This window comes from Coptis chinensis, chromosome 3 (assembly GCF_015680905.1).
Source record: "Coptis chinensis isolate HL-2020 chromosome 3, ASM1568090v1, whole genome shotgun sequence".
Taxonomy (NCBI): Eukaryota; Viridiplantae; Streptophyta; class Magnoliopsida; order Ranunculales; family Ranunculaceae; genus Coptis; species Coptis chinensis.
Genome location: NC_141458.1, coordinates 70,218,136 through 70,290,224, shown reverse-complemented (window position 1 = coordinate 70,290,224; position 72,089 = coordinate 70,218,136). Strand labels below are relative to the sequence as shown.

Genomic DNA, 72,089 nt, shown 5'->3' with positions numbered 1-72,089 from the left:
GGAGCTTGGTTATAAGCGTGTGTTGGCCTAACATATTGATTATTGTACCACGGAGGTGTGACTTGTTGGTTATTTCTCCAACCGAAGTTGGGATTTTGTCTCCAAGTGGCGTTAGGTTCACTATTAATAGAACAAGAATGTTCATAGGCTATAGGGCCGATGGGAGTCGGGATGCTTCGAGGACTCAAATGAAACTACATGGATTTGAATTTACATTCATGACGGGGATAGGCTTTTGTTGTACAGAAATGGCCTCAACCTTTTTAGTTAGAGATTCGATTAAATTTTTAAGTTCTAGATCGGGTTTAACCTCAAACATACTGGTAGCCTTAACTGTGGAAGAAGAACTAGCGGAGCGGGAGTAATCGTCACTACCCCCCCAGTTGTTATTTCGCTTAGTTTGATCCTCTAAAAATTTGTAAGCCTCATTGGCTCCTTTACTTAGGAAACTACCCCCATTCATTATGTCAAGGACTTCTTTATGGTGGTGTAGAAGTCCTTTGAAAAGGCACGAACTAACGTGTCTTTAGCTAAGTTATGGTGTGGACACTCTATAAGCGGATCGGGTGAAGCGATTCCAAGCCTCGAGAAAATGATTCATGAGGATTTTGTCGGAAAAATGAATCTTGGAAAGCATCTCATCCGTCTTTAGGGGTGGGTAAAAATGTTCCATAAACAGGTGAACAAGTTTGGCCCACGAGTCCGAAATTAATTAAGGCTTTGGGCAGTTAACCAAGACGCCGCCTTTATCAACTAAGGTGAAGGGAAATACCCTCGGTTTAATCTGTTCCGCACCAACGGTAGGATGATGGAATGTTGTAAGGACTTGTTCAATCCCGCATGTGTTGGTAAGGTTTTCATGGTCTAGACCATGGAAAAGCGGGTAACAATTAAATATGTTTGGGGAATTCGAAAATCCCCGTTAGATTCCGCTAGACGATGCAAGATTTAGGGCTATAATTTCAAAGCTTTATAAAAGTCGAGAGAGAGGTCTCTCTTTCTTCACCATAATATCGGGTGTAGTGTGTGAAATTCTAGATAGGCGTGTTGTATTTATTTCTCTGAAAAACAAGCCCCGATTATACTAGAATTAAAACTCCTCCCACGAGGAAGATGCGAGGAGTGGAAGAAGGAGTACTGAATGCCTCCTTGCTACAGCGTTTGAATAGCGTCTTGTTTACGTGCGTGTTCGGTGTAAATAAGAGATTAGAACACTGAAAAACTTGACAACTTCGAAGTTCGAATCAAACCACGGGAAATCCGAAATTTCAAATTTTGGCTGGCGGCTTTCTATCTTTAGCTTGGCTCGCCAAGGCAAAGTCGAGCTCGATGAAGATGCGCTGGTCGGCTCTCATTGCTGGGCGCTGGCCTTCGGTGTATAAGCGAGAAAGAAAGTAAGATAAGCTGGTCGCGCTCTCTTTAAGCGTTGGCCTTCAGTGTATATAAGCGAAGTCCAAGAAGATAGCTGGGGCTTCTCTCTTTGAAGCTGGCGCTTCGGTCGTTTTTTTTGGAATTTTTCCAAAACTGAAACGGCAACCACAGTATGAATCAAACAAGGGTGGGTGGGTGAAATGGGACTTAAAAATAACTAATTATATTATGAAAACAATGCTAAAGTGCAACTAAGACGGCAGCGGCGCCATTTGATAACCGTAAGATGAATAGTTTACCTACGAAATGAACTACGAATCCAAAACGTAAGTAAACTAAACTTATATACTTTTACGTGTCAATTATCAAAGCTTCTACTCTCAATGCGAATTGCACTTAATGGAGTACGAAGTTCGTTCCACTCCTAGTTCTCTAGCACGGATTGTTTTCTAAGTCTAACTAGTCGCTCTTAAGTCAATGAGAGCTTTACGAAGGGTGTTATACTACGATGAAACTAAAATGAGTCTACGTTGAATTTAACTACGAATACTATGGAAATATGCTTGTTTTTGAATCTAGATAAAGGATTAGAGGGGAATTGAATCCACCTCGAATCCAACTTAATAACCTAGTATAGATTCTTGTATCTCGATTCTCACGTTCTTACGGCAAGAAATTGAGTTCTAATCCCTAGTGTTCATGGCATTTCTACCGAAAGTACTAACTAGCATGTGAAGTCGTCCACCCATTCTCATAAAAAACACGACTTTCTAGAGTGGAATAGAATCTACAAACAATTCTACACTAACAACTAAGTTTTCATCAAGGCTTCATCAACCCTCTAATGGAGGATTTAGCCTTGATTCATCAAACTAACAATTCCCATTAAATCTAAACTAAACATAATGAAAAGATTCTAACTTTTTATGCGATTTCACTAAACAATAATCGAAATCTAATTAATAACTATGAAATGATAACAAACAATAATGGAATTTAGATCTATAAATCGAAATTGACAAAATAACTATTTTTATTATCTAATCAATCAAGAACAATAATTTGAGAGTTTAATCTAAAACAAGAATTGAAATGAAATTAAACTTAATTAATCTAATGAAAACTAGATCTAGAATTAAGGTTTAATGGAGGCTAACTAATCTAATTTATTTTCTAACCTAACTATCTACCATTAACAATGAACTAAGCTTTTGTTTTTATACATTCAGATCCAAAAATCGTGCATGGGCTTGGAGCCATGTTTTGGGCCAGAGAATCAGGCCCAAAACCCAATTCTTCGATTCAAAAGGCCTCTTCAGCTGCAGTTGGCTTCAACAGACTTTTCGTCCACTTCTGCTCCTCTGATTGGGTCAAGGCTTAGACCATTGCAAAGCTCTTTCCGAGCCGGTCGTTTTGACATAAAGTAGGCCCAATTCCGAGGTCTGAGTCCAAAGATATGGCATTTGGAAGTTCTGCTGACTTTTGCTCCTTTATCTCGCTAAAGTGGCACATTTCCGCACATAATGGACTTTGAAGCCTGAAATGCATAAAAACGCGTAATCAGTGTTAACTCTTACTTATTATTCACATAATTGGTCTAACAGTATGATTATTAAGGGGTTAAAACTACAGTTTTGGGCTCTTATCAGCAACATACGCAATTGATGAGTTGTGGGTTTGCATACATAAAATTTGGTGTCTCTAAAAAGCTCTTCACACAAACAAATAATACCTTGACTAGAAGATGCCATGATCTAAACACCATTTGGGCAGAAGTCCAAATTTGGAGTAGGAATTGGTGGAATGTGAGCAATGTTTGAAAGGAAGGAAGTATACAGTTCGGCAAAGTGCTGGGTCTGAATCACGTTGCCCAAAAATGCTTTGTTCTTCATAACAAAATCGTTTATGAATGAACTCTCATACCCAAGCGACTCCCAATCATTGCATACAAATTTGGATTTCTAAAGCAATTGGAGAGGACCATGTGCAAGTATCTTTCGGTATAATTCTGGGGGAATGTAGAGGCTCTGTTTGGCGTCTTCTTCTCTAGGAGATAGTGCCATTATGTGAGAAAAAAGTTTCAGTCTATCTTAGTAATGAAAAGGTTTTCAGTTAATTGCATTTGTCTAAGAAAAATGTTTCAGTCTATCTTAGATCTTAGTAATGCAATGCTTTGGTAACTGAAAAGGTTTTCAGTTAATTGACCATCCCGCTCAATTCCCATTGTGTAAGGAAAAAGTTTCATTCTATCTTAGTAATGCATTGGTAACTAAAAAGGTTTTCAGTTTTACTAGGCCTTCAGTTAATGTTAATGGAGATAGTGTCATTGGCAACTGAAAATGTTTTCAGTTATTATCTGAAATTTCAATGTGCAATTTCGACTGTATTTCGATATATAATCACATAAATATCGTGGATAGGTGGAAACATTGTGGACTGTTGTAATGTACAGTAGGCATACTGATAAGAGCCCAAAATTGTAGTTTTAACCCCTTAACAATAATACTTTTAGACTAATTATGCGAGTAATAAATAAGAGTTAATGCTAATTACGTGTTTTATGTATTTCAGACATTTAAGTCAATTATGTGCAGAAATGTGCCACTTTGGTGATATAAAGGAGCAAAGGGTTGGTTGCTAAGAAGTTATGGGATTAAAGGCCAAGACGGGCAGAAACAACACACAAAAGTTAGCAGAACTTCCGAAGATCGTATCTTTGGACTCAGGCCTCGGAATTGGGCGTACCTTATGTCAAAATGACCAGCTTGGAAATAGCTTTCCAATGGTCCAAAACTTGACCCAATCAGAGGAGCAAAAGTGGACGAAAAGTCTGTTGAGGTCAAAGCTAGCTGAAAAGGGGCCTGTGGACTGAAGAAATTGGGCTTTGGGCTTTGATTTTCGGGCCCAAAACATGGACCCTCAGCTCATGCACGAAAATGTGGATCTGGTCTCCTCCATTTCCACACACAAGACTTAGCTCTTAAGTATCAATTAGCTTAGGTTAGAAAGTAGCCATTAGAGTAGCCATTAAACTTTAATTCTAGATCTAGTTTTGAGAATTTTTAATTAGTTTATTAATTAGTTTTCATTCCTTGTTTTAATTTAGATTATTTAATGATTGTTATTATTCATTGGATTAAATAAAATAGTTAGTCTTGATAATTTTGGTTTTGACTTATTAAAGTACTTAGATCTAAATTCAGTTATTAGTTGTTATTCATTTCTTAGTTGTTTAATTTAGTTTTGAATTATTGATTAGAATCTTTATATTAATAAAGTTAGAATCTTTATGTTATGTCTTATTCAATTTCATTTGGAAATGATAGTTTGATGAATCGAGACTAAACCTCCATTAGAGGGGTTTGATGAAGCCTTGGTGAAAACTTTATTTTGTTAGCTTAGAATCGTTATAAAAGTCTATTCCACTCTAGAAGGTCGTTGATTCGCCATGAGAATAGGTGGACGTCCTCACATGCTAGTTATGAATTGGTAGAGATGTCATATATAATTAGGGATTAGAATGACCAATTCTTATCGTAAGAACGTAAGAATTGGATTACAACAATCTCTGCTAGTTTCTTAAGTTGGATTCAAGGTGGATTCAATTCCCCCCTAATTCTTATTCTAGATTCAAACCTTAGTATTCCGTAGCATTTCGTAGTATAATTCATAATTCTCTCACTGACTTTGGTAGGATTGATAGTCGTAGGAAACTTGAATGCTAAGAACTAGGAGTGGAACGAATCTTCTATTCTAATTCTACTTCAATAGTATCGAGAGTAGAAATCTTTGATAAATCTAGTACAAGTTCAGTTTTTAGTTTTACTTTCGTTTAGAGTTTCATCGCTTTATTCATTAGTAAAACTAGATAATTTTACTTTTATTACATACAAGTTTGTGTGACAGCTTATATCGTGTCTGGGACAGCTTATATCATGTCGGTCATAACTTTCTAATTTACACTTATTAACTTGTTAGTAAGCACCTGATATAAAACACTTGATAAGCTATGAACAACACTATATAAGCTATGAAAAGCACAATATAAGCAATGAACGGGACTATATAAGCTATGAACAGTACTATATAAGCTATGAACGACACTATAAGTGTGCTTCAAAGTATATTGCAACAGTACATATGGGCTCAAAATACCACCAAATGGATTACATATTCATAGTCCCCACTTTACACATCAGCAGGATCTACACATTCACATCACTTACAATTACCTACTGGGGCATCAAAGAATGCATCCACGATACAACAAAATCTACACACTAACATGCAGGTTGAGCTACCACCGTACCAAAACTTCAATCCACCACTAGTAGTAGTTTTCCAATTCCACTCTTCCATAGGGGGAGCATATAAATTATGAAGCGCTTCTTTGGTATTGGAGGATACCAAATGCCTTTAACGATTTCTAGTCTTCGTCTTGTTGTAAGCAAAAAACCATCAAATTATATCTCCTCCGAAATGCTCATCTCTGAATCCATGTTAGAGTTTTTTCGTTTCATCAACTGTAACAAGTAACAACAAACAATACTGCTAATTAATATATACCAACAGTAATAAAATTACAACCTGACATTATACAAAACCTCTCTGAAACTGTAAAGTAACAAGGAAATAGAAATTACCATCAATTTAGCACCAGGTAGTGGAGGATATGGTTGGGGTGTAACCTCTGGAAAGGGTGCAGACAAACCAAATTCTTTTGGAGTATCGAACCACCCTAGAAAGCTAAACGCTGAAATGAAAGCAGGAGAGTGAAGAAACATCACTATCATAGCCATTTTTATACTTCTAGCCACACAACATAACTCAACTCTAACAGGATCAGTTTATTTTCCAAGTCCACCAACTTGACATTTACCTAACATACCATCTGTTAGAATTTGTACCCATCGCAGCTTCTGTATTGTCATATACTTGTGCTTACTTTCTATCTTCGTAAAACCAACTAAAAACTTTACAAAAAGTACATTTAGGCTCCTAATGCTCTTTTCAATACTATAAGTGTACATGCTCAAAACTTCTTCACAATCACATACCATTTCCAAAAGATATTTAGCCATGAAATTGACATCAAAACCCCAGGACCTCAACAAATCTATTTCCACAACCAGATTGTAGAAGTCTTTATTGACTACTGACTTCGTCTCTAGCTTGAACTTGGATGGAAGTGTTTCAACAATGGGGACTAAGCTTAGGGCGACTGGGTGTGATATAACATAAGTTGCGCCCATGATCTAGTACTCCAATTTTTCATTCTTTTGGTTAAAAAAAAAAGGCGGTAGAAATTCCTACCTTCTCCAAAACCTCATGTTCTATTCCATTTTTGGTAAAATCCTCCGCTGACAACAGTGTAGAGTTCAAAAATGGAATTACTTCCTTTTCCTTATTCTTCTTGCTTTGCTCCACTCCGGTGAAATCCTCCACTGCGAACAGTGCTGAGTTCGGAGAGGATAATTAAATTTTATGTATTCTCTTTGTTCTGGAAAGGGATCTTACTTCTATCTTGTCGGGTTAAATCCTCCACTGCTTAATAGTGAGAGTTCTGAAAAGGATGGTGTAGTAGGTTTCTTCTCTAAAAATTCATGACCCAATTTCTTCCAGGTAAAATCCTTCATTGATACACAGTGAGAGTTCTGGAACGAAAGCGTCAAGCATGAACCTTTACGAGTTTGAGAACCCAACCCCAATGGCGGTGGTGGGAAACTCGAGTGTTGCTGCAAACACGGTAATTCCCCCCAAGTCTTATGCAGATGCAACGAAACTAAGTGTTCTGCCACAAGTGGTAATGAACAAGCTTCCACCTCCAGAACAGATAGGGGACTATCCCTCTATTACCATCTCGACTTCTGCATATGAAAGAGGAATGGAGTATTGTAAATTCTGTCTTATTGGGAGAATTGATCTGGTGAAGATGCTACTAGACAAGGTTAGAAACATAGCAAAAGAGAAATGGCACCCAACTGGGGAGTGGCTCATCACACCCATAGGCAAGGGATTTCTCTTTATTCGGTTTTCAAATGCAGAGGACATGAATCGAGTTTGGGCGCAGGGGTCTTGGAACTTTGAAGAGGTTCCTCTCCGTCTAAGTCAATGGAGCCCAAACTTTAACCTGGATTTACAGCGACAATCTCATGCCTTGGTTTGGATTCGTCTGCCGGGACTAGGACAGGAATTCTGGGTGCCAGAAACTCTGCTCTCTATTGCACGAGGAGTCGGTTACCCAATGCAAATTGAGGAGAAAACTTTGCGCAGAGAATATGGGTACTACGCCAGCGTTCTTGTGGATGTAGACCTCTCAAAACCAATACCAGATCAGATATATGTAAAAACTCCAAAATACAATTTTTGGCAAACAGTGGAAGTTGGGAAGCTACCAAAATTGTGCAACCACTGCAAAATTGTTGGGCATTTGGTAACATAATGCAAGAAACTAAAGAGGGCTATGACTGCAGAAGGGAAATCTGTGGTCACTGATTCTACTCCTCCCCCTCTCACAGAAACCACGCGTCCCAGGAGGAAAAAGGGCAACAGGCATAGGAGGGAATATGGGGAAACAAGTACAAAGGTCTGGAAAGTAAAGGAAGGCAGTACCTCAGGCACGGTCAAGGGACCAGATGTGAACAATAGATTTGAGGCGTTAAATATATCAATGAAGAGGCTGAAGGGGGTACCAAGGAGGTCTATTTTGATGCAACAGAGCCACAAGTGGCCCACGAACCAGTGGATGTGGATAAGGATGGACCCTCAGCTACACTTGAGATGGTGATCCATGACAGCAACAGTAACAATGCTAATCACTCCACCTTACCAGTTTCAGAGGAGCCGGAGAGAAAGGTTATAAATGTGGAGGCAGACATGGTCCTTCACATGGTAGTCCATCAGGGCACCAAATATGGGGAACATGATATCTTATACAATCTAATCCCTCAACAGGTAGATTCAGGCCTGAACTGCGCAGCAATTAGTACTCCTCCACAGCAAAGTATAGGGGGTATGCAACATGTGGAACAGATTACGTCCATTTGCTGGGCTGACATGGCTGAAGAAGTACTACCACCTGATAAGGAGGACAACACAGCACAGAAAAAAGGCTATAGGCCTCAATGGACACTGCAAAATGCTTCTCCACCCACGACAAGGCTTCAGTCTGGGGTGAAGGCAACAAAAATGAACTGAGGCTTGCCTCAATTGAAAATAAATTCATCTCTTTTTATAATGAGGTGCATCTTTTGGAATGTTCGAGGTATCTCAAATGATAAAACTCAAGCTAGGCTTGCAAAGCTCGTGAAAAAATGAGAGCCAGACATCATCGGAATAGTTGAACCTAAGATTGATCCCTCTAGCTTTTCTTTAGCTTATCTTCATTCGTTGGGTCTCTGCACTCAAATTGTCCACAATAATAATGACAACAGGGTGCCTAACCTCTGGTTTCTCTGGAAGAATGACATGATGGCCCCAACTATGCATAGTCAATCGAGTCAACATCTCACTGTAGAGTCCCAGAATCGTTTGATCACCATCATTCATTCAAGCTCAATGTATGTGAGAAGAAGGCAGCTCTGGGCAGATTTGAACATCACAAATGCTCAGCCTAAAGCATGGCTCATTCTTGGAGATTTCAATGCTTATCTTAGCCCAACTGAAAAAAAAGGGAGTTAGAACCCCCCCTGTCTGCTGCAATGGCAGACTTCAGAGACATGGTAAGCAAGAATCATTTGATGGAGGCGCCTCACTCCGGGTTTGAATTCACGTGGTGAAATAAACAGATAAGAGTTGACAAGGTGGTGGGGAAGCTGGACAGAGCATTTTACAATAATGAATGGAATCTCTTACACCCAGGATGGAGATATAGGGCTTTGAGCAAGTTGTGTTCTGATCACTCTCCCATTGTAGGCTGGTCGATCTCTATCCCAATGCCCAGGAATGTTCCTTTTGAATTTTTCAAGATGTGGACCACTCATCCAAGCCTAGAGGTCCTGGTGAAACAAAGCTAGTCGAAGCCCATGGAAAGGCACTCAATATTTGTGCTTGCACAAAAACTTAAACGTTTGAAGGGCGCGCTGAAATCCTGGAATCGCAGTGTCTTTGGGAACTTGGGTACACAAGTCAGAGAGGAGTCTGCGGCGCTGAAGAGTATGCAAAAAGACTTAGAGAGGAATTACAATGATGCTTTGGCCAATGAAATCATACACCAAGAGAATAAAGTAGAGGGCTTACTAGAACAAGAAGAGTCCTTCTGGAGGCAGAAGTCCAAGGTTCAATGGGATAATAAGCTGGACAAGAGCACGAAGTTTTTCCATGCCTTAGCTGATATGAACAGGAACAAATCTTACATTACTGAACTAGAAAACAAAGAAGGGGCGACTCTCACAGATCAAAAGGAAATTGGGGAACACATCGTGCAGCAGTTTACGAAGAAGCTGAAGAGAGTTGAGCTACAACTTGATGATGATCTTATTAATTTGATGCCAAGGTCGGTAACAGAGGAGGATAATGAGAACTTGATTAAGATGCCTCCTTTGATGGAAATCAAGAAGGCAGTCTTTGATTTGAATCCAGATAGCTCTCCAGGGCCGGATGGGTTCACAGGCCACTTCTTTCAAACTTATTAAGACATAGTAGGACTAGACATGGTCAGAGCTGTACAATATTTCTTCATCAGAAGCCGCATTCCCAGTAGCTTTAATGCTAACTTCTTGGTATTTATTCCAAAAGAAAAGGGCGCAAAAAAACTGAGTAGATATAGACCAATATGTCTGGCAAACTTCGGCTTCAAAGTTATTACGAAAATCTTGGCTTCAAGGCTAAATATCCTCGCTCAGAGGATTGTCACAAAGGAGCAATATGGGTTCATTGCCAACCGAAACTCCGCTCAAGCAGTGGGGTTGGCCTCTGAGCTCATTAATGATCTGAAAGTCAAGCAAAGATGATAGAATATTGCCATTAAACTGGATATATCACATGCCTTTGATACTCTAGATTGGAACTTCCTTTGGGCAGTTATGCATAAAATAGGCTTTGATGGGAAACTGATAGGATGGATACAGGGAGCAGTTGCAAACAACTCCATCTCCATTCTCTTTAATGGTGGCCCTATTGGATGCTTCACAGCGGAGAGGGGTCTCAGGCAAGGAGATCCTCTCTCTCTGATACTATTTGCCTTTGCAGAGGATTGTCTGAGCAAAGGATTGGAATGGCTGTGTGTGAACAAGAGAATACAAAGAATGGTGATCCAGAGTAACTATTCCAACCCTACACACCTTATGTTCGCAGATGATATCTTCATATTCTGCAATGCAAGTAGGCATCTCATTAACCTCATGGAACTTCTGGATTCCTATCAGTTGGCTACGGGTTAGCTAATAAGCAAATAAAAATGTAATATTTTTTTGAGCCCAATGACACACAGAAGAAAGCATGACATTGAGGAAATCATGGGCATAAAAGAGGGCTTTTTTCCCGAAAAACTATCTGGGGGTTCCCTTAACAGTGGGTAGGGTTACAAGAGCAACTCTTGCTCCTCTGGTTGACAAGATTAGAAAAAGGGCAGCTAGCTGGGCTGGAAAGATGCTATCCTTCAAGGGTCAAGTGGTTATGGCTAAGCATGTTTTAAACAATATACATGTGCATAATATGGCAATCTATAAATGGCCAGCGTCGGTGATCAAAGAATGCGAGGGTATAATCAGAAACTTCATTTGGAGTGGTAACCCAGTGGAGAGGAAATTCATCACAGTGAAATAGCAAAAGGTATGTCTGCCAAAGGAAGAGGGAGGTCTCGGACTATGGAAGCTTAAAGACATCAACCTATCCATGCTCATGAAACTAGCTTGGAATTTACTGAATGGGAACTCGGATTGGTCAGAGTTTATGAACGGAAAATACAAAAACAAAGCAAGGGGTCTAGCCAAAAGAGTTCCACAGTGTAGACTAGGATACAATGGGCTCTCAGAGAGATGGATACTCATCAAGGGTGGATCATTGGCAAAGGAGAGAATATCAGTTTATGGAAGGACAAATGGATAGGTGACGTGATCATTGGTAACTCTATCCAGGACAAAAGGCTCCTGCAGAAACTTAAAGCCCCACTCAGCGCTTGCATCTAGGGGAACCAGTGGATTTTCTCTGAAACTATGAAACATATTTTATGTAACTTAGGGGTGGATATCAGCAAGTTTGAGACCCTAGACCAGCAAAGAGATGACAGCAGAGTGTGGCGTCAATCCACTGATAGCTTGTTCACTGTGGGATCGGCATATGAAGCGATTAGAGAAAGGGCGAATGTGCTGCCGTGGGGAAAGTTTCTCTGGTCAGCAGAGGTGCTGCCAAGGACTCTTGGGACAGGATGGAAAATTCTCCATGGCGCTATGCATACAGACGAGAAACTAAGGGGGAAGAACTTCAAGATGATGTCTCGCTGTTGCATATGTACGGTGGCAGAGGAAACACAAGATCACATTTTATTTGAGTGTAGTTTTGCGCAGAGATGTTGGGAACTCATAGCTCACAATATGCATCATCATAAGAGGATTGCTAATCGGGAAAAGATGTTCATAAAGTGCAGAAATGAAAGCCCTCTCTTACAGGATTTGTGGAAAGCAGCTTCAATTTCTTGCTTGGTTGGGATTTGGAGGAATATAAATGGAGTCATATATGGCAGCAAGAAGTCGAGCATAAGTTCCGTCATGTACCAAGTCTGTGGAGCAGTTAAGCGAGCTTATGATCGATCGAAGAAGCACATGAACATCACTACCAGAGACTTGGCAGTCTTGAAGGCTTGGAAGCAACCGCCCAAGTTAAAGAAGGCTCCACGCACTTTTGAATGTTATTGGGTGGCTCCACCAAGTAACATGATAAAAGTGAATGTTGATGGTTGCTCTAGAGGTAATCCCGAAAACTTAGGTTGGGGCACGCTTCTTAGAGATAGCAATGGAAATGTTATTGGCACATATATCGGAGGTATGGGTACTGCAACAAACTTTATAGCAGAGAGTTTTGCAATAGTGGAGGGAAAAGCGGTGGAACTGGGATGGAAACTAATCTAGGTGGAATCCGACTCTACTGCGGCAGTCAAATCTTTTCAGAATGACCAGGTCCATTGGCGTATTCGGGCAGCTTGGGACAAAGTGAAAAGGCTAGCGGACTGGATCATTGTGACTAACACTTGGAGGGAGGTTAATTTTGGCGCGGACATTTGATCCAAAGAAGCAGCTAACCTGGCAAAGGGAGAGAAGAAGTGGTGGGATGGCAGGCCGACATTCTTGCACAGAATTGAGGATATGAACATCACGCACTATAGATTTGTAAACTGAGCTTAACAGCTGTGAGATAGTGTTTACTATCAATCATATCCATTTTTTGTACTTTGTAACCTTTATTTTATTAGTACAATTACCTTTAGCAAAAAAATATATAGCTTGTTCACTGCTACAATGAAAATCTCCCACAAATGAGCCAAAGTATCAATATATGGGCACTTGGGTGACTGGGGATGCCATTTCAAGAAACCCCTAAAAGCAGGATCATTGACAATAGCCACAAGTGCAACCGAACTCTTCCCCACTATCCAGTATTCATCAAAAGTCCATTCCTCTACATGTCATTTAATTTCCACCACTTATTCGCCTTCTCCCTTCTATGAAAATCCCTCACAGAACTCTCCTCTTCACGAGAATCATAAAATTCCATTAATATACTGATACTTGTGATTTGACAGAATATACGGCACTATAATGGAATTATAAGATACTAAATTGGGCGGGAAGTGTGGGGATAACAGTTTCTCCTGCTCCAAGAACAGTTGTTCGAAAGAAATAGAAAGAAATGTGGGGAACATTGGGCTGGAAAGGTAGGGAAATATAGGGAAATGTGTTTCATTGGAGTGCGTGGAAGAGGGAGAAGAAGATTAAGTCATCTTATGAAACTTACTGTAAAAGATGGGTAGAGAGAGAAGAAGTTGAGGTCCTAATTTGGAAGAGGGTAAAATAGTATTAACACTAGAGAGGAAGAAGGGTATGGTAGGAAGTTCACATTTGTTTGCTGACAACAGCAAGTGAGTCCGACGTCCTGTTTTGGTACAAAACATTGGTCAACAATTTCAACGCCCTATTGTGGTATATCTGCTAATTTGGGGTCCGATTCGTGTATTTGCCGTTAATCAACAGCACCTCATGCTTAAACCCTGACAAGCAACTACATTTTTAATCAGAAGAAGATGAAAAAAAGTTACTCATCAACCTGACTCAGTTCCATGGGCCAGGTCAGGGCCAAGTTTTGCCACACGATCTAGTCCAACATTCCACTCCCACTCCAACTCCAACACAGAACATGATTATTTGAACATATTTTTTCATGCATACAGCACCTTTTAGAACCATCTGCATAATTTAGTACCACTTCCTCTTTTACGCCATATTTGAAGAAAACTGATTACAACAAGTTTCAAAACCTGAGATCGCACTACAGGCCCCTTTAGCAGCATTATAACCATCAGACGATGGTCTTCTCAGGCTTTAGACTGATGTACTCCATAGTCCATGTCTCAACATTTCTAAGCCTGTCTGCCTAAGTTAGCATGTTGCTTTTTCATCCATGGAAATGTCCAGTTAGTGAACACAACACTGATATTTCCTTAATGGATAAAAACTATTTTTCAATACTTCTCAGAACATTACTTTTTAGAAGTTAAAAGTAAATCAAATAAATCTAAAAGGTATTAACTTACTTCAAATAGTTCTGATAAGTGATTATTGTGACGTTGAAGATGAATTTGGATAGTTTTACTAAAAATATAATGTTAATAATGGAGCGTATGCGCAGCTTGACTCGTTGAGGCCGGGATAGTGATCATTCAAAATCAATTCACTTCTCAGTTCACCATTTCCACGCAGAAGCTCTCTATCTATAGTTTTCGCGCGCTACCAATGAGTTATATTTTGGAATACTGAATCATGACTAGGTAAACAGAAGACTGAAAGCCACACAACCTCTGAAGTACAAAAAAAAAAAAAAAAAAAAAAAAAAAATCCAACACGATCCTAAAGCCCTGCTTACCAGGAACATTCCATCTTTTTACCGAACTGGGATGCATGAACACTCATTTGAACATAGTGATGACTGCGATTCAAAACAGTTCGTTTTGAGTGCTCAAAAAGAATAGTTTAAGAACATCAATCTGAATTACATACTGCCAAAACTGTAAAGAGAAATGCTAGAATTGCAAAAATGGAGTTAATCCTAGCCTATCTCAAGTCAGACCTGACATAATAAAGAAGAATCAATCGGGTATACACAGACGACCAAGTCCATTCAAAACTATATAACACTTACTATAGTGCAGAAGTATTAGCTAGTTAAAGGGGGCAGTACACAAAGTGTATTTCAATTTTTCCATGAGACACATGCTACCTATATTAATATCTGTTCTCCCACGACGCTCACAGTGAGCCACGTCAGCTCAATTTTTAAAAAAGTCCCTATTTAAAACATAATTAATACGTAGATTACCTTTTTAACCTTATTATTGGGGTATTTTGAAATTTTAAAAAAATCGTTTTGGTCTTTTTACATGCTTTTGAAATAAGAAAACCAAATACACGCCCTTATTTGAACTATACGCCGAGGGTAATTGAGTAATTAACTACATAAAACATAAATAAAACCCAAACTCCATTCATGAAACACTCCGAACTCTCGCAAAAATAACTCTTCCTCAAACTCGCCCTAAGTCTTTTCAAGGTTGAAGCTTCTCTCTTTAGTACCTAGCAGCTATCTTCTCTTTTAATCACAAATCATCTAATTACCAAAAAATTCAATTCATGCCAAAGGTTTTCCAGCAAATATGTTTTAAGTAGAACTCCTCATACCAATTCCAGATTCCTAAAAACCCAACACAGTACCGTCTCGAACAATCAGTTGTGAATAGAATCGCAACAGGTGAAGTGATTCAAAGACCAATTTCGACCATCAAAGAACTCATAGTAATCTTAAGGAGGTGATATATATAGATGCAAATGCTTCACCATACACCCAATTGGATTAAAAGGGTTTCATCAATTATTCCATCAGAAGTTCAGAATCAAAAGGCTTAGTTTGGTAAGTTTCATACCCCATATGGCATATACTTATATTTGTTATTTGGGTGATAGTTTGATTTTCGATCTACTTTTTCAACCATTGTTAGCTTGTGAGACCTGAGACCAGTGGTTGAAGTTGATTAGAACAATTCAAAAAAAAAATTTGTAGTCGATTTTTAGAGTATATGTAAAAGTCATTCCGTGATCGTCTTTTTTGGTGAGGTTTCCTTCTTTGTTGTTCGTTCGCTATCCTTGATAATATCATTTTCTGTTGAATTAATAAAAGTAAGGGTTCCATTAGGACCAGGAACGTTATCTTTCTGAAGTTCAGTCTATGAATGGTCTGGTATGATTATTTCAGTTATAGTGTCATGTACTACCCACATGCATATGGTTGTTGCTAATACTATATGTTCCAGGTCAAAAGACACATTGAAGAGCAGAGATATCAACATATAGATGCCCGAGGAAAGGCCAAGTATCATATCTTTTAAATTATTGTCGTGACATCACATACTCATTCAAAGTAGTTTGGTATGGTTGTTTATTGGTTCCCCTTTGTGCTTACAATAATTGGTTTATATTGTCCTTGCAATATATTTTTGTATGTTGGCTTAGTTAGTGATATTGATCTTCTTTGCAGGTTTGATGGGACTGCACCAAAGCCTCGGAAGGGAATAAGAAGTGGTCATGTACCAGGCAGCAAGTGCATTCCTTTTGGCCAGGTGACGTAACAATCAATTCTTATGTGATATCCCCAATTTTTGTCATTGTTTGTTATAATCCTGAATTTTTCTATTGAACTTCAAAAGTATCTTTCTGTTAAGTAAACCATGTTGAATTCCTTATTGATTCAAGTCTGATGGTGGTCCCTTACAGATGTTAGATGGTTCACAAACTCTCTTGCCTGCTGACAATTCAAGCTCAAGGAAAAATTTGAGCACGAGGGTGAGGCACTTTTATTGATTATTAACCGAAATGCATATTTGTTTTAGATAAGCTAAAGTTTATAATGCTAGGTTGAGCACAAGTATGTACTAGAAAATTTCTGAATACTGTGATTAGGGAATCACCTATGCTTAGGAGATCATCCTTGCTAAAATCAGCAAAGTGCAAACTTTGTGTCCAAAAATGAGGTATGAAAGCACGAGTTTCCACAAGTCCATGGATCTCCTTGATATTTGACTCTCTAACTTTGCAATTGTATGACACGGTCAAGAAATTTGGCTCAAGTTGGGAAGAACCCTCACCACATAGTTAAGCTCCTATGGTCATTCCAAATTTCTTAAACCCGTCAAATTTATCCCTCAAAGTATGAAGTATAATAGTCATGCTTTGATAATGAAAATTACTAAATCATGCATATCAGCCTATTAGTTTATTTTGCTACCCATGAGTGTTGAATCGTAGGTGCAGGCTAATCTCAGAGCTATCATTATTTTCTTCTTCAGCAGGCCAAAAATTGAACAAAGGTTTTTTAGTTGGTTTTCATCTTAACACCTTAATGTCTTTCCTCAAATCATGTAAGTGGATTTTTATTTCTATTTTGTTGGCTTGCTTTCTTCTTTCAATTGGTTTAATTATTATGATCCTTAATTTATTCTTGAGTGGTTAATGATCAATTTTTTTTCTTATTATGGATATACTAGAAACACATCCCACATACAAATTTTCCACCGTACCTTTCGGCATGAATTTCCTTTATATTACAAAGTTTTGTAGAATGCTCTGTTTGCAAGAATTGCTTAATTGCCTCTATTTTTCATTTTATACAATTGATTTTATATTGTCATTTTTAACCAGAAATATGTAGCAAGCCAATGTTCTTATTTTTCTATGGATATGTTTCTTCATTATGGGTTCAAATTTGTTGTTGAAAGCGTTCGATTGGTCGATCACTTCAGTCTAATTCATTGCAGGTTATTTCCATATGTTCATCGTTCAGATAACAAACATACCCAAAATATGTATTTGCTAATGTGGTCTAATCTCTATAGTAGTAAGCCTGGCCATAGGATAGGCAGATTAGCTAGTTGTTCAATATGTATTGCTGTCATAAATTAGTACTACTTTAGGCACGTGGTACCCACGTTTCTCTTTCTCTATTATTTTTTTTCTGGTGGGCCAACAGAAACAGAGTTTTGGTTAAAGCATCAGGCTGATATCGTCAATCTACTAAACACTTGGGGGTAAAATAGTGAAAACAAAAATATGTACGACAAAAAACTGACGAAGAATCGAAGAGATACATAAAAAAATACTATTTTACTGTTGCGGGACTGTAGCTATGGGTCGCAGAAATTAAAGTATTTTAGATGAACAAAATTGCAAAATCTAGAATGCGCATGTTGTACGTGTGCTCTAGAATCTATGTTAGGGCCCTCCTAAAAAATGACGAATTTAGCTTGAGATGTTGATAACCCGAAACTTCCTTTTCTTGTTTTTTTTAGGAGAGAGTGGGTGTATTGCCCCCACAAAGTCTTGAATCAAGAGCTAAGCATTCAGCGCACTGGTGCAGCAGGAGTACTCTAGAATCTCTAGAACAAAATATATATAGACAGCGATTAGGAAATAGTTACCTTCACGATGTTAGGAATGAAAGACAAAGACATTTTTGTTGTGTTTAGGGTTTTGGGGGTGTCAAAATGGCCCTCAAGCCCTCACTAGGAAGCGTTTTGATTGTATGACTTTTCCACCCCGCCCATGGCCAAAAAAGCTCTCAAAATGACACCCTCCCACATTCATGGGCCGGGCTTACCCGGCCCTCAAGCCTTTTAAGATAGGGTAAGGGCCTAGACTTTGAAACTTAAGCCCGGCCTTCATTAGGACCTCAACATTTATCACATATATTTTAATAAATCTTCATATAATATATTTCATTTTAGCATTAATACGCTAAAAATCACTTAAAAGAACGTTTATCTCTTAAGTTTGTCAACTTTATAATTTCATTATAATATTTTATTAAATGAATTTAGTTGATCTTAATTGACTAATACAACTTTAACAAGTTATTTTTAGTAGTTTGAAGGTTTAATTGTGAAGTGCATTCAATTTTATCATTTTTAACTAATATTTATAAATTTATTTTGTAAATCAAATGTATAACATAGTACCCAGCCCTCACGTTTGGCCCTCAAGCCCTCTCGAGAGAGTTGAAGGGTGGGTAAAGGCTTCGAGATTTAAGCATTGGCTCGAAGATAAAATAAAGGGATTGTTTGATGATAATGGTTATATGTGTTTAGGCAAATGAGGGTAGGGCTGGCTTTGTTTTAAGAACGTAAGCCCCTCAAAGCATGAGGGCTTTGCTGTTTGAGGCCCGGGCTCCCTGCCCAGCCCATTTGACACCACTAGATCAACCCATAACTCCATCAATACTTAAGAAGTAAGAACATATGAGATTGGAGTGCCGTTTAGCACCCGTGAGAACACTATACACTAGCATCATGCACGTGCGCTGCACGAATTTGTATTCCAGGCTTGAGGCTTATACTAACGGAAGGTATTTCTATAGCTCAAATGCAAACCTTGATTTGCCTGAATCTAGTGAGTTAAGGATTCTCGAACATCATAATTAAACATTTGAGTCTAGAAAATAGAGAGATTGGGGTAGTATACATATGATAACATAATCAAGTTATATGCAGCAATTTAAAAGCAGCAAAGGGAATTGAAAGCTAACAGCGATTTCACCCATAGTACACCAAATGAAGAGATTGGGGTAGTATAATTAAATGAAGAGTAATTTGTCTCTTCATTTACATATGTTTCAAAGCATATCAAATAGTTTACACGTGATATATCACTATTCATCAAGGATCAGCGAAATTACCATGGAAAATTCGCGAAAGCAAGTTACACATATGATAGCCAATTATTTTCTTAAGTTATGCAATCCGGCAGTATCATATGAATGCACGTCCCTTAGGCCAACATTGCACTGCAGATCGTTTAAAGTATACATTGTAACATAATTGGCTAGTGTTCTTGTAAGTGGGGAATTTGTGATTGGCGATATATGAAGTATATTAAGTGACAGAATTTCAAATGTCTCCATAGAATTAACCCAGTAATATAATTTAGAATAGTTACTGTATTAATTAATGCAATAGTCTAATAACACAATGTAAATTGAAAGTTATAAAATTAAATGTCCAAGATTATTTTCTCCGCCATTACAATGGCGTACATGAAAAAGGGAAAGAACTATTAAAACTAGATCAGTTGCATCTTTTTCATTGAGTGATCCAGTATCGAGATTCGAGTGTGTGGAACTCAAAATTAAGGTTGCTTCAGTTCATCTACTCTCAATCGACATGCGGGCCTGCAAAAGGAAAATATATGTAAATGTTAGACATCAAATTATAGTTAATAAGTAAATTCCTGAAGTGTGTATAATGCTGCTAAAACTTTACAGCTTCAACAGTTCAGCATAAGTTCAACGTAGTATCGAAAAATCAGCTCAACCTGATTACTAACCCATCAAATGCATGAGAGGTGAACAAAAGATTTACAATTCATGTCTAGTTAATTCTGAATTTTAATATTCAGTATGCTCAGCGCTCTGCAATAGCATTGAACTTGTAGTTGATTGGCTAGCCATTTTCTCTAGCATGGGCACGTCAGGTAACCCGTTTTTTATAAAGCCCAGAGCAAACATTGATTCCGAAAATGTTATGTCGCAACATCTGATGGCCTAAGACTTCCAAGAATCATTTTCCTATGGACGCTTGGATCATAAGTTTTGGCCTTGACATGAGCTCTTATCAAGATATTAAACAAAAAGGTATGAGTACTCAAAAGATATACCTGGGATATCTTGCTCCCTACACAACTCAATAACAATAAACATTCTTCACATTCTCCATATCACCCCTACTTGCAAACAGTTCAACTACTACGAAAGCAGTTACTAAACATTATGTAAATCTTTTAACAATGGTTGTTGTTGTCAGATCAATCCCAACTGCGGCCTCCAATGTCATCAAGAGCATAAAATTAAATTGAGAATAAATATTAAGAACATATTCATGAAGTAAGAACCCCAAGTAAGCAACTGCAAATATTTAACTATGGGAAAGGGTCCTCATTTCTCTTAAAACCTATTGATTAAAACAACGATGAGGTCTTGTACAACAATAAGAAAATGGAAAAGAAACTAATAAGAAAACAAAGTGTAAATTATACGGTTTGATTTTGTTAACCATCTAAGAACTGAACAATTAAAGAAACGTAAACAGTCAACCAACGTAATAAGGTTCAAGTTTGGGTTGAAACAACCCAACATCAACCAGTGTAAACAGTTAGTTTAGGTTCAACTACAAACCATGGTGCATATTAAAAAAACCCACAATCATGTCTCTGCGAGGGATGACTTTGTTCTAACAACTTGGACCATTTCTAATAGACCAAGACCTGCACCGACCATCAAGCAATAGCAATGTACCTCAATTCCACCTGAACCTAACATAAGTAAACTCAACACCGATGGTGCAACTTTCAGCAATCCAGGTCCAACAGGTATCAAATTTCCTTTCCCAAATACATATTTCATCCTCAAATGTCCACGAAAACTTATGTCCGCGTGCCATTAAATCTAGGTTGTGACAATCCATCCATTAGCCACATCAAACCATCAACTGCATGACGCAGAAGGCCACTCCATGGACCATGTTGATTTCACCTCTAATAGCTTACCTCTAAGTTAAAGAGAAAATACAAACTCATCCATATTACTGAACTCAAAGGAACGAACTGTTTATAGATCACAACTCTGAGGGTATTGGTAACATGGGAATCACATTGTTATTTCCACTATTGTGATTGAATACCCCTACTACTACAACTTTATCTAATTCACAGTTTATATAGATCTAACAAAGAATTTATTTTGTCGTTGCACACACAATTATTTGTGCCAATGATTTGTGATTGAATAGCCTGAGTCTTTTCGATCTAATGGATGCATCATGGATTTGTGACCCTAAATGCCAAAAGCTGAGACAAATTTCACATTGCACATTGATATGATCAATAACATAGCAAAGGCCAAGTGTTATATATCCTCTGATATTGGCAAGGCAAGAAATGGCTTTTAGGTAAATAGTTCTAGTGAGTTTATAACCTCCTTGAGCTCAAACCACCATCGTCAATCAAAATTTTCGATTACCAATATTCAAGTACACTGTTATAGCAAACATCATGCTCCAAATAAATTTTCCCAAGCAAATCCCCCATAAACTTTTCAAGGTGACTATGACAATGGTATCGTTATTTCAAAGTCACTACAATGTTACTTCAAGACACTGGTTTCTCAAGATTATATATCTGATTTTTTAAATGAGATTTATGTTCATATAACCGGTTCAATTCATAACAAACAGATAATTAATCACAAAGCTAGAAGATACATAAGAATAAATGGGCTATAGGAAGTACTTGCCTCAGTAACAACGATTTCTTGAGTTTAAGGTCTAACCATCCTATTGAAAGCAAGGTACCACCATGGCACATTGCTGAAATTCTACACAAGCAAACACAATTAACACCAAGAGGTTATCAATCAAAAGATTAAAAAAAATGACATGAAGCAAAATCAGTTCAGGACTAACTTGAAAAGGGTATTGAGTGATTTTGAGGGCCCTCCAGAGTTAACTTGCTCTTGGTCCTAATAGTCAAGAAGGGACTAATCATCCTATTTGATGCAAGATACCACCATGGAACATTGATGAAGGCTTACAAACAAACATCGTTAGATAGTTATTTCAGCTAAATTAAGTCCATGTTTGATAAAAGAAGAAGAAAAAGGTTGTTAGGCATCAACAATTAACACACCTGTTACACAGTTTTGGTTTTGAAGTTGAAGACAATCGAGAGCTCTTTTGATTGCTAAGGAATGCAATTTCCGATCAACAGAACCCTTCTCATGCTTAATTTTCCTAACCCGTGTTCACATGAAGTTGAACCAGCCAACCCAACTACACCTTCATTTTCTTGGATCCCAACCTAGCTTGATAATGATTTTCTCTTTCCATCAATAATAAGTAATAATCGATTTTCTTACTTCTGGACTAAAGCAAGCATGACAGTGATATTAATTGTCATTTGGGGCTTCTTAAATCCCCCAAATATGCGCTTAATATACTTGTTAATGACCGAAGATGCGCTTAATGAAACTGGTTGTGCAAAAGTTTTAGTAACCATTAGACATAACCTGAAAACTATCATTGCATATAAAATTTATTAGAGGGGAAAAAATTCATATCGCACACTAAATATTTTCCAATCATGGTGTTTGGGGGAGCACACAATTTTCCGATCGTATATTTAATATGATATTGAGTTATTCTACTTAGAGACTTCCTGTGCACAATTTCAGGCATGCAATTGCAAATTAAAACTAATCAAATAACAGGTGAGTAGAAAATATGACTTACTGCATATAATGCTTCCAATTTGGAGTTGTTGCGAAGAATATCGAGAATTATTATGTAGGATTCCAGTTTTAACTTCAGCTTACTCTGTGGGAAGGTGAATAACTTCCTCTAAAGAAGTAATGGTACTGAAAATACATTACCTTCTGAAAACCCACCCCTCTTTGAGACCGCAAGATCAACAACTAAATAAAATCCAAAACTACTAACAGAGCAATATCTGCACAATGGATGAACTTGTCATAGTTATAACAAAAAAGAAAGAATCTGGTCATGCCTGAGAGAATCAATCTGAGACCTATATAGAGCTCCTTCTATAGATCACCTTTGTTTGAGCAAAATAAAATAAAATAAGAGAAGATGATAAGTATGATGTAACTAAGAGCACACACCTGAGGAAGTAAATTGGAATTCCACCACGAATAGCCTTTGGGGACCTGAAATTAGCCTAGACATAGCAATATAGCATTCACTAAAATTTTCAAAAGTAAAGACAAATTAGAAAACAGCAAGAGCAATTAGACGTACTAACCAGTGACAACCAAGGTGAATAACAATATGAAACTTCCCAAAAGTTTGTTGACTACTAAACTGGCCTCTGGCCTTGACCTAGATACAACGTAATGTTCGTCCCATTTATCTAATTTCTGCAAGTAAAAAAAAAAACTAATGAAGATCATATTAGAACAAATCTACAATCTACATAATGCTACAATCATAAAAGGGTCTAAAGTAAAAAGCTAACTGTCAAACAACCATGATCAGATATTCGCGTCCTCCAATCAATGTCAACTGAACATGGAAATTGACTAAAAAAAATATGATAACTACAAAGCAAATCTTCCTCAATGAAAAAAAATAGAAGATACAATCTCTCGCATTAAAAGAATTCAAAATAGCTAAATAGTCACTTAAAAAAAATACCTGCTACAGACAGTGCTGGAATTGAGAGCGAGAAGAGTGTCCTAATTCAAATTGTCAACAACTTTAGAGCTTTGATAGAACTTTGAATAATGGTATTGCAAGCAACTTGAATGAACCAAAAGCCCTGTTAATAACTCTGAAGATAGATTCAAGTCCTCAAATTTCTTCGCAAATGAATACCACGTATTTCCCGAGGTAATTTGTACACTATTCATTAAGAAACTAAAAACTTGATCATTGCAATTAGCTAATTAAACTTAACACTGGAAACAATAAAAGGAAAAAAAGAAAAGAGGAAGGGAATTACTGCTTCAACATTCATAAATTCTGGGTTGTTTTTTCCATCTTGAATTGGATTGTTAAGGAATAAATATTTAGCATATTAGTTACTGATGAGACCGACTCTTTTGATTCATGTTTGTCTCCTCCATCACCATTAATGATTCTACATTCACTACTATCAGCATAGAATAAACGTTAAAACAAAATATCTTACCTTTTGAAATAGAGAGATTTTTGTTTCTTTACTTCTAATAACAATCGGTAGTAGAGAGAATTAGGGATCTCTTTTTCTTTTTTTTCTTTTTTTTTTGGCTTGTACTTTTGGGAGAGACAAATAAGGGTAGAGTTAAGAGAGAGAAAGGATATTGGGAGTCAGGTAACAGCCACATCCAAGAAATGATAATTTCTCCTCAAGCTCGGGAGATGAAGTGCTCCAACCCCATTGAGCTACACGTAGACAAAACCCCAAGAATCGTAGAGCATCCTTCCTTTGTATGTGGACACAGCCAAAACACACAATCAAAACTATATCGCCATCTAAAGAATACTATTGTCTGTGACCCCTATTTTTCGAATGTTTTTCTCTTCCTTTATTTTTTCTGGTTAAAAGCTTTCAATGATTTGTTACAGGTAATTCCGACAAATCCTGACACTTAGATGGCATAAAAAACGAAGAGTAAACTTGAAGAGAAAAAAATAGACAAACCTAAGCAATGTGCATCTGAACCTATCGTGGCAATAGGTTCAACTTCCTCAAGCAGTTTTCATGTCCTTCGTTAATACATTCTTCGCCAATACTCACCACATTTTGCTAGATATGAACCTTTGGCTTAACCTTCTTTAGTATTGGGACCTGTTTTTTAAGAAGACATTGAGGTTAAAATAAACATACATAACGGGCAGTGGTATATCCAATTAATCCCCTTATCCTAATTCAAATATCCTATCTTGCAGCAAGAACTATGAAGACACTATTGATGTACAAAGAGAAGGCCACATAGACAATCCAAAAAGTAAAAACAAAAAAATGTTTCAAGTAGTAATATACAGATGCAGTTCACAACCTGGAAGTAAGTGCCCAAAATGCTGTGTTGCATGGGTACAGGACGGAGTGTCTGGTTTGGACACGGGTACGACGATTTGGACACGGCGAGATCTGAGAATTAGGGTCTGTTTTGCTTGTGTCCGGGTGTCCGTACCAGTGTCCGCAGGACACGGGTACGCGATACAGAGGAAATTAGGGCGTACCCATGCAACAGAGCCAAAATGTATCCACCAATCCACCATACCAACACCTATCACCAAACTTTGCCAAGTTAGTGAAATTTGAAAGCTCCATATCAGCGACAACTTTGCAACTCACTCACCAAACAAATTGAAGACAAACAAATGTTATATTATATTAGAGTATACATATCTTACTCTAGTGGGTGTAAGTTGTCAATTTTTAGATTGTGTGTTCATCAGTTCAACTTCAACAGAATTGTTTATTAGCTAAAGAAATAACCAACTATCAGTTTGCACCACGATTTTCTGAATGAGTCTCAATGCATTATATTTTTTTAAACCAACACACTTGATCTATAAAAGTTATGTTTCATTCCCGACTCAATTGTATTCATAAACTTGAAAAAATAGTAATTTGGGCGCGTGTAATTTAGAGCTTAGCGCTTTATACCAATCACAAGGACATACTATTCACTGTGATCATTATATTAGAACAGCTTATTGACCCGGAAAAACAGACCAAAACAAAGGCATAAGCTAGAAGCACTGGGATTGCAGGGGACCATTTCTCTTGTTTAAGGAATGGATTGTATATCACATGCTGAATCAATGGTTTAAATCCCAAAGGCCGAAATCAGCAGGTAATATATAGAGACGCAATTTATTGAAACATTATAAGAAAATATGACAATGCAAAAACAGTGAAGTATTCAGAGCTTTGGGGAAGAAGAAACTCACTTCATGAACATGTCATATTAATCAAGATCCATAGAAGAGATCAACCCATTAACATCTTTGATCTCATTATCGCTAATTGCACCAGTATGACAATCTATTTCAGAACGAAACACAAACCTCAATTTCATTTACGACACCCCTCAATTTTATTTCAGGCATTAATCGTGTCCTTAAGCCAATTTTATACCTTAAAACACAAATCAACGTTGTAATAAGACATAGGTGTATTTTCTAGACTTAGATCATACAAATGCAATTTTATACCTGATTAATCAGTTGTTTATTCATACCTTTAAGCCAATTTTATTTCAAATAAATAGAGTACTGTGGTTTTTTTTTGTCTGATTTCCCGCATCCGATATCTCATTTCCAAGGGTTATCTCCTCAAAATAGTTATAACTAATCCAATAGAAGTAGAAACAGTCAAAACCAATTAAACAACCCACAGTATCAAAATTCAATACAACCTAATTAAGAATTCATAAGCAAAACCATACCCGACAAAAAAAAAATTAAAAAGAAAAATAACCAAAACCCACACATTATATAAAAACTCAATACAAACTCAATATTTTACCTTGGTTGAGAACTTTTTGATCCCCAGCAGAAGAAAATGAGAGCATGGTGAGTAAATTCATTAAACTCATAATCCAATAGAAAAAGTGTTCAAAGCTCACGAAGCTCTCTTCAATTTGTGAAGAGGAACTTTCATAGTCCAACAAAAGTAATGCCATAAATACTGAAAATCTTAGCGAGATTTCTCTCCACCTATATGGAAAACCACGAGGTACTAACTACTAAGTAGCTACACCCAAAATTACAAAACAAATCACTACTCCCTCATGCAGTAGGTTTTCTATAAGCTAGTGTATAATATCACCGAATATCAGCACTATTTTCAATATATGCCCAAAAACCGAACTTTGCATAGCCGTTAATATCGTTGATATATTGCCAAACAAAACACAGTGTAAACTGGCATAATTGTCAGAATCATGGTCGCAGGCATTTCATCAGTTATTTCATGGGCACGTCGATATATCATGTGATGAACTAATAAGTTATATCGATCATAGAAGAAAAAATTGTTTCATAAAAAGCATAGACTTGGCTAAATACATATCTTTTCGAGGGACAGGTAACAGCCACATCCAAGAAACTGATTTTGAGTAGTGGGGTTGTAAGAAGTATATTCCCAAAAAAGATTACCCATTAAAAGTTTCAAACCCATTATATGCGCAGCATGATGTACGTATAAGCCATGTGACCAAACTTCAAAGACCAAAAATATGAATACAATACATGAATATTAATGGTAGTCGTACATGTAGCATACAGCAGGGCAGAGCACACCGACATGTTCCAATTTCTTCACACAAGCGAAATGGAGGGGTATAGGCATTTGGTGTATATTTATTGTGGAGATTGCCAATGGGCACAGACTATTTCCATTACTGAATATGACAGGAAGCAAAGTCTGTTTACACACCTGTCTGACCATATGCAAAGCATGTTGCTTTTGTTCGCTGAAAAATGGCAGGAATAATTGGCTCTACAGTAACACGATACACCTGTTCAATATGAAAAGCAATCAAATCTCAACATAAAGACAATGTTTTGGGGGGAGTGGCGAATGTATAATCAGGACCATAATTTTGCAGTTAGTAGATACAATCATACAAGTTCGAAACAACACTGTGGTTTAAAAACAACCAATGGGTTATTTTATCTCGAAAAAAAAAATACAGTGAAAAACTAAACAACATTCTGCATAATGAACCTCATAAAACTCTGAAAAATGAAACATGGTACCTCATCATTGGAAACTTGTTCATCCAAAACAGCATCAAAACAAAACTCATGCTTCTCCACATATGCAGTCAAGTCCACCTTTCACATAAGAACATAATTTAGTTACTCAATCTTACAAAATCAACTGATAGGACTTTGATTGTCATCTAGCATAGATCCCAATTCACATCCTGCATTAATTGAAGAAATCTGAATAATCACTTTTTTGTAGCAGCAGGGAGAATACAAAATTAAGGTAGCCATTTATGTTCGAAATAATAATCGGCAGTGGAGGCAGTGGAGAGATAATCGGCAGTAGAGAGGGGTTCTATGTTTTGTTTTTTGGCTTTTAACTTTTTTAAGAGAGAGCGAATGAGAAGAGATTTCTTTTTTGGTAACTGAATGAGTGGAGATTTGGGAGAAATAAAACTTATAAAAGAGAAAAGAGAAAGACGTCATAGAATATATGTTTTTTTTTTTTTTTTTTTTTTTTTTAGATTTTAAGAGAGAGAGAGAGAGAGAATTGGCGCATAAGAAGAAGAGAAGATGAAAAGAGATACGGCTGGTTTCCTTCATTTAAATTCAGTATAAATATAATAATTTGGCAATTAATATGAAGGCTAAGTGGTAGACAATTGAATAGTAGCGTGTAATTGATTTCCAACTTAAATTTACACATATGTCTTTAAAATATTAGATAATTTTAAGAGTATAAATGGTAGTAAATTTTGAAATGACAAAATAGTCCTTAATAATTTGTTTAAATCTTTTTATCAAGGATATTTAATGGTAGAAAAAAGGTTATTCTAATTTAAATGTCCATGTTAATTATAGTGTTCTGTACTAATTGAGATAATATACAAAATGAATCTTGGACGTGTCCACAACATTCCATACCTGTATATTCCTATGGACAGTGAGGAAAAATGGATCAAAATATGCAATTAAAAATAAATAAAAGACGCAGAAAAATCTAAAACAATCTACAGGAATGTCACAAGACCATTTGCATTGAGGTACTATGCTTACCAACTTACCAACAGAGAGTGGCACACGATTGAGAACAGAGGAGAGGCTAAGGTAACTAAATAGACGGCACTGCCAATAGTGCTATCGAATCTGACGTTCCAACTGGAATCCTTGACCTACTTAAATACTAACAGCAGCAACGATCAGTAAGCATGTGGCATTCCAACTATGGGCCTTACCACTTGCACACAACAGACATGCAAATGGTCTCAAGCACTTCATTTACTATTTCTTCCAATTAGATGTCAAGTTGGTCTGTCCTCGCTAACTACCAAGTATGACGTTTTGGCAGATAAACATGACATCGACATTGCATAAACGGAGAATAGACTCTCCTTTTGTCTGCTTGTAGTTCCCGAGACCAACTGCTCCAGGGATTTCATAAAGGAGATAATCCCAATAGAGGTCAAATGACCATTCAGGCTAAGCATCAGTCACCAGTAATCTCTGCATGAACAATGTCCGTCTTGGAAAGAATGAAACCTATTACGATCCCTCAGGACAATTTGCCAATTATACACATCTGAGATTAGCTTCATAACAGTATGGCAATCTCTACAAACCCTCAAATTCTTCACAACTCTTATGATGCTTCCCCAGCACAACCTCGATATGCCAAATGCAATCACAAGCTTTTCGCTATGCATTCTTCCTCTATGTCATGGAGAACACTCCCAACCTCAGGAATGTAACCTCCTTCAATCCTTATTCTAGACATAATCTCCATTAATTTTTCAATAGCCTCCTGTGTAACTCCATTCAACCCTTCACTCACGACAAAACTATACATGACCTCGTCAACTTCAATCATGCTCCAACCAGGGGACTTCTTCATTCATTGACCTCCTAACGTAAGCAACATCCCTCCATTTACCAGCAACAGCATAAACGTTTGACAACAGAACATGGTCGCCAGAAATGTTAGGATCTAACTTTCGTAAAGTCGTTTCTTTAACGTGTTCGCTAATTTTATATCCCCATGAATACTACATGCCCCGAGAAGAGTTAAGCCAAATTATATCGTTGGGTTTAATTGGCATTTCGATCCACGAAATCATAGGCTTTTGCTCAATAGGCCAAAGACGACCATATAAGTCGACCATGCAGCCATAATGCTCTATGGACGGCTCTATCCCATATGTCACCTGCATTTTGTGGAAAAAGAAGATTCCTTTTTCAATCAATCCTGCATGACTACAAGCATACAATACTGAAATGAACGTAATGCCATCTGGACATATTCCCAATAACTCCATCTCATAAAAAAGTTGCACTGCTTCCTTCCCCAAACCATGCAATCATAGAAGTCTAGGAAATAACGTTCTTATCATTCATCATCCAATTAAAGACCGAACGAGCCATGTCAACATTGCCGCATCTAGAATACGTATCCAAAAGTGCATTGCTCGCAGACACAATCAGACCCAACCCTGCTTTTTCTATGTACCTATGTAAGACTTTCCCAAACTCAAACGCACCAGATTGTGCCCATGCCGAGAGAACCCCTGTCAAACTCACCTCATTCGCTCTCATACCAACCGAAGTCAATTCTCGAAAAAACCCAAAAGCCTCATCAAAACTCCCATTATGAGCAAACCCAACAATCATAGTACTCCAAGAAACTTCATCCTTCGTAGTCATCTCTCCAAAAAAAAATTCGCACTCTCAAGTTCCCCACCTTTCATGTACCCAGCAATCATCACATTCCACGAAGTCAAATTCCTTAATGGCTAGTGTATCCTCCTCTCTCTATTTCCTCTCCCTCCTTAGGTCTCGCCCTCCCTGCCTCTTTCTCTTCCTTTTTTTTCCTCTTTTTCTCTCTCCTCTACTGTTCTTCTTATACCCCCCCCCCCCCCTTCTCTCCCTTTGTTGTCCACCTGTCTTCCTATCTTCCACGTGGGTTTCCGCGGCCATGATTCCATACTCCACTGTTCCACTGTTATCTTGCACCCCAGCCCATCCGCCATCTATCCGAGGCCTCCGCAGATTATGACACTACAATGGCATTTCACTAAACAACACCTCAGCACCCTTAACATCCCCACACCTAAAACAAGCTGTAACGATCGCATTCCAAGCCACAACATTAGGTTCAGGCAATTCATCAAACGCTTTCCTCGAAAAACCAATACACCCACATTCAGCATACGTATAACAATAGTAGTCCCAACGAAGAGATGGGTATCAAACCCACGTCTTACTAAATCACAATGCAATTGAATCCCATCATTTAAACACTTATAATTAGCTACTGCTTTAAGAAGAAAAGCAAATGAAAAACTATCAGGTTGTAGTATAGTTTTACGATGTAAGTGAGAATGGAATGTTGAGGTGTATTGGATTGAGAAAGTGCACGAATAAGAGTGTTGTACATGAAGATATCAGGTGAAGGAATTTGAATGAGGAGTTGGCGGGAATATTGGTAGCATTTGAGATAGTTATAGAAGAAAGGAGAATTAGTTGTCCAGCTATATAGGGGTTGTTGAGAAGACTAGTTTTGGTTGCAAATGCATGGATTTGTTTTAGAGTTTTTAAGGTTTTGCTACTTTTAATATAGTGATGCATCGTTGTTCTACGTTTTTTACGTTTTTTCTGCTAAACTCTATAAGTGCAATGTTGTGTGACCACCATAATACAAAATATCTCGATATATCTCAATATTTATCGATATTTATTTAGATTTAAAAAAATTATATATAAATATCCTAATATATTCAAAGATATATACGACTGCAAATATTAGCGACATTTCAATGATATTTTTGATATTTGTGAGATTTAGAGATATTTTGTATACGTAACAATTTTATTTAATATTTACCATTATATTTTAAATAAATATAAATAATATATCATAATATATTAAGAAATATCCCCGATATTTTAGATATATCCACAATATTTGCATGTGAAACAATATCAAATATCCCCAAAGAGAGAGATATATCCCCGATACATATCCATAAATCAGAGATCGATAAATACCCATATCCTGATATTTTATGCCCAGTACACTCGTTCTCATCTGTTTCCATTAAAGATAACAAGAGTTTATTAGTTTGCACAAAGATTACATTTTGTAATATCACATAAATAAATAAAATTGCAATTACCAAAAAAAAAAAAAAAAAATTTACTGTCGCAGAGAGACATGCAAAAACAAAATACCTATATAAAACAGTACAGATAAAAAAAAAAAAAAGTCTAAGTGTACCCTGGGTCAATGCCTAATGGCAGATATAGTATCACATCATGAATAAACGCAAAATTGCACTGACGTTGAGCACAGTTTCAGATGGTGTTCATATTAATTACTCACAAATAACATCTGCGTTGGAGAGTTAGGGACTTCCAGCATTTGCTGAGAGACACTATCAACAGGGATACCAAGAACAAAGCCGTATTCTGAAGAGTTTCCCCTTCCATTCCTTCCTCTTCCAACATTTGCATCACACACTCTAAATATAGGGCTCCCAAGAACGAAATCAAAGCATCAAGAGGTTCATCTTGCCCTCCTTCACCTTCAATTTCGTCCTCTTCCCCAGCCTCTTCATTGGAATTTTCTTCCCACACTTCTGTTTCCTGCGCATGATCTTCTCCCACTTCCTCCTCGTCTTCTTCCCCTTCCTCTAGGGCTTCCTCTTCCTCATCATCTTCTCCTTCCTCTTGGGAATGATCATTTGCGCTTTCCTCTTGGCTTCTTCTTTCTCCTCTTCTTCCCTTTCCTCTTGGGCTAACTCAAGAACCTGAGTGTTCCTCCTAACCTAACCTCGAGAGCGCTCTACCATATAAAAGTTCATAGAAGGTTTTCTGATTATCCCACCCCTATGACCAAATACTTCCTTCACATATATTCTGGGTCTCACAAAGCGATCATCATCGTCCTGTACAAATACAGATGCCCATTCCAATATATTAGACTTACCGGTCTTCCTAACTGTACAAACTCCTCCACTGTCCATTTTGTCCAATGCTTATCATTCAGAGTCAAATATGTTCCCATATAGGAGTGAATGTTCCAAGACTATTCAACCCCTTTTAGCCAAAGTATAACAAAGCTGCACTCTGCACCTAACAATATACTACCGATTAGTATAGTCATGTTGGTGGGGTCCTTCGGATCCTTCGTGAAGGTGGCACTCCACCCGTCATCAATCAGAACACAACCGTTCATAAGAGCCAACCTCATAATGTCCACAAAGAATAACCTCGTATCTTGTCTCATCCATAATGTTCCAACCTACTAGGTTACAGTTTTCCCATAGGCTATGTGTCATGTACAGGGTTGTATCCTGCTCCCAGAAGTAGAGCTCAGTAGTCTGGCTCTTGATAGGCTTACTGAACAAGCAATCAGAGAATCTAGACATCCCATGTCTTCGGTTAACTGTTTCAATCAGTACATGGGTTCCAAAACCAAACCCATACAGTAAAACCTGAACAAAAATATGAGCATGAGCTAAGCACAATCACAATATTCACTAGTTTACTACATTAAACAAATTGAACAGAAATTGACTTTGATACTTTAAATAAATATACTACTAAATTAATCTGTTGTTTTTACCTCGGGTAACTCAATCCTTCTTATTCTTTTGAATTTCTTCTTTGACTTCAACCCCTTCAGTTTTAACTTTAATACCTGCAACACAGTCAAGTGTCAAATTTAAAACAGCAAATGTTTATACTATCACGCACTCGTTTTTGTTGCTAGGCACGTTATATATCGTATAATTTAGATCTAGATTGTCGCAACTAGATGGTGTTCAGTTGAACTCTATTCACCTGAAGTTAAAAGAATGTGATGAACTAACTATATAATCCCTTTTGTGGTCTCCTGATTGGGACCAGATAATTCAGAACTGAAATTTTTCTATAAGAATGTCTTTTTGGTATACTGCCTCAATAGTTCCAAACAAAGTTCATTGTTAAATAAATGATTCAGTTAAAGAAAATAGCAAGATTTTAAGGACTTAACTTGTTCCTAACATTTTACCTGAGAAGATCGAATAAGCGGTGAAATGACCCGCCGATCTGCCCTTTGCAAGAATGAAGCCTTGAGTAACTCAATCTGAATGAGCAGTTTCTGACATCTACTTGACAATGCAAGCCTCCTTTTTTATGCTTTAAAGGAACCCTCTTTCTGACCAAAACAAAACGCTTCTCGTATAGCACATCCTTCTGGTCTCAAACCCATAACTGAAGCTGTCACCTTCTCTGGTACAACCATAAGCAGAGCTGCTAAGGACACAAGTTCTCCTTCCATTGCTCTTAGATATACTACTTCTGCTATTCTCAGCCAAACATTCTTACCACACTCAAATCCTAATAAAACAAAAAACAAGTTTTATTAACATAAAACCTAACTAAATAACTGTTAATAATCAACCAGGCAGTTATTATTCTAACCATTTTGCTGAATTTAACTAAGAAATCGTCAATCGTTTCTTCAGAACTCCAAGTAATCATTCTGAAACGAAGAAAAACAATTAAAATGTCACAATCAAACTCCACATTATATATATACAATTTCCTAATATGTAAAGCGAAGTTAAGTTTCAGTTTATTGAATCAACATACCTTTTGCTAGACAAAGTCATCTCAATAGGTAGTTCCTCACTATCATCAGTTGATCTAAGATCAGTTCGAGCTCGATTTCGAAGCAAAAGCTCAATACATCGATTTGAACGCATGTCAGCAGCAGTGTAAAGCTGTTTTCCCAAACTCATCGAACTTATTAACTTGAACACCTGGACCCATTTTTCCAACCATTAAATCTTCAGCACACTCAACTGAATCAATATGACACGCGAGAAACAGAAGTCTCAAAGCAAATCTTCCATCAATTGATTTTAGAAATGATTGTTGATAATCTGACGTTTACAGTTTGCACTTCATACATTTTCCTAGTCATACACATATGACATCTACTACATTTCAATTTCAAATTAAATTAATTGTTTGCTAATCGCTATATATCCACTTTATAGCCCCTAACTTAAGGTGCGGGAATCTAGTCGACGTGGTAATATGATGCAGATTAGGAAAAGATAATTTTACGCAGAATTATGGTATTCAGGTTTAGAGCACATTTTACCTGAACCAAAAGATGCGGGAAGACCACCAATGAAAATCTTCTGCTTCAACTCTTCTGTGGTTGGAAAGCAAGCTATCTGCATTCCCTGTTTTAGTTCAGCTTCCCCATGCGCATACGAACAATTAGCTCCTCTAGCACACCCCCTTGGAGACTCAAAGTATTTACAGATCTCAGTCTTCGCCTTAGGAGACAATCTGCAAGAAAGTTCACAACATACAGTAGTTAAAGACTAAATAGAACTGATCCATTACTTCTACCAAGTAAACGTGAATCCAACTTTTGAGTTAGAATCAAGTACTTTGCAGGCTGCAGCAGAAACATTTTCCACTTTGGCATCGAGAAAGGGTTGAAACATCTCACCATCGGAGTCAGATTGGTAATCTTTTAGCCAAAAGCGACTCTCCTTCAGTTGTGTTGGTTGACTCCCTGCTATGATAAAGCTAAGAAGTCACTCGATGTTATATAAGTAATATCTTATTCGGCAGCAGAGAGATCATACATAAACATCAGATTAAGTTATAACGTACATAAGCTGACATCTTGGTTCAGCAGGAATTGCATGTCCTGAGATTTAGCCAAGTCTACCGATCTTTGTTTACTGTTAATAAGTCAGGTGAGAATGAGACACCGTTAGCATGAATTTGTACAAAACCTAGAATATAAGTAACTAATAGGCAAGTACGCAAATAATGCGGAAATAAAACTAGTAAAGACCAGAGATTAAGAGTCTGCTTATTGGCTCCACTGCGCAAAAGAAGCTGAGCACAGTTTAGGAAGTCATTTTTTACCGCAAAGAACAAGGGTGTTTCGTTCATTTCTGAAATTGCGTCAACGCAGTCTGGACAATCAGCTCAAGTTCTGGTTCAAAGGATCATTGCTGATACAAGGTTTTACATTCAAGCCAACATGGAACAGGTACCTGACTCGATTGAGAACAGAGTTTTGCTTAATAGATTGAGGTTACATGCTAACTTCAAGGATATGTCCCCAATTCAGTGCATCTGGCACAAGCCAATAGATGGGAACATGAAATTCAATACTGATGGATCCATAGGACAGGGTCAAGCTGGTATTGGTGGTGCTATAAGGGATGAGCTTGGTGAAGTTGTTATGGCTTTTACTGGGGTTAACTCTAATACGTCAGTTATATACCAAGATTTACTGGCCATTAAAGAAGGACTGAATGCTTGCATCTTGTTGCAGTACTCAAGAGTAGATGTGGAGTCAGATTCAATGAGGGCAATAGAAGCTATAAAAGGTTCGGAACAACCACCTTGGTATTGCTTGAATATTCTTATAGCAATTTTGAGTCTTATTCCATTGTTTGAGGTGATAGAGTTTAAGCACAAATACAGAGAATCAAATATGGTTGCAGACCACTTGGCTTCTCTGTATAGTACTGGTATGGATTCAGATCCTTGTGTAATGTTGTTTTCTCCCCCTCTTACTGAAACTCTTTCTAAACTTGTAAGAGAAGATAGGGAAGGGAAAGTGTACTATAGATCTTTATATTAATGGAAGCAGGGGAGGCTATAATCCCAACTACTTAACTTTCAAAAGAAAAAATAAATGTGATATTGTAACCATTCATGCTAGCCAAAATTTGGTATCCGTATATTACCCATTCAACCAAGAGAGGAAAAAAAAACATAAATGTAACCACCAAAATTTAAAAACAAACAAACAAACAAACAAACTCTCAATTTTTCATGGATTATCACATTTAGAACTTAGAAGGGAAGTGTGTACAAACCTGTTTTTCTCTTCAAAGTAAGAGTTCTGCACAGGGGATAAAATTGAATACTCCTATGAACAGCGGAACGAGAGATGGGCATACCTGATTCAAGAATATTTGCTTATTCACTAAGAACCGACTTTTTCCATTATGAGCGCAGACTTCTTCAAGATGAATGGGGGAAAGGTATAGCGTAGAAATTAGCTCACAAACACAAGCTCAGCAAATGTATCATAGACTACGGTGAGAATCCCTACGTCTTGAATTCATGATCTCCTTTAATTACAAGAACAAAAAGAAAAAGAAAAACAACAAACAACAAACACCTCGTCTTATAATAAAGAAATTCCATTGAATCTATTTGGACAAGCAATACATGGTTTTGATATGATGCAACCAATGACGATTAAAGATTCGCTTCTTTCATCCCACTTTACGATCAAGCAGGCAGGATTAGGGGAAAAGACGCTACACCAATGGTAACAGCCAAAAAATCCTAGGTGAAAAGAAAAGAATGAGGCATGAGCAAATCTCCTGCCTCAAAATTTCATAACCATGTCAAACAATACTATACTCTATAAATACAGTAGGTTGTAACACAAAATAGAATCAGAAGCAATCCACCGCTAGTCAATGGCACTAGGATGACTAGGCGGTAAAACATGCACTGAAGAAGCTCTACAATGCCTCAAATCACCGTATGCACGTTACCCTCCAACTTCACTGCCACACCTGTCATTATTGTTGCCTTCACCCCATTCTGCACGTTATGCAACAATCACACTCTAGCTAGGGTTAACTTTAATCATGGAATTGCCAACATGGATTTCCGACTGCTATTTTGAACTACTTGTCTTGCTGAATCTAACTACTGAAAGTATTCTTGATCAACCGATATACAATACAGCATGATGCTTGACTTGTTTCGGTCTTTAGGCACAAAATAGAGATGCAGTAACTAATGTTTTCCATTGCCTAAAACTGTATTGATTTTCTCCAGGAACTTGTGATCCTCGATTAGCAGTTTGCCGCCTCTTCCTGCTCTCTGTTGCCCTGACACTTCTTGAATGAGCTTCGCTGCCGTCAAGATCTTGTTCACTTGTGGTGGTTTAAGAAGCATAGGAATGGAGCTACCTCCAACTACGAGACTAAGGTCATTCATAGCTCCTCAAGCTAGTCCACGAAACCAGCAGAAGCTTCAGTAACCCCACTTGGCTGCTTACCCTCGATTAGCTCTGGTTTTCACCACCCATAATTTATGCATTGTCAAAAACTGCCTCGACATAACTTGTTAACCTAAATCTCCGCCTCTTTTCCCTGGCCGCTCTTTGACTGTGAGTTCATGGAAACTTCTGGAACTTCTAGCACCTTCAGAGTTCATACCATCTTACTGTGATCATTAAAAGATGGACTACATTGACCTTCAACCACTCTATTGTTTTCGGCTCATCGGACCTTCTGGATATCAAGTCATATACATAGTAAAGTAGATGATGGCACCGCCTTATTTATACAATATCCTTTCTATGCAGCACATCAAAAAGCGTTATTTCCTCTGACTGGCCCTGAGCAACAGAGTCCTCACTCCTCCTGAAAGACAAAATGTTAAAAGTATCTTTGAGGTGCATTTGTGGAGCAAAGAACTAAGTCCACCTGAAGAGCAGGAACCTGCCCCTCCTAGGAAAAGTGTTTCAGCCAGCCTCTCAGAACCTACTGATTTTTCCTTCATAGTCCCACTTGAATAACCTTCCAAACAACCTTGGGATGGAGAGACCTCAGTAGTCACCATTTCTAGTAAAAATTGTAGATCAGGGGCAAAATCATGGTTATCTTGCCCGCACTTTTTTGCAGTTATTCTGCTTCTCAAGAAATTCTCTAAATCCTTCGTTTTGATCAGTGAGCTTCTTAAGTAGAACATTAAGTTTGTCGATGTCGTTCCGTAGTTCAAGTTGCTGTCATTGAAGAATTTCTTCCAGGAAGATACTTCCTCTGATTCCTTTCTCACAATAGCGAAAGGCCCCATTTATTTCGTTGCACTACTGGTTTATTCCCTTAAACGATTCATATTATTCAATTTTTGTTCTCTCTCCTCGTTCGATGCTTTCCCTTTATCCAAAACATTGATCTCCACTTTTTCCAGCTTATTTTGTATGCCAAGCTCAGGATCCATTTCCTGAAGTTCAATACTGTGTAACATGTGGTGTTGCACATTTTGCATTTTTCAGGCAGTACCAATCTCTCATGCTCCATGCTGGCTTCTAATGATTCCCTTTTTCAACCTGAGATCTTACGTCTTCTGTTGTATATGATTCTGTGCAATAAGATTTTCGTTCTTGAGCTTTCCTCATTGTGGAGTCTCAGTTTTACAAACTTTTCCTTCTCCTTATTAACCAGTTTTAGCATAGGTGTAAAATCTACCTTTTTCTCATCTAACATTTCCCATCCCCTCTGAAATCTCTTCTTGTTCTGTTTTAAAGTGTCTCACTTGTTCCAGAGCAATTCTTCCTGAATCTTGCATTTGCCTTGCTCCTGTGCCAGTTCTAACTCTAGGCGCTGAAACTCATTCCTCTCATCTTTAGTTACTTTGAGTTTTTCAACTCTTTATGTAACTGCAGTTGTTTCTCATCAATGTCCCCCCCTTTTCTTATCAAGTTCATCAGTTAAAAAATGCAACTCCTCTGTCAGAAAAACATTTTTCTTCCCCAGCTCCAGTTTTCTCACCTCAATTTTGGGTGACTTCTCTCACCTTCAAAATTCTCCATTCTAATTGAAGGTCTCTCTTTCTCCTAATATCTCTACAAACTTTTTCTAAAGCCTGCTCTATCTTGCGCATTTTCTCCTCCTCGATCAATTGTACTTCCTTTAGCTCCATTGCAACTGCTTTCTTTTTCAACTCCTTGTCAAAAAACTATACTCTTTTGCTTCATTTCCAGCTCATACTCGTGCTCTTGGAATCCAGGGTAGCACTATGTTCGTCATCCAGATTCTGAATTTCAACCTACAGAAGAATCATTGCAAAAGAGTAAAGGACGAGTATCAGATATGATAAGGAGGAAAATACTACAGCACGACTAGAAATTTGCACAACAAAGCGGGACATTTAAGGAATGTAAAAAAAATGTATAAAAAAAGACAATCTGGCGTGGAGAATAAAATATTTACTCATCAGCATGAACGTAATCTTAGTACATACTAATGAAGTAAATTTAGACAAGACTATAGAAGGTCCATTCCAATGATATTACCATATCTGCTACTAGTAAAACTACATGAATGATCCTAACACCTTGGTCAAATCCAAAACATGTAAATTAAAACAGTCTCTCACAAAAATAAAGTCCATGGCCAATGCTGTCCCGAGTTATCAACTTGCAACAACTCACTGGTAGAGACTCCAAAAGCACCCCCTTCAAAATTTAAAGTAAAACCATTACAGAAAAAAAAAAAACTACCGAGAATGATGGATGCCTGCGAACTTCCTATCCAATATGTATGCTGGAAGTATAATAAAACATTGGAGACTTACTCTTTCTCTCCGAACGAGCTTTTCCTTTTTCTTTCATCTCAAGATTTTTTTCCATAGCATGGGCTTCCTGCACAACAATGGCAAAGGAAAAAGTAGAACTATAACCATGGAATATCAGCTAAAACGATCAACAAAATTACCTACCCTTCCTAGGCTAACTTTGCAAATTTAGGCTCTTGCCTATCTGAAAAATATGAGCAATTCGTACACAATATCAGTCTCATCACAATGAAGTAAGTGTTGTCTTTCCATGATTCCATCTCACATGCAACGAACTTAAGCTTATCTTCCCACAGTGCACTCTACTTGTTTATATAAAGCTCAGCTTGCACAGGGCCGGATATGTTGAATTACAAATTGTAAAGGCCAAGTCCTACATAGTATAGTTACCTCTTCTACAACCGCCAAGCTGTCTCTAAGTAGACGAACATATGCAAGCCAGTTAGCCAGCAAGAGTCAGGACCACCTGGTAGGTGCAAGCGCCACCAGCTCACAAAGTTGAGACAACTGATTTGCATTCACATAAAAAACATGCACGCCATAATTTGTCAATAGTCGAACGAAAGAATGATCCTCAGTAGCCCTAATTTATCCCACGCCAAAAAACACAGATGTGAAGCTGACATATGATGTACCAAGTATACGCAAGTCCCTTGACAAGTGACTTTTGCTTTACCTTCAGAAGAATATCTTAATCAGATAAAAAGAGTATGAAGCCAAGGACTGAAAGTGTAAACAGAAAAACAAATGTTCATAAGACCTATTCGTCTAGAAAAAGTCGAAAAGTTACAAAACCTAATACTATGATTTGCCAGAGGAACAACCATTTGGACTTCGAGAGCACTCTCGAACTGCAAGATCTTCTCTACTATACTAAATGTTAAAATAGTCGTTGTCTCTCACAACGAAGGCCTGGAAACATTCAACTAACAAGCAAAATGATTTTAGCCATTATCCAAAAAGCCATCTATTCGCCCTAAAAATAACATCTATTCATCTGAATTACTGACATTTTCCCTTTTGGCTGCTCTAGAGGACTTGTAACTTATCTTCCTGCGTCTTGAAGTTTCTGATTCCACACACTTTTTCAATTTCTCCAACGCAGAAGTGTATTCAGGACGGAGGGACTCAATAGAACCAGCAGCCATACGGTAAACGCTACAAGTATTATGATCAGCTTTCTGTAACAGTTTCTTGAACCGTTTAACCTCATGTTTACGTAGCAAAGTGAAGCAGCGCCCAGCTTGCCCTGCTCTAGCAGTCCGGCCTGCTCGGTGAACGTATGTCTTGATATAAGCAGGCACATCATAGTTGATTACAGTTCTCACTCCTTCAACGTCCATCCCACGAGTCATAGCATCAGAGGCCACAAGCACCTGTATATCCCCATCGCGAAACTCCTTTAATGTCTTGCTTCGTACAGACTGACGTTGGAGGCCAGAATACTTCTTTATCTTAAATTCTAACCCACCAAAACATTTTAGTAAGGTACTGAGCCGGTGGGTTGATTCTACAGACGATGTGAAAACTATGCATTTCTCCCCTTTTAAATCTTGTAAAAGGGCAATCAAACACAACGGTTTGAGCTTTGATTCACATATCAGTTTATAAGATTTCAGCTTTTCCGGTAACTGATAACGCTGAGACCCAGTTGTTAAGAACAAAGGATGGTGCAGATCAAGCTGAGAAAGCTTGCTAGGATCATGAGTTAGTGTAGCAGACAGAAGCATCTTCACAAGTCTTGGATAAGTCTTACCCTTAAATCCCCTTTCAACACCAGATTTCCTTGTGGTTTTCAAACTCGCAAACATCTTGGCATGGGAAAAAATGTCCTCCCTATCCGATTGTGTCAACTGAAGCATAGTAGGCAACCAAGACTGGTATGCCTCTCTGAGTAACCGGTCTGTTTCATCAACTACAAGATAACGAAGATGCTCAAGAGTGAACCCCTTTGTGGTATTAATGTGGTCCATCAGCCTTCCAGGAGTTGCCACTAAGATATCCACTGAGCTCTGTAACTCAACTCCCTGTTCTTCTAGATCATAACAAACACCCGCCTCCAGTTTCGGTCTCTTGATAAGCTCAGAGATCTCATCCGCAATACAAGTTTGACCAACAGCTAAACCAACTGATAATCCAACTGCAGGTGCGATAGAAGCAAAGACTTGTTTAACCTGCAAAGCCAAATCACGAGTAGGCAGCACCACTAAAGCACGTATACATTTCACTGAACGAGTGGAAAGCATCTGAACTATAGGCAAAGCATATGCTAAAGTTTTCCCACTTCCCGTTGGCGAATTTATACATAGGTCTCGGTCAAAGGCACCAGGTCCAATGGTTTCTTGCCATGCTGCAACCTGAATCGGAAAGAGTGAACTGAAACCCATTCTTTCCAAAGCCTCCTCCAACCTTGGATCGAGACAAGGAACTAGTTTCAGTGAGCACTCTTCAATTAGACTCACATCAACTGGACTTCTCATCCATGGTAGCACGGCCACACGATTCTGCTTCTTATCCTCCATAGGGGTCATAAAAATTATAATTATTACCTTTTGGAGTGGTGGAGAGAGCGGCGGACGAGTTTTTGGGTTGAGAGCGGCGAACAAGTTTTTGGGATTACGATTAAAGATACAGTTATTCGCAGACACTACTATTCTGGGCGGGTTGTTATTTGCAGCCACAATACTACCTATCTAATAAAGCAGCTTGGTTTTTCTATATACATCCTACCTGCATTAATATCGGTTCTTCCAGGATGCTCATAATGAGCCACATCAGCAAAGTTTTTAAAATAGTCCCTACTTGAAAAATAATTACTTACCTTTTTACCAAAATAGCCCTGAATTTAGTGTCTTCTCTAATTTAATATAAATCAAAATTGTATTTTCATATTGGTTGAAAAAAAATAAAATAAAACTACGTCCGGTTATTTCAATTCTACGCCCGTTATTTCATTATGCATGGGCTATTTTAGTAATTATCTAATAAAAAAATAACCCTAAACACCCCACTTCTTCCGTGAAACACCCCACTTCAATAAAAATAAAAAACAAAAGGTCTCTCACAGTTTCCGAAGAAGACGAAGACGAAACCTTGGCTCATTTCCTTGAATCCGAAATCTTATCTTCTGATTATCCTGATGATAGTCACAATGTATGATCATCATCATCACCTCTTATTAATTAATTAACTAAAAATACTGAATTCTTTCTCTTTTCTGCAGGAACACACTAAAACAACAGCAACGGATTCATCACCTCCGTTAAAGAAGAGATAGTGCCACAGTTAGGAGACTTGAACAAGAGTTACAAGTCCGCTAATGCAAACTTAAAAACAGGGGCCATGACATTACGGTGAGTTGCCTTTCCATTAAAATTTGGATCGAATACTATAATATAACAATATGAAATGTGTTAGTTCGGTGTCTATACTTCCCCTTGATGTGGCCAATGGATAAATTCCCTTACGGAATTGATTGCTTAATTAAAATTTAGAGTAGGCAGTTCTTTGTTTGACAAACTGAAATATTGTTGTAATTAACAAACCCTCTTGCACCAAACCTTGCTATATATTTAAGTTTGTACCTCTATAGATGAAGTCTTATTTGGTGATTGATCGTGCAGCTTCAATGGGCGGGTAGTGCTGGATCACTACAGAGCAATGGTATAAACTACGCCTTCCAACAATGCCATTGGCACTCACCTTCTGAGCATACCATTAACGGGAAGAGGTAAATATTCATGTCTTAATTCATTCATAAGTTTGACTCGCGTAAGTTTGACTCGCGTTGCACATGGTTCACCAGATAATAGATCCCATTCTGGGTAACCGAACGGTTGTGATTGGAATCCTGTATAAGATTGGCCGACCTGAAGCATTTCTCTCTGAGGTAAAACTGTTAGGATAGACCTTTGGGAAGAGACATACTATTGTTATAACTAAGCATCTCCCTCATATGAGTGTTTGTTATCCATTCCAGTTAGAGAAGGATATAAAGTCCATAAGCGATAACCAAAAGGAGATAAATGTGGGGATCGTGGATCCAAGGCACATAAAGGTTCTTTGGTAAGAAGTATTACAAATACATTGGCTCCCTTACTACTCCCCCTTATACAGAAGGTGTTCTTTGGACCATCAGTAAAAGGGTACATACTCTTACCCTACTCCACCTACTTAGCAATTTTAGTGCTCAATTCTATGATAGACCAAATGGGAATGACTCTAATGAGTGCTTTTAGCCCTTCCACTTGATCAACACTGCATAATTCCCATGGTTTAACAGCTGAACCATCAGAGTCGAAATCTTCTTCCATATTTCTTATGATGCATGCTTTGTTTAGGAACCTACGTAGCACTATGAATATCAATCAAATTCTTATAGACAGCAATGGTAATGATATTGGTGACAAGCTGAAGGTGATACCTTAGTTTGTCTGAAGGTTTGACAAAATTTTAGTCGTCTCTGTCTATGAAGCATGGATACGCCTGTAAGGGTGAAGTATCCGTGTCCGACACGGATATGCCCCGATACGTGCCGGATACGCGATTTGGAGCATCCGATTTTTTAATTTCCGACACGCGGGGGACACGCCAGAATATTAATCTCACAAATTTTTTTTGGAACTTCAACAAAAAAAAAAAAAAAAATGAAATAAAATCCGAAATAAGAAGAGATGCAAGAGAAGAAAGATGAAGTAATTAAGTGGTACCTGACTAACTAATTTTAATCTACTAAAAAAGAAAACTTCTTTTTAAAACCTCCATGGATAAATCTTCAATTATATAAAGTAGAATTGCCATTTTAATTTGAATTTGGTGAAAAATGCTCAATTATATATATTATTTAAACGTATCAATGACGTATCCGTGTCCTATATTTTTGAAAAATGTAAATTGTCTCACAGCGTATTAGATTCGTGGTCGTATCCGTGTCGGCGTGTCCGATATCCGTGCTTCCTAGGTAGGTGTGATAGTAAACTCTGTTTAAGTTGTCCCTTGGGAATGCCAAATTTCTATTTCTAAAAGCTGCCACAATGACTTGAGTAAGTTCCGTAAATAAGCTTTTAATGGATGTTTACTTTGATATATAGAGGACAACCCACCAAGAAGAAGAATGACGGATGACAATAGGAGCATGACTGGAATTCGAAACCCACTTTCAAGCCAAAATGATCTTGGATATACACTCACGAGAGCCAATTTTGTTCATTTCTTTCTTGTGATGTTCATGACTTCCCATGGTAGCGGGTTTCGATGAACCAAAGTCACCATAAATATATTCAGGTTGAAGCTTTGATGCACCGATGCATACGCATTAATGATGATTTCATGATATGTTGTTGGTAATTGTGTCTTTACTTTTCAGTAGGCGCATGGTGGCAAACATGGAATAAATTGCTTAGAGCTACAACGAATAGCGGTTAAAGTATTAAGTCAAACATGTTCATCATATGGGTGTGACCATAACCGAGTGCGTCGCCCCGGATCCATAGAAAAGACGCTTAATCATCTAGCTCAAAGGAGTTTGAGTGACCTTATCTATGTTCGTTACAACTTGCATCTTAGGGAGCGCCAATTGAGAAGAAAGACAGACAACGGTTTCACCTTTGAGAGTGTCCTATTTGAAAGCCTATTGGATGATGGGACAAGAGAGAGAGAGAAAGAAGCCCCAAGTAGGAAGATGAGGTACTACCAAAATGAGTCTCTTCTTTCCCGACAATTACTTTTTTTACTAATCATACCAGTAAGGGTAAACTTCTTTGATAGAATAATTGGTTAAATGTGATCCTTTACAATGAGATGGAGCAACCTGAGGCAGATGACGAGGTGTATGAGAATGAAGAGAGAAATCTTGGGGTAAGAAAGGGACCCATGGATATGCTAACGTTTGAAGGCGTGGTCGAACCATTGGAGACTCATGACCCGGTGATGATGAGGATGATCTCGATTTTTTCTTGATGATTTGGTGATTAATTGTTTTGTATCATTCATGTCACACACAAACAAGGTTGTGAGTTCAGTGTGAACTTTATCTAATAATAGTCTCCAAGTTGTAATGCTGTTTGAAACTTCTAAGGAAGCCAAATGATGATATAAATTATTGTGTGATTTATTTTGTAAATGTTCCATTCTTCGGTTTTCCTTTTTGGCGGGCATACATGAACTTAGAAGTTAGCCGCGATGTTTATGATAATATCCAATTTATCATTGTTGTGTCTTTGGGATTTATATTATAACAACGTCTCCTATTTGACAATTTATTATGTGGTAATGGGAACTCTATATCTATATGTTATTATTGTTATTTTCATTGAATATTATGTTTGATAACAGCGTTATAAAAATAATTAAATAGATAATTTTTTACACTTGGTGTTAATAATGGTATGTTATTATTTATTACTAATTATTACTAATTTAACAAGAAATGTATAGCAAACCCAGTCATCGGCGGGCAGATTTGCTATTATGTCGAATAACTCAAACAACTGGTGAAAATATTACTACAATTAACCGACATAATAGGTTTTGAAATAGCAGGCCCGGCCACAGGTCGGGCTGCATGGGTAGTATATATTATAGTTCTCCCCTTCTCAATTGAGCAAGCATTGCTAGAGTATCCACCTGTCCAGACTAATTACGAAAAAACAGGAGAGAAAAATTGCGATACAAACCCGCCTAAAAAACCCACGACTATTCCAAAAAAAAAAAAAAAACCCCCCGACTAACATTAAAAACAACCCTAGAGATTCTCTTGCTGAAATTTTGTCTCTCTTCTCTCTAATCTTTTCAATCTTTATTTTGGATTTTGGTTTTCTTTTCTCATCTTCCCCAATTTTCCATCTTTCTAAAATCCCATGTGAGTGAGTTGAGTCGAGTCTCTCGATTTCGAATCAATTTTTTTACCGAATCAAAAATTATTTTTTACCGATTAAAAAAGGTTAGTTTTTTGTTTTACCGATGGAAAAATCAATTTTCTCTCTCTCATTCTCTTGGGTTATTTGTAGAATTCCTGTGGTGAGTTAGTAACAGAGTGGACATCTCAATAGTGAGAGTTCAAAATTTTGGTAAGCTCCTCAATCGATTCCCCCTCTATTAATTTTCATTAATCTTTATTAATTTTGTGTAGTTAAGGTTGGGATTTCTGATTGTTAAATGTTCGTCATAGTTTGCGTGACTAATTTAGTTTACATGCTTCCCTTTCAAGATTGCATTGCATTGGAAGAACTGTATCTAAGCCATAATGGTATTTCCAAAATGGAAGGCTTTAGTTTACATTAGTTAATCTTCAAATCTTGGATATTTCCTCCAACAAACTGACAACAGTGGATGACATTGAAAAATTGACCAGGTTTAGATGATTTTTCTCGGGTGTTATTTTTTTTTATAGTAAGGGGTGTTCTTCTTTTGTTACTATTACTATCTGGCTTTTATTTTTCCTGGTTTTCGTCCTTTTTTCTTTCTTTGTCATAACATGTATAGTTTATTTTACATTTTGACCAGACATTCTTATGGACTGTTGCTATGTAGATTGGAAGATCTTTGGATGAACGACAACCAAATTGCATCACTGGATGACCTTGATCTAGCTCTTGCTGGTTCAAGAGATAAACTCACAACCACCTACGTTGAACACAACCCATGTGTACGATTCTTTATCCGTCATATTGGTTTTTACAAAAGATTTACCTTCATGGATTGCATACTAAATGTGAGGGTTGTCCCATGATTATGTCCTACTCCGTACTCAAGTATTGAGTTGCTTTGTTTCTGTAGGCAATTTTCCTAACTATACGAAAACCCTGAGACAGTTTTTCCCAAATTTGGAGCAAATTGATTCTTATACATTCTCGTAAGGCCGGGCCTTGAAAAAGGATGAGTAATACACGCTAGGATGTTTCAGATTGTATTCTCATATTATATTGGGGTCCCACTTCTGTGAACTTCCTAGATTTTCATAAAAGGGAAGCAGAAGCTTATGCATGTGCTGGAAGAATGATGTACACAAGCTAAAAACACAGGACACTACTTAATGGTTTGGGAGTTCTTAAGTAAGGTAATGACAACTAAAAATAGGATTGTTAGGCCTGTATTTCGGTATTTCCCAAGGTGTCCATACACCAGGTATGAACAGTTACATGGTTTTCTCTTTGTGTTAGTTGGCTTTTAATAACTTGCTATTGGCAGCAAAGACTAAGAGTATATACTTGAGTCTATATTCCTTGGTGGATTATTCGACCATATAGCAAATTAAACCCAAGGGTGCGCTGGTAACTTATAGAACACAAGGAATTGAACGAAATATATTAAGTTAAAATAACCAGGCCACTTGCCATCTTTGCGCACTGGCAAGCACCAAGCCGTACCCGGGGCATGTTCTGACCCACAAGTCGGGACAACGGGGCTATCACCAAGCCATTGTCATGCCATCGCCTAGCCATCCCCTCATAACTTATTATTTGATTTTTTCGCATGACTAAATTTAGTAGAATAGTAATGATATATATTTATTAATGTCATGAAGTTATCATAGGTTGATATTAGATATCGACCGGTTTTATTAGTAATATCATTACTATTTATTATTTATTTGTACATGTATTATATATTGTTGTATAGTTGATAACTAACACACAAGACCTTAAATATTTAAGGTGAGGCTGGTTTGAGAATAGTTACGGTGGGACCGTAAATAGTTAAAATGGGTTCAATTAGTGAATAGTTACGGTAGGACCGTGTATAGTTGTTAACAGGGAAATATAAATAGACCAATGGTAGAGAAAACCATGCCGCCTTCCTCATCGGAATGACTTAATCTATTCCCATAGAACCTTACACCCCAATAGGAAAAAACTGCGAAAACTAAGAAAAAACCAAACATTAAATTTTATGGAAACCTTATCAGAAAACCTCCTCTCCTTCGTTTCCTTTCAATTGTTTGACGAAGCCGATGACTCAGTCTTCAAACCACTCACCTCAACCCCACTATCGAAGAAAATTTTAGTTAATTAAACATCATTTATTAACCCATATTCGGTTTTCTGCTCCTTGATACACTGATTTTCTGAGATTTGTATTTGCCTTTTTAGTTTTTACTACATCTTTTGATTGAGATAATGGTTTTTGGCTTACTACTGCAAGGCCTAATAGGGACTCAGCTTAAGTAACAAATATACTTCTTGATCCGTCAAAATAACAGGTAATTAATTTGTTTAGTTCCTTTTTGATGTTTCGAGTGTTCATGTATAATAGATGTCATGTGACACACTTTATAAAGATGAATTTTATTTATAGTATGTCACCGTGAAATTACATAATGTGAGATTACATAATGTTTTTTTTCGTGTGTATGGTATTCTGGGATAATATCACGTATCGTATGTCAATATCAAAGGAAGAACAAGAAGAGCACCAACTGAAACCAACACATAACATTATCGAAAAAGATCGTCACATGGGATGCCTCATTCCCAAGAAAAATAAAATGATAATTCAAATCCTTTTAAGATGAGCAATTAAGTCAGGATTAATCACTACCCAAGTATTTGTTAAATTGCATATGAAACGGGAGAATGAGAACTACCCGAGTATTCTCATCACAAATGTTTCATATAAACGTGCTAGCTTAAGGAGCTTCTTTGGAGCTGTTTTAGACACATTAGCTTAAGTTTGTTAGAGTATGTATAATAAGACATAGTGACATGCAAATAAATTGAGGTGGCCAACTCTTACTGAATTTATAGGAGTTCAGATGATTAACTAACATATATAATTGTAGTTAAGTTGCACATTATTATTTTTTTCCATAACTTAACAGTTTTAAAATATTAATTGCAGATGGCCAAATTAGATTATTAACATATATATCAGTGCGTATTCTTAAAAGCTCTCCGTCATTCTCTCATCTCGAGTTTCTCCACTATTTGGGATGCTGCTCTTTGGGTCACTTTCATTGGTTCAATTGATACATGTCACACCAGTTGAGAATAATATCCATATGAGGGTAACCTTTGTAAGCAACACAAATTTTACATGTTAGGTAATCCCTGTCAGTTGATTGCTCTTGCTTTGTTACCTGGTTTCCTTTCAATAGAATCACTATATTGGATTAAATGTGATGAACACACAACGTAATTGAGTATTGCTGATAGTGCTAGCTAGATGATGCATTCTTGGAAAAAAAAAAGGTCGTTTATAACTCATGCATTGTAGGTAGAGAAATTTTGATGTTGTGCGGAGAATGTGAAATTTTGGATTTACCATAATAAAATTATAAAACTACTGAGTGTTTGATGATGAATGAAATGTGTGAGGACTAATTATTAAACTATTGGGTGTGTGGTGATGAATGAAATGTGTAAGGACTTCTACTGTGTCAATTAAATTGCATATATGCCTTTTTTGGACATGCTATTTATAAAGTGTTAGTATGTGGATTATGCTTTTCTCCCACTCATTGAAATCTAAGATGCATAGTGCAACATTATATTATGTCAGCTGGTTGTCTTCTTTTTCATGTGCTACTTAATATCTTTGGATTAGGAAAGTATCCAAAGATTGGCAATTAATGAGTGGTCTGGAAGCCAAACAATGAGATTTTTCGGGTGCTGAAGTGGCTGTGCTACTTGACTTAAGTAACACACTCAATCAGCTAGGCTTTGCAACCAAAGGATCACGGTAATAATTTATTTATTTACCCGCACAAGAGATGATAATATTTGTTTAATGGCACAAGAGATGAAAATATAGAAAGCAGACATGCAGTTAATGTTTCCATCATCCAAAGGATATGACAAAATCATAACTAGCGTAATCTATTTTTTAGTTGATAGGTTTGCAGCTGAACTTAGAATCTAGAATAATGAGAAATTGTCTTAGACCTATCCAAATGTTGAAGAAATAGCTGCTACAATATGTTACATCGCATAATTGGGTGGCAAGCCTCTCAAAGTCATTAAAAGGACCAACTGGTTGTAAGTATTTCATACTGCCACTTGATGTAAGGCCATCTCTTTATGTGATGGAAGTTATGGATAGCGTAATTGATTTGAACGTATATTTTTGTTCAGGTTTGGAACATTTGAAGGTGGATGCAAATTTGGGACTATGGTTGGTTCTTGGACGCTGATTTAGCCTACTTTGATATTTAAGGTACACACACATTTAATTCAGAGTCACTTCCTATGAATTGTATGCAAACTATCACCACATTATAAGGTATAAGGCATACAAGGGAGCTACTTCCGTCTCGAGTTGGATGATTAATGATTTAAAGCCATAAGCATTACTATGTATAATAGATGCATGATTAGCAAGTGAAGTGAATGCAGTGAGTATAGGAAGCGGTCAATGTGTTTATACACTTAGAGCTAGATTAGCTATGGGTGCTGATAGAGCTATTCATGTTGATACTAAAGATTTGATGCTTTATCCTTTTTCTGTTGCTAAACTTAGGCTTCTTATTTTTGACAAATAGGTTAGTTCCTTTTTGAGATTTGGGCTTTTGTTAATTTTGTGTTGTTTGAATTGAAAATGTGAGTTTTAGAGATTGTTTTGGAAATGGGGGGTTGTTAGATTTTAATTTTAGGCTTTATTTTCATTGATAATTAATGTTGCTACACTTCATCCATTTGTAGATGGAAACCATTTTTTTTTTTTTTTTTTTTTTTTTTTTTTTGAGATATGGAGTTTGGGTTTTCTATATGGGAAGAGAAATGTGTTTTTGGATATTGGATTGCGAATTTGGTTTAGAAGTTAGGAAAATTTTGTTTTGTGCCTATTTTTTGGAATTTGGAGCGTCTGAAATGAAAATTTCTTTTGACCTTGAAATAGTGAAACGCATGATTGGTATGAATCTATGGAAATTCAGGTCTTTGATATCGATTGTGGTCCTGTTCTATCATTTATTGATATGGTAGTATAATATATTGATATGGTAATCAGGGGTCATTAGTTCTGATTTTAGGCTTCAAATACTTTTAAACTTGAAGTTAAATAAGGGTGGTTTCAGCTATGTGATGTGTATAGTTTGAAATTGTTGCTTTGTTGCATTTTGATGTATGAATTCTTATGTAGGCCATTGACGAAGAATGTTATCAAACATGACAGATGGTAGCTGGGTTGCTCAAATGGCCTCAAGGCACTTTTGCTTTAAAGGTTAGCAATAAAACTATATGCAACTTGATTTAGCAAACATATATGATAATTTTGATGTTATTACAAATTATGAAGTGATAATTTCCATTAGCTCGCTCAGGAAAGACAAATGTGAGAACTTTGCTGTACTGGTTGACCCTGTAAAGGTTTGTACTTTCTTTCTTTTTTCCTCAATGTCAAAGTTCAGTAATATTTATCGCAGATTTCTTTCTTTGGAAGGTTAAGAGATACTATGAGATTATTAAAGAGCCAATGGATTTCATGATTATGAAAGAAGAAATAGAGCAAGGAGCTTACAAAAATCTAGAACAATTTGACGTTTGCTCATTATCATTTATGTTCTTAGTTTCAAATATATGATTTTCTACAGTCAGTGTCTTAGTAGCCCCCTTGGCGTAATTAACATAAATGACCAAGATCTTTACCTTATGCTTTGATTATTAGTCCAATCTTCTGATATCTAATTAGTGAAGCGTAAGTCAATTTCTATATTTGTGATTATGGGAGCATAGTTGGACTGTGATTGATATATTATTTGGATACTTACATCGTGACGTCTTCTTGAATGCTTTTCAATGCTCAAAATACCATCTATTATAGGCAGGTGAGCTCTTACAGGTCATCACTGTTCGATTTACTTTATAGTCTTGACTTCATTACGTGCTTAACTTCATTACAAAAACATGTGATGAGTATTTCAGGCTCAAGCTATAGACGAACTGACTAAGCAGGTGCTTGACACACTGAGAATAACTAATCCAAAAACACGGGCACTGGTGAGAAAACCCAAATATATGTGAAGTCAGAAATTTAAATTCTACGTTGCAAACTGAGTTTAATACAAGGGGTAGACCGAGTGAAATGACTTCCAATGTCACATCAAACAGTAGGCCACATTCTTGATATGGTGATTCAAATTTCATCCCACAACCATTTGCTTATTATTTTCCGCGCAACACTTCAAGTTTTATATACTGTTTAAGAAACACACTCTTAAGACACCATGTCTCAGTAATGAGCAAGGACAACTTCCCCAACAAGTACTATTTCTTCTTATCTCCTCATGTTTCAATCCAAACCAATTTTAAAATAGGTACTCTTTATTTATCTATATTTAAAGTGGGTTTTTAATATTGCCCAATATGTTTTTTATGTGTGACAAAGTGATTATTGTTCCAAGTTAAGTAGTCTTTATTTTGCGAGATTAGAAATGGGTATTGCTTAACTTTTAAAGATATGCATATTACCTTTCATACCATTGATCACGAAGCGGAAGTTCGGAAAGACGTATAGGCTTGAAGAAGATGATAATGTGTTTGAAAAATCTGACGAAACAACTAATAGAATATCAAATTCGATTATAAAATGAATGGGATTCCGTTTCTCAAGGTACTTTTAGAAGTTTTTGATGATCCCACATAGTTAGAATCATATATAATTATGAGATTATCATTTGATAAGTATCATAAATATTTATTGATTATTTTTTTTATGCCAATTTCTACAGAGATGTTGTGGAAGGATCAATAGAAGTGGCTATTAAATACCACCTTGAATAATTAACGGGAGATCGAAATTGAATTAACCTCAAAGCACACGGTTGAGATTATTAGATGTGGAATATGTAGTGGGAATGCTTGGACAAATAGTTCTACATTTAAAATGGCATGTGTGTGTGTGTGTTTTTAAATATGATTGGATTGCCTTGCTATGTATTTTGGTAGGGCTTGCATTGATTCATCATCATGCTTGACTACAAGTTGATGTTTTTTTTAAAACGTTACAGCTTTACACTTTCGCAATCATGAAGTTTCAAAATGGTATTTACAAACGTTCAAGCATTTGAATTTATGCCATCTAATCAATAACAAATATTTTACTCCTATTTACCTAATAATTGTAAGGGTACCCTAATTGTAATGGCAACTATAACTATGTAGTGTTTGTTTTTCTACTATTTACAAATCCATAAAATTGATTTCAATTTATTCTTTGCTTTTTTCTTTGACGCAAGTAAAAGTGTTCGCATCTCATACATAGGCACATAATTTTGCATTCTTATATATTTTCTTTACCAATATTGATAGGAGATAAAATAGGAACCAAATATTTATCTTTATCTTTAGATATATATTATAGCTATATCCTCACCAATCTATTTTTGAAATAAAGAGACTCTAGTTTTTTCTAAATTTTATTACTAATTATAAAAAAGTATGATATAAATAAGGAAACAATCTCATCTAGAATTTCACAGAGTCTCTAATTTTTCCTAAACACTATAGTTAATTACAAAAAAACAATCTCATCTAGAGTTTCACAGAGTCTCCAACTTTTCCTAAACAATATAGTTAATGACGAAAAAAAATAGGAAACAAAAAACTAAATTACTAAAAATAATAGTTTCAACCGAAAATGACTTTCCTAAAACCCTTTCGATTTGATGCGTCATCCATTGTGGGATTAAGATATTTATTTATAGTTAAGGATTCTAAAAATCACAATTTTGGCCACAATAATTACAACATATTCCAATTAAATTTCCGTATATATATATATATATATATATATATATATATATATATATATATATATATATATATATATATATATATAACGAGATTCAGTGGACGCTGGGCTTAAATAAATTATATACCAAACCAATACAGAGTACATGTGGAAAATTAAATTATACAAAAAATAACATCACAAAATATATAATATAAAATAAAATAAAATAAAATAACGGCCAAGCAATAATGACAAATATTTTAAAATATATATAATATTGAATAAAACAAATGTCAAAGAAGGATGCAAATACATCGAACTAATCTCAAATAATATTTAACAAGAAATCGAAAACTGGAAGCAAATGCAAGTATTAAACTAATCTTAAAAAGTAATTAATAGAAAATCGAAATATGGATACAACTGCATTAAACTAACCTCAAAAAATAATTAATGGAAAATCGGAAACTAAATGCAAATGCATTAAACTAACCCTCAAAGATTAAATTAACTGAAAATCAGAAACTAGATGCAACTGCATTGAACTAACCTTAAAAAAAAATTAATTATAAATTGGAAACATGATGCAAATGCGTGGACCTAATCTTAAAGAATAATATATATATATATATATATATATATATATATATATATATATATATATATATATATATATATATATATATATAATTGGGATTGGACGTTGGGCTTAAATAAATTATATACCAAACCAATACAGAGTACATGTGGAAAATTAAATTATACAAAAAATAACATCACAAAATATATAATATAAAATAAAATAAAATAAAATAACGGCCAAGCAATAATGACAAATATTTTAAAATATATATAATATTGAATAAAACAAATGTCAAAGAAGGATGCAAATACATCGAACTAATCTCAAATAATATTTAACAAGAAATCGGAAACTGGAAGCAAATGCAAGTATTAAACTAATCTTAAAAAGTAATTAATAGAAAATCTAAATATGGATACAACTGCATTAAACTAACCTCAAAAAATAATTAATGGAAAATCGGAAACTAAATGCAAATGCATTAAACTAACCCTCAAAGATTAAATTAACTGAAAATCAGAAACTAGATGCAACTGCATTTAACTAACCTTAAAAAAAAATTAATTATAAATTGGAAACATGATGCAAATGCGTGGACCTAATCTTAAAGAATAATTAATGGAGAATCGAAATCGGATGCAACTGCACTGAACTAATCTCAAAAAATAAACTGGATACAAATATATTAAACTAACCTCAAGAAATAATTAACGAGAAATCGGAAACTGGATGCAAATTCATTGAACTAACCTTAAACAATAATTAACGAGAAATCAAAAACTATATATGAAAATACAACCTTATCAAATAATAAACGAGAAATCGGAAACTTGATGCAAATGCATTAAACTAATCTCATAGAATAATTAACGAAAAATCAGAAATTGGATGCAAATGTATTAAATTGACCTCAAAGAGCAATTAACATGAACTTGGAAATTTGATGCAAATGTATTGAACTAACCGCAAAGAATAATTAACGAGAAATCAAAAACTGGATGTAACTGTATTGAACTAACCTCAAAAAATAAATAACGGGAATCGGAAATTGGATGCAACTGCATTGAACTAACCTTAAAATATAAATAACGGAAAATCAGAAATTGGATACAAATGCATTGAACTAACCTCAAAACATAGTTTGGTTATATGTTGTGAGAATGTCTCGATAAGTATAGTTTTGCATTTAAAATGGTGTTTATCTTATCTCTTTCTGTATGATTGAGAACTCTTTACTATTTAAGTAGCTTCAATATATATGAACTTCGCCTTATTAGACAATCTCACAAAACTTCAATCAAACTTCTATTATTAAACAACAAAATGAAGTTGAAGGGCTTTATCAAAGGTGAGTTCTTTTTTTTTAATAGAGAGTGAGGTTTTCACGGTATAAGGAATTTGGGATGAGTGAACAATATAATATTAATATATAATAGTTCTGCATATTTGCAAATATTTTTCAAAATAATTAATATAACAACACCTGTTCGTAGATAATCTTTGAAGATTCCACATAGTGAGTCATGCATAATTTAAAGAATAATTAACAGGAAATTATGAACTAGATAATCTTCGATGATCCCACATAGTAAATCAAGCATAATTTATTTTTTATGTCATGTTTGCTATTTGCAAGGACACTACAGATGGATCAGTAGAAGTTGGTATTACACACCACATTAGATAATTAAAAGAAAATCGAAAACTGGATTCAAATACATAACTAAGCTCAAAGAGTAATTAACAGGAAATCGGAAATTAAACTTTATGCAAATGCAATAAACTAAACTCAAAAAGTAATTAACTAGAAATCGGAAACTGGATGCAATTGCATTAAACTAATGTCAGAGAATAACTAACTGGAATTTTGAAATTGGATGCAAATCCTTGAAAAATATTTAACGGAAAATTGGAAACGGTATGTAAATACACCAAACAAACCTCAAATAATAATTAATGGGAAATCGGAAACTAGATGCAACTGCATTGAACTAACCTCATAGAATAATTGGTGGGAAATCAGAAACTAAATGCAAATGCATTTAAATAACCTCAAAGAATAGTTAACGGAAAATCAGAAAACAGATTTAATTGCATCGAACTAACCTCAAAACATAAATAATCAGAAACTAGATGCAGATGTATTGAACTGACCTTAAAGAGTTATTAACATGAAATCGAAAACTGGATGCAAATGCAATAAACTAATCTCAAAGACTAATTAACGAAACATTGAAAAATGGATGAAACTGCACTTAACTAACATAAATGAATAATTAACGAGAAATTATAAATTTGTTGTAACTGCATTGAACTAACCTCAACAAATAATTAACGGGAAATCGGAAACTTGATGCAAATACATTGAACTAACCTCAAATAACAATTAACATAAAATCGGAAATTGGATACAATTGTATTGAACTATCCTTAAAGAATAATTAATCGAAAATCAGAAACTGGATGCAACTGCATTAAACTAAAATCAAATATTAACTAACGGAAAATCAGAAATTGGATGCAAATGCATTGAAATAACCTCAAAGAATAGTTAACTGGAAATCGGAAGCCGGATGTGTAACTGCATCTCACTGACCTCAAAGCATAAATAACTAGAAATTGTAAACTATCGAACTAACCTAAAAAAATAATTAACGGGAAATCAGAAACTGGATGCAAATGTATTGAACTAACCTCAAAGAGTAATTAACGGGAGACTGAAACCTGGATACAAATGCAATGAACTAATCTCAAAGACTAATTAACAAAACTGGATGCAAATGTACTGATTTAACTTTAATGAATAATTAATCATAAAGTGGATGCAATTGTACTGAACTAACCTCAAATAATAATTAACGGGAAATCAGAAACTTAATGCAATTACATTGAACTAACCTCAAATAATAATTAATGAGAAATTGAAAACTGGATGCAACGTACTATATTAAACTAACCTCAAAGAATAATTAATGGAAAATCAGATGCTTGATGCAAATGCATTGAACTAATAACCCTCAAACATGTTTGTATTATATGTAGGGGGAATAAATGTCTCGACAAATATAGTTTTGCATTTTAAGTAGTGTTTATCATAATTCTTTTATTTTGATTGCGAATATCTTGCTATTCAAGTAGCTTCAATATTATCTTTGCCACATTGGGCATTCTCACAAAACTTCAATCAAACTTCTATTATTAAACCTAACAACAAAAAGAAATCGATGAGTTTTATCAAGATTTGGTGCTTCCTTTTTATAGATAGTGGTGCAAGAAATTTGAATGAGTGATTAATATAATTTTCATATCTCATAGCTATGCATAAGTGCCAATATTTTTTAAAATAATTTAATATAACGACACCCGTTCGTAGGACGGGTTCGAATGCTAGTTATATTGTTATATCAAGCGGTCGGAGAGAAAACAGTTTTGGGATGATCCATTGTAACACTATAATTAAAAAATAACAAAGAGAGTACCTATTATCTCCATTGAAAAAGGTTACTGAAGAAGAATTGAACCTAGAGCTTGCTAGAGTTGGGCATGAAGAGGAAGGGGTTTTTTCTTGCCGTAAGAGGGGAAAAGCAGTGGGATGATCCTACGGTCATAAATCAATTTATTTTAAGAGTCCTACTTACTCTAAAGACAAAACTGTCCTTGTTCGTTCATTCTTTAATGAACTTTCGGATCATCAAAAAGAAACTCTTGATATAATGAACGGCGGTTGCTTCATGGACAAAGGAGCTACTGAAGCATATACTTTTCTTGAAAAACAAGCGAAAAAAGGTACACATTGGGGTAACACTGATTCTTCTAGGTCATCTAAGGATAATGTTACAAAAGCTATGTCTATTTTTGAGGTAAAACTCGATCCCGAGTTGAAAAAATTGATATAATCCCTCACTAAAAAAGTAGATGCTATTGCAGTTCAAGTAAACGATCAACTTCCATAACAGGCGATGAACGTTAACACTTCCCCATGTGTTCTATGTCTTAGTCCAGACCATCCCGATGCTTATTGTCCCTTGTTACATACTCCCCCTATCCAAACACAGGAAGGGGCATGTGCATTTAACATTCCTAATGCACCTTGGAGACAACATCCGAATTTCGCTTGGCGCCCGAATAACCAACAAATGGCTCCTCCAGGTTTCGCCAATGCCCCTGTTCACCCAATCAACAATTTTATTCCATATCGCCAAGTGACACTCACTCCTTTGGTGTGTAGATGAGATATGTTATATGGATGATGGTAGATAGATGATGGTCGTTGAACAAAATAGAAGCATATCAAAACCTAATTATCCCTCAATAAGTAAAGGATGAGTAGGGTATCGTTCCACTTTTAAGTGTATGTTATGTGAAGGACAGGACTAGAAAGAGGGTTTGAGGGATTAAAAACTATGATTGTAGAAATTTTAGATTCTAATGCTAAACTAAACTAAACTAACTAAACTATTAAGAATTTATAAGAGAGGGAATTCAAGAAATTAGAATCCACCGATACTTTTGATTCAATGACCTTTTGCTTCATGGTTGTTCTCACAAGTAGACTACAATTAAGCAATCGAGCGAGTGCCGATGCCATATTGGACGAAACATTGTTAACAATTAACTCTACTTAAGGTTGTTCCTATGTTTATGTTATTAATATCTTATTTCCTTTTATGTACGCTTGGGTAGCTATTCAATGAATCACCATCTAAGGCAAACACAAGAAATACTTTCCTTACTCTAAAACACTACACAACTAGAAGAAAAGTAGAGAATAATAGTATAATATTCAATTACAATAAATAAAACTCTATTCTAGCATTATATTCAATTGCAATAAATAAAAAACATGTCACTAGAAAATATTCAATTGCAATAAATAAAACCCTAAACTAGCATGATATTCGATTGCAATAAATAAAAACCTTAATCTATACTTCTATCTCCTGGTCTGGACAATGGAACTAATAACTAAAAACATAAATAACTAACCTAATTGAAGAACACCATGAACCAAAAGAATTATCAAACCCTAAGCACCGACTTCATCTCCTCCCTTGAAGGAGAAGATTAGCTTTCCATAAAGAAGAAAGAACACGAAGAACGAGAAGAAGAAGAGTCGAAGAACATAAGACTAGAAAGACTAATTTATTAAGACTCGACTAGTTAAAACCGAATATTTTATTATTAATATCTCTCTGCCTCAAGTTCTGGAGACAAGAGTATAAGTGAATTGGCAAATTACATGAGGCACTTAGGTCCTCTATTTATAGGGGTTATAATGAGTTCTAGAAGCATTCCAAACCACCATTTGTTTCCTAATACAAATCAACTTCTTTCACAGTCCAACTTCGTCTCTAAAACTGAGAAGGAATTGGCTACAGTGTCGTTTCATGCATCTGGACGAACGATCCATGCGTCTCGGATGCAAGCAATGCGTCTGGACGCGCGATCCATGAGTCCCAGACGCAGAAGTCTATTTTGTCTCTTCTGCTCTATCCTTCTATCCTCTTTTGTGGGATTTGGTCCAAGCAACGAATCCTTTGGCCTTATGCTTCCAAATAGGCTTTAAAATAGGTCCAAGTTGTATCTTTAATAGCTTAAATTCCTTGACCTTCTCCATGATTGTCCACGGGCTTCCCATGTGATCCTTAATGCTCCGAATTGCTCCGTTTTACCCATTTTTCTCTAATATTCAACAAAACTCTCTTTTTCACATGTAGAATCATAAAACATAACTTACAAACACTATTAGTCCACTAAGATGGCTAAACAAGAGGTATAATCGAGGGTTAAATTGCACTTTTTGAGCACTTATCACAACTCCCAACTAGCCTTTTGCTAGTCTCTTAGCAAATAAGATAAAAAAAGAGATAAGTGATCAAAATCATATCCTAGTAACAAAAATAAAATTCTAACTCACTTTCGCAGGCATCGCGATTGCATTTACCATATGCAACAAGCCTTTAAACTTTTAAGTTCCCCAAAAAGGACGAATTATAGTCTTGAAGGTTTTCTGGTGATATACCCACAAAATCAATCAATATCATGTTCAGGAATGATAGTATTTTTCAGAGAGAGAAATTCCTTACCCACTTAGTGCTTACTCTAACAGACGATCTCCATTGCTAACTATATTGCTGCAAAGACTCATAGATTATGATGGGAGGTAGTAAAAATTGACAAAATTCTCAATCAAGGCTTATGTGTGTACTCATTCAATCTCTTATACTCTCCTATCCAAGAAACGGAATCCCTAGTTTACCTTTAGGCAGATAATTTCGACTTTCAATTCTCACTGGTCATACTCTTAGAAACGAATCTCTCAGAAGATGGTCTACTATTTTACCTCATGTATGTGGGGAAAAGAATAATGAATACGAACATCCCACATACTACCTTGAAAAACGGACTTCTGGATGAAAGTAGTCTCATGGAAAGAATGTCAATCACATATGAAGTGTCGGGTCCTTCACTTTAGCATCCTCTCACCTATACTAGACTTCGTACCATACTGTAGTGATAAGCCATGGGTTGTAACTTGGCTTAGGTATTGGTTTATGAAGGAAAGGTAAAAAGGATTCAAAGGTTGTTTCTGAAAACACTAAGGGTTTTACTTCTTTCTTTGGAAGATTTCTTCAAATCCTGTATTGCAGAGAAAATTCTTCCTTTGTCTTAGCTTTTTCCATCCATTACGTTTTTTTTTTTTTTTTTTTTTTTTTTTAAAGCTCAGTGGTATATCCTTGATTAGTACTGGATATGCTTGTTTTCCACTAGCTTCTTTCACTTTGAATAGAATGATGGTCTTCATTGTATCTCTCTGATATTTCCTTGTAATCTTCCTTTTGTGCTCTTTCTTCCTCTTTGTTCCCCTCGTATTCTCAGAAACATATGGGTATGGCTGAAAAAGATTTTGGCTATACTCCTTGTCTGGAGTTGGGTAAAGGGTAAAGGGTTTTATGAAAGAAAATGGCTTATTGTAAGGCTCAAAAGGGTTTAACATGATGGTCTTACTAGGTGGGATAAAGGCTGAATGGGTTTACTACTTGACTTATCAGTATGATACTCTGTTTCGAATAGACTACAAGATCTAATGGCTATCTCCCCAGTTAATGTCACTTCATAATTAACCAAATCAACAAATAATGAGACTATATTACAACGACATAAAGAACTGAAAGATGTTGAGTCACTAAGACTCGGATTTTTTGTAAGAACACTCCAAAGAATGGGTATAAAGCTCAAGTCTCACGGGCTAAGTCTAAAAAATTCTGCTTCCAGTTTACTAGGGATTAAATATCTTTTCTAACAAACATACACAAAACTGACCAAGTACTATGGTGGTGCCTTGATAAAGAATTCTATCAATAAGAACTATGTCTGAGCATAATAAATAGTCTAAGCAGTAATGAAATCAACAATATCAACTATCTATCAAACTCAACACTAAGCAGTATAGAATCTATATCCCAGACTCATCATTAAAATTCATTTTTTTCTCATGTTGCTGAAATAGAAACAAAAATATTTTTGTTTTTGAAAGCTAATTTTCGAAATTCATTTCTCAAGTACACCCTCCCCCAACTTAACATATGCATTGTCCTCAATGTATAGAAATTAAGTAAATGAAATGAATGAGAAAAAGGGAAGATGTTACCATCGATGCCGAATATCAAAATTAATTCCAAAAATAAGAACATTTCCTTTTACAAAGATTTTTTATTTTTTATTTTTTTAGGTCTTTTTAAGTCAGATCCCTAAGACTATATATATCATGCATTATCAATTTGGAGTGAGGAGATCAGATTTTCTTATCCAAATCTGACGAATGTTTGGAGGACGAGGAGGTCTCACCTTGTGGGTTGTCAAAAATACTCCTTGATATGCTGGAAAGATTGCTGGTGAAGTCGCTTCTCTACCTTGAACTATTTCAGGTCTGATGATTGTGTAATAGGCCTTGTGGTTCCTCTATGTAAAAGATTGACGAAAATCTTTCTTTCTAATAGGACAATAGTATATGATGTGCCCTTTACCACCACAATAATGATAATGGATGTCTAGCTGACTGCGCTCAAGGTGGGTTGTAGACTGGTTCACATACTTCTCTCGTTCAGACAATGATGGTGTAGAAGAAGCTTCAACAGTGCAATGCTTCTCATCAATATGATCCACTTTCTGCTTCAGAAGACTCATTTAAGTTTCTAGATTCTATAGTTTTTCCAAAACTTCTTTAAGCTGATTCTCTAGCAACTGATTTTTCTGGGCAGAAGTCTATTGTTCATTGATAAGCATCCAAAACTGTAATATTAAACCCCGAGAGACATAACATTTTGGTCGATTATGTGTTTAATAATCATGTAATAATTATATTTTCGTACTTTTGCAAGTTTCTGCAGTTAACATGAATATAATGATAAAACATGCATCGAAGTACGGGAATACTGGAATATTTGAAGTTTCCTACTCAACCCCAGTGAAGCCCAACAAAGCCTAACTAGAGCTGAAGTTTCCAAAAGAACAAAACCAGTGTAGAATGGGTCCACATATAAAGAAGCAGCAAACTTCCGAAGCTCACATCTAATAAATCTGGATGCTAACGTTGGCTAGTGAACTGCCAGAGCGACCAGGGCGACAAACTCTACGTAATGACAGAAAGTTGTAAAAATGCCAAAATCAGCGCCGCCACTGGAGACACTAAGTGGACCCACTCTGTGGGGCCAAAAGGCATGACGAGTCAGCATAGGCAGGTGGCAAGTGATGGTCACAATTTTGTGCCACCTCGCAATATGAAAGACACGTACCAATTCAATGTTTGAATTGAATTGTGGAAAAAGACAAAACAAAACTTAAATGTTTGAATTGATATTAGAGAAAAGGACAAAAACTTAAACAGTTCGAGACAAAACTTTCTATTCCAAAGTTTTGAATGTTTCAAATTAACTAAAAGACATAACCAAATAAAATCCCTTCACGAGGGTCTCCAGCCTATCCAGCCTATATATATGAGGGGGTCTTTAGATATTCTTCCTTCAGCATTTTATGCTTTAGCTTATGCATTAGTTAGTTAGCTTTACATTCCGTCATTTTCTCTTCCAGCAGTTTCAATACTGTAAGTTATTTCTTCTTAATGAAAGTCATTTCTTTTCAAGTTTAATTCATGTCCTGTATTTATTTATTTAATGTATACAGCAAGTTTAATTATTCATTCAATGACCATTAGCTAATCCCCCCCCTTAGGGGGAGGGTTATGCTGCTCGTGTGAGAATCCGGATTGACACTTAAATGTTCTAGAATCACTACTTAGGAATTAGGTGTAGATTATACATCCGGTCCCAAAATGATTGAGAATGTACAAATTTGGAGTGTTGATGCTCCAGAACAGTCTCGCGAGAGACCCAAAATGTCTCGCGTGCGACTTTATGGTGTCAGACAGCTCTCCAATTTGTCCAGCTGATGTAGAATCGAACCAGGAGTTGAAATGATATTCCATAGTTGAAATATTAGTTCAACTTCTTATGCTAGTGCGATGTGACTTAGAGATGTGGGCATTTTGCTAGGGATCAATACTCGACGTCGTCTCGGGTTTGTCTATGAACTCGAGACGAATTAGAGCTATAGTAATGTGGTAATATAAACTGTTAAAAAATGATTCTTGCATGAGTATGATTAACCCTCTTCTTGTTTCTCTATCTTTGTTTATTTACATCGAAATCACCGTTAGTAATTTACATTATTTACATTATCGTTAATTTAATTAAACCAACTAAAAAACCTAAAATCCTACTCACCGAAAGTGGTAATTCCAGTGGTGAACCTTGTCGAGCCCTAAGGTTTGAACGATCCCTTACTCGACCTATCCTACCAAACCCACGTGAGTAAGGTAACTTGACTAAACGGACGACTATACGGACTTTGGTCTTCGGACTTCGGACTGTGGACCTCAGACTTAAGTAATAAAAACCAATAAATGGATTTAACGTTTTATCAAATGGCGTCGCTACACGCCGAAGGACTCTAGACATTTAACGTAATAACTGGAATACATTAAACATAAACCCCCTCCCCTACCCCCTCATCTTTTTTATTTCCATTTCTTTTTGCAATACTAACGTGTTACGTACCTGTTTGCCCCAACTTTTTCTACTAACAGATATCTGTGAACCAGATCTTGTTTATTTTTATTAGTACAGTCTAAGTATTCCATAGGAATTTGAAGTACTGAACTGACAAAAGAGTCTCGGACGAGACTAAATTAGTAGCGCACGAGACTAACCTGGAGTATCAACCCCGGTTTTCAGGTACAGACCACTTTCTTTTTCAGTACTCTTTTGGACTCTCTAGTCCTGTTTATCCAGTAAGTTCACGAGCTCGGGAGTTAGTTCGATCGTTGTTTGAGGAATCGCGGGACGCCAGGTTTCAAATTCTTAAACTCCTCAAACTTTGTCGAGGATATTATTTGGTTGTTTGCTATAACCTGTTTTACCTTGCATGTTTGTGTGTTGGCATGAGAACTCTTTGCATGTAAATGTAGTTCGACATTACATCTTCACGTTAACACGATTAATATGATTCAAATATATTTGGATGTATGTGTAGTTTCAAACCACCTGCTTAGAATATTTTTGTATGTGTATGTTACATCAATTCACATACGCGGTGTTCATTTGCATGAGTTCGTTCTCGACATTCCCTTAGCTCACATATAGTTGCACTTACCGATAGCTATAGATTATTGCATGTGTAGGACATATTTATATTCACGTATAAGTAATATAGAATTGCATGTGTAGACTTCCTGTGTAAAACTAGCATGTATGTTTAGTTTCTATTTTGGCATCTATCATTTTTAATTTCATGTTTCGTAATCACGTCTCCATAATACATTAATTATGTAAACTAAAAAAAATAAAAAATAAAAAACCTAATAATTAAAATTTCATCTTAATCATCTTAATAACACCCCGCATAATACACCATCATAAATCATCATCCTATTCCATCAATGTCTAGGAAACTTGAAAAATTGAAGTTGCCTAATTAAGGAACGTGCTAACACGAACAACCTCCCTCAATTCTCTCAGGTGACCTGGCTGCTGGAATATTCACATGTTATCCTAGCTTACCTACTCAAGTTAGCAACAACTCAGGAAGACGTGCTTCACCTCCCTCCTTCCTTAATTCTAAAATCTCTAGTCATAATTCGTCCCTTATGAGCCCTGAATTAAAATTTGCATTTGTATGAGACTACGATCTGGTAAACATAAGGAATTAGAACTTACATATCGTCGTCGGAAATACAATAAACAACTGCTTATGCTATCTCCTAGGCATAGTTCCTCCTCCGTAAACCAACCTTGTCAAACATCTCTGTTGCCATTATCTCTTTTAATTATGGCCTAGGAAAATCCCACAGTCGAGAAACCCTTTTCGGATTTCTATACTGCCTTACAGGAAGGACCTGCTTCCTGCATTAAACTCGATGCGATTGTAGGTGATTTTCGCATTCCGCCAAACATTTTCGGTTTGTTACCTGTTTACCATGGTTTAGACCATGAAAAACCGTACAATCATCTTCGTCGGATGCAACAAGTAGTCACCACTTTCTGTCATCTGACCGTTACCAATGAACAAGTCTTGCTTAGGTTGTTTCCCTTCACCTTACCTGATAAAGCTTTAGTTTGGCTCGCAGGACAAGCGCTGCAATCCATTGACACATGGGCCAAACTCGTACAAGCATTCATGATAAAGTTCTATACTCAGAAGAAAACTACAGATATACTTCAGAAGATTCATTCTTTCGACAACATCCCCAGGAATCCTTTTCGGAAGCATGGAGCAGATTTACTGATCTGCTTCTCGAATGTCCCCATCATCAACTCGACACCGTTGTATTAGTCCGTTCATTCTTTAATGGTCTCTCTGACCATCAAAAGGAAACATTAGATATCATGAACGGTGATTGTTTCATGGACAAAGGTGCTACTGAAGCATACACTTTCCTTGAGAAACAGGCTTCACGAAGCACCCATTGGGGAAACACTGAATCTTCCAGATCTTCTAAAGACACTCCTACCAAAGTTACGTCTATGTTTGAGGTCAAACCCGATCCGGAATTAAAAACTCTGATCATGTCCCTAAACAAAAAGGTTGATGCTCTTTCGGTTCAAGTAAATGATCAAAAACTTAAACAGGTCATGGCTACCAACGCTTCCCCATGTCCTCTTTGCTTAAGTCCTGAGCACGCCGATTCTTATTATCCTTTGGTATACAAGTGCTCTCCCCAATCTTCTGAAGAGGCTTGTGCTTTTAACATCCCTAATGCACCTTGGCGACAACATCCGAATTTGGCTTGAGCACCCCCTACCCAACAACACTCCTGTACGACCACCCGCGAACTACAATTCTTACCGTCAAGGAAATCCTCCACAATTCCAGCAAGGGCAAAGTAATTTTCCCAACAATGCAAATATAGGGTACCAAAACAACTCCAACCTTGTTCCCGCTAATCAAGGATATGGCTACCAAAATCAACCCGTAAACAATAATCGTAAACTTGTTCCTACTGCTCCACTGGTACAATCCACTGCCGATAAAACAGTTGAAACTTTTTTGACTTACATGAATCAACAGAATCAAATCTTAGCATCTATCCAACAGTCTTTTCAGCTATTAGCATAAGATAAAAGTCAAAAGGGCGTGTTTCCGGGCCAAGCAGTTCCAAACCTTAATCCCACCAACATTGCCTTTGAACTTAACAATGCACCAGGATCTAGTAATCCCAGCCAGGGCGAGGTAAATGCCATTACCACTCTTCATTCTGGCTGAACCATCGACAATCACATACGTATGCCAGACGAAGAATCGACGGAAGCCACGGCTGACGTCCTTCCAACTCCTACCTCACAACCTATAACGGACGAAGTTGTTCCTTCCAAATCTACACCCACGTCCCTAGGGAAAGACACCACTGATCCTTATGCGCGATTTTGCCCAAAAGCTCCGTTCCCTGCCCGTTTGGCAAAGAACAAACCTGACGAACATTTTGACGAGATCCATGAAACCTTCAAAAATTTGACCATAAACCTACCTTTTCTAGATGCGTTTAAGCATTTGTCCAAGCATGCCAAGTTTTTGAAGGACATGTGCACCACCAAACGACGTATGAATGTTCCTCAACAAGCGTTCCTCACTGAGCAGTTTCCCTCAATTACTACTACCAATGGTGTGGTTAAATACAAAGACCCAGGTCGACCAACTGTACCATGCACATTGGGCGACAAGTATACCGCTACCGCACTTTTAGACCTAGGAGCCAGTGTTAACCTACTTCCCTACTATTTATTTAAGTAGTTAGGTCTTCATGAATTAAAACCTACCAATATGACTCTACAACTCGCGGATCGCTCCATCAAGTACCCAAAAGGCATAGTAGAAAACGTCATAGTAAAGGTCTAAGATTTTTACTACCTCGTTGATTTTGTCATTCTAGATATTGAAGTAGCCTGTGACTCCATTCCTATCATCTTAGGACATCCATTTCTTGCAACTACTAACGCTCCACAAATTGTCGGGACGATTCAATGACATTGTCTTTCGAGAACCTTTCGGTCGAACTCAACGCATTCAAATTAATGAAACAATTTCCCGATCCTATAATAGAGGGTGAGATTTAGCTTGGTTGATAGTCTGGCACATGATTATTTCACAAACTCTTTTCCCAAAGACGAGGTACACCAATTTCGTTTTTTTGATAATCCTGAGTTTGACGATGACTCGTACATTAAGGATGTCCACGCATTATTAGAGTCGGTACCACTATTTGACCCTACTGCTGCGTTGCTAACTGATTCAGAAGAATCAGACTCACTCTTTTCCATTGAAGAGATGACCCCTCACAAGTCCTTGATTCCCAATCCTCCAACTCCGGATTTAAAACATCTACCCTATGATTTAAAGTACGTGCATCTTAATCCCGATGGTAGTCACCCTATAATAATTTTTGCTCACTTGACTACCGATGAAGAAGCACATTTGATTCGTGTCATTCGTGAACATTGCTCTGCTATCGGATGGTCTTTAGATGATATCAAAGGAATAGACCCTAGCGTATGCACGCATCGTATACATTTCGATGACGCCTCAAAGACATTGCGAGAACCACAACGTCGCCTTGTTCCTAAAAAGTCTGGCATTTAAGTTGTACAAAATGAAAATGGTGAATGCATCTCCACTCGCATTCTATTAAAATGGAGAATTTGCATTGATTATCGCAAACTTAATGCTAGAACACGTAAATATCACTTCCCTCTCCCATTCATTGACCAGATGCTAGAACGTTTAGCCGGTCATGCTTACTACTATTTTTTTGATGGCTATTCTGGCTACTTCCAAATTGTCATCGATCCCGCCGATCAAAAAAAGACAACTTTCACATGTCCTTTTGGAACCTTTGCATACAGACGAATGCTTTTTGGTCTTTGCAATGCCCCAGGCACCTTCCAACGCTGCATGCTTCACATTTTCAGTGATATGGTGGAACGTTATATGGAAGTCTTCATGGACGACTTTTCCATTTATGGAAATTCCTTTGACGATTGCCTATCCAACCTTTCTAAAATGTTAACGAGTTACGAAGAGAAAAATCTGGTACTTAATTGGGAGAAGTGCCATTTCATGGTTACCAAAGGACTTGTTCTAGGTCATATTGCTTCGAAAGACAGGATAGAGGTCGATAAAGGTAAAATTGTTAAAATTGCTTCGCTACCTTTCCCACGTACAGTTCGTGATATCCGTGCCTTTTTAAGACACGCTGGATTTTACAGGCGATTCATTCAAGATTTTTCTAAAGTTACTCGACCCTTAACCAATCTCCTGCTTAAAGATATGTGGTATTCGACTTCAATTACAATTGCAAACAAGCTTTTGAAACTCTAAAACCGCTGACCGACTACGGCTCCTATCATTCAACCCCCGATTGGTCTCGACCATTCGGTGATGTGTGGCGCTAGTGACTTTGCTATTGGTGCCGTACTAGGCCAACGACGTGATGACAAACCCATTGTCATTTACTACACTAGTAAAACTCTTAATGACGCTCAACATAATTACACAACAACTGAGAAAGAGTTCCTAGCTGTTGTCTATGCTTTGGATAAGTTTAAGCCCTTACCTAGTTGGATCATCCACCATCGATATATCTTGACCATGCGCGCCGGTACTTACTTTCCGCGAAAAGGGGCGAAAGCGGCGATTGTTCATTTGGATCCTTCTCTTGCAAGAATTCACCCTGGAAATCAAAGACAAGAAAGGAATCGAAAATGTTGTGGCCGACCATTTAGCAAGGCTGGTTGGTGACATTGATAGTGATTCTGAAGCCATCTGTGATTCCTTCCCAGACGAATATTTGTACTCTATTTTCTCATCTCCATGGTATGCGGATATCGTTAACTACCTAGTTACTAAGGAAGTTCCTTCCTCTTGGTCACGTCCCGATCATAAAAAGTTCTTATCCACTATAAAATATTATTTCTGGGATGACCCCTACCTCTTTATGTATTGTTCTGACCAACTCATTCGTATTTGCATTCCCATCTGGGAGCACACTGACGTATTATCCTTTTGCCATGAACAATCTTGCGGAGGTCATTTCAGTGGAAAGAAAACTGCGACCAAAGTGTTACAATGTCGTTTTTAGTGGCCTACCCTTTTTCGCGATGCACACGAACATTGCATAGCCTGCATTCGTTGTCAGCACCTAGGTCGAATTACAAAACGCAATATGATTCCCCTAAATCCTATCTTGATTGTGGAAATTTTTGATGTTTGGGGCATTGATTTTATAGGACCCTTCCCTATTTCTCAAGGTTTTCTCTACATTCTAGTCGATGTAGACTATGTGTCCAAATGGATTGAGGCACTTGCTTGTCGCTCAAATGACCATAAGACTGTCGTGAAAAGAAAACATTTTCTCTCGTTTTGGTGTCCCCAAAGCTATCATCAGTGATGGGGGTACACACTTTTGTAATAAAAATTTTGGGTTTTAATGAAAAAATATGGAGTTACTCACAAAGTTGCTACTCCATATCACCCACAAACGAGTGGCCAAGTGGAAGTCTCCAACAAAGAGATTAAGTCCATTCTAGAGAAAACTGTCAATCCATCATGAAAATTTCTGGTCTCTCGCTTATCGGATGCCTTGTGGGCATACCGAGCGACATTTAAGACACTATAGGGATGTCTCCTTACCACATTGTTTTGGAAAACCTTGTCATCTGCGCGGTTGAACTTGAGCATCGTGCCCTTTGGGCCATCAAAAGCCTCAATTACAATATCAGGCGAGGCGGAGAAGTGAAAATTGCAATTAAATGAGCTTGAGGAGATTGAATTGATGCTTATGATCTCTCGAAATCCTACAAAGCTAATATGAAAAGAGTGCCACGACAAACACATTTTCGCGTAAAGGATTTTAAAATTGGCCAAAAGGCTTTCTTGTACAACTCCAGATTACACATTTTTCTGGTAAATTGAAAATACGATGGTCTAGTCCTTTCATTGTGTAAATTTTGTGACACATTATGGGAAATCTCTTTGCTTAATCCA

The 72,089-nt window shown here is 36.7% G+C and overlaps 3 protein-coding genes and 2 pseudogenes across 35 annotated transcripts; 3 read left to right on the top strand and 2 right to left on the bottom strand.

The window, feature by feature from the left end:
• Positions 1–7,045: 7,045 nt before the first annotated feature.
• On the top strand, positions 7,046–7,813 carry LOC147510597 (uncharacterized). The gene has a single exon (XM_086598192.1). The coding sequence runs from the start codon at positions 7,046–7,048 to the stop codon at positions 7,811–7,813; it is 768 nt and encodes a 255-aa protein (XP_086454318.1).
• An 11,729-nt stretch (positions 7,814–19,542) lies between these two features.
• On the bottom strand, positions 19,543–42,902 carry LOC147510594 (DEAD-box ATP-dependent RNA helicase 1-like). 32 transcript variants are annotated; one of them, XM_086602522.1, is made up of 21 exons: positions 41,257–42,902; positions 40,637–40,922; positions 40,391–40,430; positions 40,247–40,313; positions 40,049–40,127; positions 35,513–39,718; positions 35,284–35,411; positions 34,986–35,179; positions 34,469–34,638; positions 34,298–34,358; positions 33,885–34,213; positions 33,456–33,530; positions 31,877–33,324; positions 27,884–27,961; positions 27,561–27,642; positions 23,825–24,959; positions 23,433–23,547; positions 22,302–23,348; positions 22,079–22,201; positions 21,910–21,990; positions 19,543–19,791 (listed from the first exon to the last, which is right to left on the bottom strand). In XM_086602522.1, exons 1-2 carry the CDS (start codon positions 42,775–42,777, stop codon positions 40,830–40,832), a joined length of 1,614 nt encoding a protein of 537 aa, XP_086458648.1. In that variant the 5' UTR covers positions 42,778–42,902; the 3' UTR covers positions 19,543–19,791; positions 21,910–21,990; positions 22,079–22,201; positions 22,302–23,348; positions 23,433–23,547; positions 23,825–24,959; positions 27,561–27,642; positions 27,884–27,961; positions 31,877–33,324; positions 33,456–33,530; positions 33,885–34,213; positions 34,298–34,358; positions 34,469–34,638; positions 34,986–35,179; positions 35,284–35,411; positions 35,513–39,718; positions 40,049–40,127; positions 40,247–40,313; positions 40,391–40,430; positions 40,637–40,829. The 32 variants fall into 32 exon arrangements, with proteins under 32 accessions (XP_086458648.1, XP_086458653.1, XP_086458659.1 ...); XM_086602527.1 differs by lacking the exon at positions 40,049–40,127 and having other exon boundaries at positions 22,302–22,472; positions 22,904–23,120; positions 23,293–23,348; positions 40,247–40,922; XM_086602533.1 differs by lacking the exon at positions 40,049–40,127 and having other exon boundaries at positions 22,302–22,472; positions 23,044–23,120; positions 23,293–23,348; positions 40,247–40,922.
• On the bottom strand, positions 19,595–31,762 carry LOC147510596 (pentatricopeptide repeat-containing protein At1g74630-like; annotated as a pseudogene). Its single transcript, XR_015218944.1, has 9 exons — positions 30,888–31,762; positions 27,884–30,613; positions 27,561–27,642; positions 23,825–24,959; positions 23,433–23,547; positions 22,302–23,348; positions 22,079–22,201; positions 21,910–21,990; positions 19,595–19,791 (listed from the first exon to the last, which is right to left on the bottom strand). The product of XR_015218944.1 is annotated as a pentatricopeptide repeat-containing protein At1g74630-like (transcript).
• LOC147510595 (uncharacterized) lies at positions 35,892–36,500 on the top strand. The gene has a single exon (XM_086598191.1). It carries the CDS (start codon positions 35,892–35,894, stop codon positions 36,498–36,500), a length of 609 nt encoding a protein of 202 aa, XP_086454317.1.
• A 483-nt stretch (positions 42,903–43,385) lies between the features above and the next one.
• Positions 43,386–44,484, top strand: LOC147510593 (alpha carbonic anhydrase 7-like; annotated as a pseudogene).
• The last annotated feature ends 27,605 nt before the right edge of the window (positions 44,485–72,089 follow it).

Bases quoted from the DNA above. Each gene is read 5' to 3' on its own strand.
- LOC147510595 (XM_086598191.1), top strand. From the start codon at position 35,892: ATGGAACAGGTACCTGACTCGATTGAGAACAGAGTTTTGCTTAATAGA.
- LOC147510594 (XM_086602508.1), bottom strand. From the start codon at position 42,777: ATGACCCCTATGGAGGATAAGAAGCAGAATCGTGTGGCCGTGCTACCA. The intron at 40,923-41,256 runs GTCAGTAATTCA...ATTCTTCTGAAG, and splicing joins GAGCAGCCAAAAGGGAAAAT to GTAAAGCAAAAGTCACTTGT.
- LOC147510597 (XM_086598192.1), top strand. From the start codon at position 7,046: ATGAACCTTTACGAGTTTGAGAACCCAACCCCAATGGCGGTGGTGGGA.